Source organism: Archocentrus centrarchus, chromosome 17, assembly GCF_007364275.1.
Source record: "Archocentrus centrarchus isolate MPI-CPG fArcCen1 chromosome 17, fArcCen1, whole genome shotgun sequence".
In the NCBI taxonomy this organism is placed as follows: Eukaryota; Metazoa; Chordata; class Actinopteri; order Cichliformes; family Cichlidae; genus Archocentrus; species Archocentrus centrarchus.
The window spans coordinates 35,345,170-35,417,258 of NC_044362.1; the positions used below are offsets into that span (position 1 = coordinate 35,345,170).

Genomic DNA, 72,089 nt, shown 5'->3' on the forward strand with positions numbered 1-72,089 from the left:
TGTATTTCATTATTATCAGGCTGTCCTAAAAGCTCCCTGAAAAGCCTTCAGCTGATCCAAAATGCTGCAGCTAGAGTACTGACAGGGACTAGAAAGAGAGAGCAGATTTCTCCCATATTGGCTTCTCTTCATTGGCTCCCTGTTAAATCTAGAATAGAATTTAAAATTCTTCTCCTCACATACAAGGTCTTGAATAATCAGGCCCCATCTTATCTCAAAGACCTCATAGTACCATATCACCCCAACAGAGCACTTCGCTCTCAGACTGCTGGCTTACTTGTGGTCCCTAGGATACTTAAGAGTAGAATGGGAGGCAGAGCCTTCAGCTTTCAGGCCCCTCTTCTGTGGAACCAGCTTCCAGCTTGGATTCAGGAGACAGACACCCTCTCTATTTTTAAGATTAGGATTAAAACTTTCCTTTATGATCAAGCTTATAGTTAGGGCTGGATCAGGTGACCCTGACCTATCCCTTAGTTATGCTGCTATAGGCCTAGTCTGCTGGGGGGTTCACATAATGCACTGTTTCTCATTCACCTTATTTACTTTGTTTATACTCCACTCTGCATTTAATCATTAATTGATATTAATCTCTGGCTCTCTTCCACAGCATGTCTTTCTCTCCCCTCAGCCCAACCGGTCGCGGCAGATGACCCCCCCTCCCTGAGCCTGGTTCTGCTGGAGGTTTCTTCCTGTTAAAAGGGAGTTTTTCCTTTCCACTGTCGCCAAGTGCTTGCTCATAGGGGGTCGTTTTGACTGTTGGGTTTTCTCTGTATTATTGTAGGGTCTTTACCCACAATACAAAGCGCCTTGAGGCGACAGTTTGTTGTGATTTGGCGCTATATAAATAAAATTGAATTGAATTGAACTCTAAGACCAAACAGTGTACCCAAATTCTGCCCACCACGCAATGTGCCATATGCTCTTCGACCGTGAGTGGAAGCTGAGCTGACACGCCTCACTGAGCTTGGCGTCATCTCACCTGTGGCGCATAGTGACTGGGCTACGCCAGTGGTGTCCGTGAACAAGAAGGACGGTGCCGTGAGACTCTGCGGGGACTTCAAAGTCACCATCAACCCAGCCCTCTGCATCGACAAGTACCCAATTCCACGTATTGAGGACTTGTTCGCTTCTCTCGTTGGAGGTCAACGCTTCAGTAAGCTGGATCTATCCAATGCATATCTACAGATTGAAGTAGAAGAGAGCTCCAAGAAGTTGCTGACCATCTCAACACAGAAAGGACTGTTCTGCTTCAACCGCTTGCCGTTTGGTGTAGCGTCTTCGCCCGCCTTGTTCCAGAAGGCAATGGACCAGGTGCTCCTCGGACTGCCACACACTCACTGCTACCTGGACGACATACTGGTCAGTGGTCCTGACAAGCAGACACACCTGAAAACTCTGGATGCAGTACTCAGCAGGCTAGAGGAATACGGCCTGCACCTCAAGCAAGAGAAATGTCTCTTCTTCCAGGAATCCGTGGAATACCTGGGCCACATCATCGATGCTGCTGGGCTCCACAAGTCACCGGAGAAGGTACGTGCCATCGTGGAAGCACCAGCACCAGGCGATGTAAGTAAACTTCGATCTTTTCTAGGAATGCTTAACTATTACGGATGCTTTATCCCTGATCTGGCCACTGTGCTAAAGCCGTTGAATGAACTGCTGAACAAAGAAAAGAAATGGCAGTGGACGTCAGTGTTCCAGAAAGCCAAAGCACTCCTGGTATCACAAGAGGTGCTCACACACTACAACCCTGAGTTGCCTCTCCGTCTCGCTTGCGATGCTTCACCCTATGGGGTCGGAGCTGTTTTCTCGCATGTCATGCCGGATGGCGATGAAAAACCCATCGCCTATGTGTAACCGTGCTGAACTTGGCCGTGTATTAATTCAGCTCGGTCCAAATAATCATAACCCAGTTCTGTGTTTTCATTCGTCGTATAGTTTGTGTCTGCGTTGTGTTCAATGACAATCAGGAGACAGGATGAGATGAATGCTGACTTTATCTGCCTGCATGAAACGGAACATGTACTGGTCAGAATCATGGGCTCATCATCGGGTACAGCACCTCGTGCTCTTCTCCCATACACTGGCAACGAGGTCTAATACATTTATATTGAAATAAAATACAATATCATGAAATAAATACCTGCATGAAACGGAACATGTACTGGTCAGAATCATGGGCTCATCATCGGGTACAGCACCTTACAAGGAATGGCATTTTCCATTAGCATCAGGCTAGCGAACTTTTCCAACTGTGTGTTATAATGTTATTAATCTCATCAAAGGTACAATATGCAACTCATTAGTGTCCTGGTTGCTATAAGTACATATTACAGTTAGCCAGTGATCATATATGAACATACAGCAATAATACACAACATTTTCCACAGTGCTAATATCAGCGAACCCACCTCGTGCTCTTCTCCCATACACTGGCAACGAGGTTCCTGTGTCCACTACCCTTATCGCGGCTAACCACCAAGAGATGGCGCCGTTTCACCCGCTATGCATAAACCCAAAATGAAAAATAATGACAAGTGGAATCCAATACAATATTAACTGTTACATATGCATCCAGAACTCTCAGCAAAGCAGAACAAAACTACGCTCAGATTGAGAGCGAGGCATTAGCGATAGTCTTTGGAGTACGCAAGTTCCACCAGTACCTGTATGGCAATACATTCACGCTACTCACTGACCATCGCCCGCTTACAACCATCTTCAGTCCAGTGAAAAGCACACCATCCATGGCTGCAGCTCGCATGCAACGCTGGGCGCTCATGCTTTCCGCTCACAATTACACCATTGAGTACCGAAAGGGGGCCCTACATGCCAACGCTGATGGACTGTCAAGGTTACCGCTCCCTCATGCCCCCAGTGAGAAACAAGGTGCAGTGGAGGTGTTCTACACGTCACAGTTGGACACATTGCCAGTCAGCAACGCCGAGATCAAGCGTCACACCATGTCGGATTCCACCCTGTCCCGTGTCATGGAAATGGTCACAACTGGTCGTTTTCCAGCTGCAAAGGACGCAGGTGAGCTGTCTCCCTATCTCCAGCGCCGCCATGATCTCACTGTGCAGCACGGATGCCTTATGTGGGGGTTGAGAGTGATTGTGCCACCCAAACTGCGCCCCCGGGTGCTGACAGAGCTACACTCAGCACACCCAGGTGTAGTAAGGATGAAGAGCTTAGCTCGTAGCTACGTTTGGTGGCCCAGCATCGACTCCCAGATCGAGCACCAAGCAAAATCATGCCACTCATGTCAACGAGTGCAGAAAGACCCTGGCCTAGCACCCTTACACCCGTGGATGTGGCCATCCAGTCCTTGGGAACGGATACATGTGGACTTTGCCGGTCCATTTGAAGGGCACATGTACCTGGTCATAGTGGACGCACACTCCAAATGGCCCGAGGTGCGCATCATGGATAGCACCACATCCAGCAAAACCATCCAAGTGCTTAGGGGACTTTTTAGTCGCTATGGCATTCCACACAGTCTTGTAAGCGACAACGGCCCTCAGTTCTGCTCTGAAGAATTCAGCACGTTTCTGAAAGCCAATGGAGTGAAACACATTCGCTCAGCACCATACCACCCTGCCTCCAATGGCTTGGCAGAGCGATTTGTGCAAACCTTCAAGCACGCTCTGAAATCTTCCAGAGGAACGACACCAGTGCAGCAGCGTCTGGATACGTTCCTCCTGACCTACCGTAACACCCCCCATGCAACAACCAAGGAAAGCCCTGCAATGCTGTTCATCGGACGCAAGCTGCGTTCTCGACTGGATTTCCTGAAACCAAGTATAGCTGGAACAGTGCACCAGTCACAAGAGGCTCAACAGCAATGACGCCAGCTACACTCTAAACAGAGACAGTTTGAACTTGGTTAGCCAGTGCTCGTGCGTGATTATAGGAGGGGGGAGGATAAGTGGACGCAAGCTGTGGTGATCGAGAAGACCGGACCAGTGTCCTACAAGGTACATGTGGGAACACAAGGGGTCTGGAAGCGTCATGTGGACCAGATGCTGACTCGGCCCGAGTCAGACCCACCAGAGTCTGCAGGGAGTTTTCCTGTGAGTGGTCCGCTGTCACTTCCTCAGACAACCACACCTGACCCAAATACACCTCAACAGAAGGAGGATACTGATATGGTGCCACACACACCACATGCACCACCAAAAACACCCAAAACACTCAAGACACCACAGTCCACAGAAATGACACACACAGAACATTCAGAGACAACAGGGACTGTACGACGATATCCTGTGAGGATCACACGTCCGCCGGTACGTTACAGGGATCAGTAAACTTAACAACCACAAAAAAAAAAAAAAGAGTTGAACAATGTTGACATTCCAAGATGTTGTAAAAAAAAAAAAAAAAAAAGAAAAAGTTGAAGAATGTTTAAGAATGTTTGCTTTTGTAGAATGTTGTTAAATGGTTCTGAGTTTTGATATTTGAAGTGATTATAAGCCGTGACATAACTCTCCTATTTTCTGGTAATGTTGTGGAGAAGTAAAGAAAGAAATAATCTCATGTAGTTTAAAAGGGGATATAATGTCTTACGTTTGTTTCCTAAGAAATGTTTTTGTTACTGACAACAAATCTTAGTGGGGAGGAGATATGTGATGTATGAACCTAGAGATGTCCTACCAATACTTACCACCAGAGGGGCAGACCGCCACTAGGGCATACAGGGGTTCTGAATGTAACCATAGCAACAGTAGGATAATAAACAAACGAGTGAACCAGCAAGAAGTTGTCCTCCATGCTCTGTGTGTCGAGTAATAATGTTTACTTATTGACACTATAAGGGAGCAACATAACAGAAAACTTGTGGGGCGACATCAAAAATGCTGTTTCTGATGCAAAACCAAGAAATGCAGAGGAATTATGGAAAGTTGTCAAATCATCCTGGGCTGGAATACCTGTTCACAGGTGCCAGAAGTTGGTCGACTCCATGCAACACAGAGAAACAGTGGTTATGGTGCTAAATATTAGTTTAGTGATTCACAGGAATGATCATTCCTAAAGATTTTTCAGTTCATAAAGTGAATATTTGAGTTTATAAAGAAAAATGCAGACACTGCTATTTCTCTGAACAGCCCAACATTAATTTTTAATTTCCTGTAAAGTAATTGGAAAATTTATACATTTTTCTACATGTTTTGATTTAGAATATAATGTGCAGTGTTCCCAGTGCCTGTATATAAAAAATATTTAAGGATTCTGAGCTTTAGTCATGTTTTTTGAATGCACTGCTATTATTTTGAACACAACTGTAGCTTCCTCAACTGCACCAAAGAGTAAAACAATTAAATGTGGATTAATAAACATCAGGTCTCTCTCTTCCAAGTCCCTGTTAGTAAATGATTTAATAATTGATTATCATATTGATTTATTCTGCCTTACAGAAACCGGTTACAGCAGGATGAATATGTTAGTTTAAATGAATCAACACCCCTGAGTCACACTAACTATCAGAATGCTCGAAGCACAGGTCGAGGAGGAGTGGTGGTAACAGTTTTAAGGGTCTCCATGTTCCTTTTGGCTGAAAATTCAAACCCAATTAAATTGAACGTTTCCAATAAATCACTGGGATGAACAGATTCTGGTGCAGGCTGTTTATTAAATATCTCGGTTACACAAAACAGAGACAAAGACCAAAACACAGACAGTAACATAGTTAAGACTAACATATACACACACACACACAGACAGAGAGAGGTGCAGCAACAGAAAGAGTAGAAGGAGAGGACAGGACCATAAGAGAGTGAAGTTTAAAAGCAAGAAATAGGAAGTAAAGTACAAAAGAGTGGAAAAAAGAAGTGAGTGAAAAAGTGAGTAAAATGGGGTGAAAGAAGAAGTAGAAGTCTGGAGTTATACAGAGTACAAGAAAGCAAAAAGCCCTCCCGGGAGTAAGTGGCTTAGAGCTCTTTCAAAGGGGATAGAGGAAGAGCAAAAAGAGTGCTCCCTCCCAACTTTACCACTGCCTTTTATCCCCCAAACTCACACCTCCCCCTTCGGTTATCAGGGCCAGTGGGCATAGAATGGTGCTTCCAATCCACTATGAACCAAACTAGTTCGATCCTTTTAAGATAAGATAAGATAAGATAAGATAAAACTTTAATGATCCCACGACGGGGAAATTTGTGCATTACAGCAGCTCAATACAGAGAAAAAATGAAAATGATGAGTAAGAACAAATAACTAAACTAAAACTAAAATAGAATAGAATAAAATAAAATAGCAAAAAACTATACACATATACATAAGCACTATATACATAAATATATATATCAGTGTCAATACAGCCTCTGACGGGGACGGTCGCATTCTATCTCTCTCCCTGCCCTCCCTATCTTTCCTGCTTGCTGCTTGCTGTGAGAGCGTCTCTTGCACACTGTTCGAATAAGAATAAGATTGAGAGCAATATGGATTTGGCAAACTGGGCCTTCAAGACCATTGATCGAATTTTTTCCACTATGAGATCTGGGAAAGGGGAGCCTGCGTGTCCGAGTGGAACAGACCCGGTTGGATACGTCATCGATTCTTGGAGCTCGTGGAGACCTGTGTGCTTCTCGGCCCTCGAGGTGGAAGACGTGGAAGACGCTTACATATTTGGCTATCTGGTAGCGGTATCTTTTCTGTTTGGGCTCGGAGGATACCTGATTTACCGAGAAATCAAGAAAACCTGGACGGCAGTTCGATATCTGCAGAGGCTGCCGACCCAGGTGGATGGGCTGACCAGAACCGTACAGACTCAGACTAAAAGCCTGATGAACCTGAGCCGTAGACTTGGGGAGTAGCAGGTGAGAGGGGTTCGATCTGGAGATAAGGTACGGTTCTGCTCAGTGAGGACGGTAACTAATGAATTTGGATTATTGGATTTATTGAATGGTTTCCCAGTGAGACTGAAGGCTGTTGAAAAAAACAAGCAGCCTGTTCCAAAACAACATCTGCATTATCAGAATTCGGCTCCCTAGCCGGCCTTGGCTGGCAATCATATCTCTCCAGAGCTATGCGTGACGGCCGCACTCCCCCTCAGCCCTCTCTGTGATTTGTGAAGCTGGATCTGGTGTACCAAGGCCGCTGATGAACTTCCATCACTATCAGCGAACTGTTTGGCTAGGAGCTGGCATCTGGGCTCCACAATGCCCCCACCCTCTCGTCTCCGTCTGCATCCCCTCCTGACCCTGACCCTACCCACCATACTGCTATCCCGGCTTTATATGTGCAATATGCTTTTGCTGAGGTGTTTTTTGGAACCTCGTAAGGTGTTCTTTATGAACACACTATGAGATGATTTTTTGAACCTAACTATCCCAATTTATCTCTTTCTGTCTTTCTGCTAAAGGTAGCGCCGTTGAGAAACGGTTGCATGACCTCAGACATCTGTCCCCCCTGTCTGTGTTATGTTTATGTTTGGATGGATGTTCTGTTAACTGCAATTTCCCCATTTGTGGGACTAATAAAGGCATTCTTGATTCTTGATTCTTGACACACATTTACATATACACACATATACACACACACGTCAAAACACTATATACAGATATCAAAATATTATATACATTTGTAGCCGGTAAGGTACACAGCATACACGGTATGCATTATATGGGTGAGTGTAATAAATAAAATGTATCTGACTGTATGGATAAAGTGATGGCAGTGGAGGTAAAGTGTCCAAGTGACTCAAGACATTATGATGTGTTATACAGTCTAACTGCTGTTGGGATGAATGAGCTGTGAAAGCGCTCCTTCCTGCAGCGAGGATGTTTCAGTCTCTGACTGAAGGAGCTGCTCAGCTCACCCACGGTCTCATGCAGAGGGTGATGGGGGTTGTCCATGATGGATGTCAGCTTTGCTAACATCCTCCTCTCACCCATCACCATCACAGACTCCAGAGGACATCCCAACACAGAGCTAGACCTCCGCACCAGTTTGTCGATCCTGCTCCTGTCCCTTTTGGTGCATCCACCCCCCCAGCAGGCCACTGCATAGAAAAGGGCAGATGATACCACTGAGTCATAAAAAGTCTTTAACAGAGTCCTGCAGACACCAAAGGACCTCAGTCTCCTCAGCAGGTGTAGTCGACTCTGGCCCTTCTTATACAGGACGTCCGTGTTTGTACTCCAGTCCAGCTTGTTATTGAGATGAACACCCAGGTACTTGTAGGAGACCACTGTCTCAATGTCCTTTCCTTGGATGTTCCCCAGTGCTGTAGGGGGTGGCAGAGGCCCCATGACACAGTTCTCTGGGGCTGTCAAAACAAACAATTTTCCCACGTGAAAATACCTCCCACAGAAGAACTCCACCACACAGCTGTCCATAATTTCTCATTACTAGAAGCACTTTTAGGGCGGTCTTATCTTAGTATACAAATTTACTCCCTTACATTATTAAATTAGCTCAGGTGGGACTTTGTTGTTTCTTGATCTTGATGCCATGATGTTGTGTTTGAAGAAATCCCTCGCCAACACAGTCTCAATGAATAACAAGGTTTATTACAAAAAAGACAATGTCAAAACAGACGCTCGAGACATCTGGGTGACAGAAAGCCAATGATCTTCTGCACACCCCAACAAAAAGAACACAAAGATTATATAGGGTTGGTGAAACCCCCCACATTCCTAACTTTCCATATATGGCTATGAAAACAACTTCAACCTATACCTTATACTGGACATCTGGTCAATTCCTTACAGTATATGGAAGCAAGAGAGCCTGCCAGGGGCCATCTATGCATTCCTTTGAGCTGAGGCCAAACCTTTATGTTAAAGCTCAGGTTACTTCTTTTTGCCTGAAACCTTAAAGAAAAGACCATATATACATATAGAGCATTTAACATAGCAGTACAGACACCACAACTTCAACCCCCACTTTGGGACACACAGCTCTCAGCAACTTGACCTTCATATTGACAATATCGTGTCAAAAGTGCACAGTGTACAATAATGAGACTCTAGATATGAATGAGTGTGGTTTTACTAAGGGGAAAAAAACTGAGGCCCTGAGCCGAGCAGGCCTCAGTCCTTTCCACTCACCTAAAGCATGCAGTGTTCCAGTGTGTGAGTGACAATATAGGTGACAAACAATATATAATGTGACCATTAATCCAGTGTGTGTGATTAATATAGGTACTAATAAATGATATAGAATAATGACCTCCCATCTCTCCAGGACCATCTCCCATCTCTCCAGGACCTGTACACCTCCAGGACACTGGGGCGTGCAGGTCGGATCACAGCCGACCACTCTCACCCTGGGCACAGAATTTTTGACCCTCTCCCCTCAGGCAGGAGGCTACGGTCCATACGGACCAGAACCTCCCGCCATAAGAACAGTTTCTTCCCCTCTGCTGTTGGACTCATGAACAATTACCCTAAGACTGTTACCACCACCCTCCACAAACGCTGATGACCCTATGTCTATGCACCTGTCTGTTTGCACTGATGTACATATTAGTGGAATATTAGTCTCTGCACTGTATATTTTGTAAGCTCTAATATCTCTGTATATTTGCAATTTGTATACTTGTATATTGTCTTATAGTTTTTATACTTATTTGTTTTTTTTTTGTTTTTTTTCTGTAAGCACGAAGTACCGCAGCAATTTCCTAATGCTGTGAACCTGTTCACCCATATGGCAATAAAAACCTTCTGATTCTGATTCTGATTCTGACAGTAAAATACCAATATCAGAGTGATAATATACAACAGGAGGAGTAGCTGCAATCTTCCATTCCAGCTTATTAATTAATCAAAGACCCAGACAAAGTTTTAATTCTTTTGAAAGCCTGACTCTTAGTCTTGTCCACCTTAACTGGGAAATTCAAAAACCTGTTTATTTGTTATTATCTATTGTCCACCTGGTCCTTACTCAGAGTTTCTGTCTGATTTCTCAGACTTTTTATCTGATTTAGTGCTCAGTTCAGATAAAATAATTATAGTGGGTATTTTAATATTAAACCTTTACTTTACCAGGTAAATGTTTGAGAACTAGTTCTCATTTACAAACATGACCTGGCCAAGAGGCCCCAATCGAATCAGGTCCACAACACATAAATATAAACATACAAACATACCAAAAGCAATCAATCAATAAATTGGAGATTAACATGGAGCATGCATGTAAATGATGACAACTGGATAAAAACAGGAATGAGAAGAAGAACAGATGAGCTAGCATAAAGGGAGAGACGGGACATTAACGTGTGTGTGTGATTGTATGCATGTGTGAATATATATACAGTGGATTGCAAAAGTATTCATACCCCTTGAACTGTTCCATACTTTGTCACATTACAACCACAAACATAAATATATTTCACTGGAATTTATTGTGAAAGACCAACACAAAGTCGTATCCAATTGTGAAGTGGAACGAAAATTATACATGATTCAAAACAGTTTTTACAAATAAAAAACTGAAAAGTGCGTTGTGCAAAGTATTGAGCCCCTCTGAGTCAATACTTTGTGGAACCACCTTTTGCTGCAGTTACAGCTGCAAGTCTTTTAGGGTATGTCTCCACCAGCTTTGAACATCTAGTGACTGAAATTTTTGCCCATTCTTCTTTGCAAAGCAGCTCAAGCTCAGTCAGATTAGATGGAGAGCATTTGTGAACAGCAGTTTTCAGATCTTGCCACAAATTCTGGATTGGGTTTAGGTCTGGACTTTGACTGGGCCATTCTAACACACGAATATGTTTTGTTTTAAACCGTTCCATTGTAGCCCTGCTTTATGTTTAGGGTCGTTGTCCTGCTGGAAGGTGAACCTCCGCCCCAGTCTCAAGTCTTTTGCAGACTCCAACAGGTTTTCCTCCAAGATTGTATTTGGCTCCATCCATCTTCCCATCAACTCTGACCAACTTCCCTGTCCCTGCTGAAGAGAAGCAGCCCCAGAGCATGGTGCTGCCACCACCATATTTGACAGTGGGGATGGTGTGTTCAGAGTGATGTGCAGTGTTAATTCTCCACCACACATAGCATTTTACATTTTGGCCAAAAAGTTCAATTTTGGTCTCATCTGACCAAAGCACCTTGTTCCACGTGTTTGCTGTGTCCCCAACATGGCTTCTGGCAAACTGCAAACGGGACTTTTCATGGTTTTCTTTTAACAATGGCTTTCTTCTTCCACTCTTCCATAAAGACCACATTTGTGCAGTGCATGACTAATAGTTGTCCTGTAGACAGATTCCCCCACCTGAGCTGTGGATCTCTGCATTTGGTCCAGAGTCACCATGGGCCTCTTGGCTGCATCTCTGATCAGTGCTCTCCTTGTTCGGCCTGTTAGTTTAGGTGGACGGCCTTGTCTTGGTAGGTTTACAGTTGTGCCGTACTCTTTCCATTTCCAGATAATGGATTGAACAGTGCTCTGTGAGATGTTCAAAGCTTGTGAAATCTTTTTATAGCCTAAGCCTGCTTTAAACTTCTCCACAACCTTATTCCTGACCTGTCTGCTGCGTTCTTTGGACTTCATGATGCTGTTTACTCCCCAATATTCTCTTAACCAACCTCTGAGGCCGTCACACAGCAGCTGTATTTGTACTGAGATTAGATTACACACAGGTGGACTCTTTTTAGTCATTAGCAGTCATCAGGCAACTTCTGAATGCAACTGGTTGCACTCAGAGAAAAGGGGGCTCAATACTTTTGCACACTGCACTTTTCAGTTTTTTATTTGTAAAAAATGTTTTGAATCATGTCTAATTTTCATTACACTTCACAATTGTATACCACTTTGTGTTGGTCTTTCACATTAAATTCCAGTGAAATATATTTATGTTTGTGGTTGTAATGTGACAAAATATGGAAAAGTTCAAGGGGTATGAATACTTTTGCAAGCCACTGTAGGAGAAAGTGTATGTGGGTATGTATATTAGTGTGACCTGGGGTGATCAGCATGAGCAATAGTCAACTATAATCTGTTGAATTTTATGGTTGAAAGTAGTCAAAAATCTGCAACTTTGAGGGAGCTTTGTAAAGTGTTCCAGTCATTTGCTGCTGCAAAGCGAAAGGAGTTGCAGCCAAAAACAGTAGAGGTATTGGGAATGGTGAGCTTGAAGTATTCACTTGACCTTGTGCGATATTTATTATGGACTACATGAAAAAGAGATGACAGATAAGGTGGTGTCTTGCCCAGGATTGTCTTATAGATGAAGTGAAACCAGTGATGGAACCACCGGGTATGAAGGAAGGGCCAGCCCACCAGTTTATAGAGGTCACAATGATGAGTGTGGAAAGGCGCATTAGTGGAAAAGCAGATGGCTGAGTGATGAAGTGTCCAGTTTTCTGAGAGCAGTGCTTAATGCCATTTTGTAGATGATGTCACCATAGTCCAGAATTGGGAGTATTGTCATCTTGACAAGAGTGTGCTTGGCAGCATGAGTGAAGGAGGCTTTATTGCAGAAGAGGAAATCTAATCTGGCTTTGACTTTTGACTGAAGATTGTTGATGTGTGTGGTGAAGGACAGAGATGAATCCAGCCAGATGCCTAGGTATTTGTAAGATTTAACGTACTCCAAAGCTGTGCCATTGGCACAGCTAATCTTGGGGGATTGGAGGCCTCGGTTTTTCAACCAAAGATGATGCATTTGGTCTTACTGGTGTTAAGGCGGAGATGGAGGTTGTCAAAGGACTACTCTACAGAGGTGAGGCTGAGTTGAAGTGTAGATGCAGCAGAATGTAGTGAAGGTCCAGCTGAGTATAGGATGATGTCATCAGCATCAGCATGGATTTGGGAACTGCCAGCAGCTTTGACTACATCATTAATATATTATTAATATTCATTCATTCTTGCATGTGTTTTTAACACTGGGTTACATAAGCATGAAGACGCTTCTCCAGAGTAAACGTGATAGTATATAGAGCGGTCAATGGCTTTTTCTGAAGAAGTCTTTCGGATAAGAGGTGAAGTGTCTTCAAGAAAAGAAATGAAAGAAAGTCCAGTTGCCTTTGTTCAAGCCCCAGAGATTACTATGACCTGGATGACCCCTAACCCTTGTTATGAAGAGAGACATTAACTATAGAAGCCAAAACAGTTTCTGTATCAGGCTGTGAATATGTTTATTTCTGCTTTAAAGTTAGACACATTTTAACAAAAGAGTATTAGGGCCACATTGAGAAAAAAATATTAAATTGTGCATTTTGAGAATAAAGTCAAATTTTCGAGAAAAAAGTTGAAATGTGAAGATTAAAGTTGTAGTTTCAAGTCAAACTGCCACACCATGTCCGCTATACCCTCCAGAATTTCTTGTGTAGATGAGTTAGTGAAACTATACTTTAGAATCAGTTTTAGTAACAAGGAAATTATTTCTCTTTTAGTACATAAACACGATGTAGTGATAAGTATGAGGACACTAAAGAGAGTTGCATCTGGTCAGAAGCAAAAGCCACACAAACTGGCAATGGTCAGATACAAGGATATCGATGATTGCACCTTCGTGCAGTACGGAGGGGATATGTAGAATCACAAGATACAACGACACAGCTGATCAAGTCGTTTCATCTACCCAAGGCATTTTGTAGAGGGTATAGCAGCTGTGGCAGATGTTTGACTTGAAATGATGACTTTAATCTCAAAATTGTATTTTGACTTTTTTCTCACATTTTTGACTTTATTCTCAAAATGCAGAATTAAATGTTTTTCTCAGTGTGGCCGTGGCCCTAATACACATGGATTCCAGAGTGACATTTTAAATGGTAAGCAAGTAAATTTATATACGTTGTCAAGTGTTATGTCCCAAACATATTTGTCCCTGTTTTTTCCACTTTCTTCATTCCCTCACGTCCATTCCGATAGTTTCAACAGTCTCCCTCCAGGAATTTGCTGACATTTGTGAGTCTTTATATTGATGCTTTGATCATTATTCCTGATTTTTATTCTCTGACTGATAAATTCAAACACTACAACAAAAGGTAGCCGGAAATGCACAAGGACTTAACAGGTTAATCATAATTGTTTTAGGCAGCGTGGACCCAATCTGTAGTCATGTTTCTCCAGAGGTGCACGTCAGGTTACCTCATAGGATCAGAGCGGTTTCTGTAGCTGCCTTTGTATGCACTTCTCGGGTGGACTTTGATGTTGGTGTCTTTTTTCCTGACTGAGAAGTGTTCTGCACATTTTTCATCATCCACAACAAGACACTTGCTTCTATCTGTGCTATCGTACTCAAAGAAACTCCATATGGAACTCTGCCGCTTTCTTGGCAGACCGCTGCCATTACTTTTCAGACCAGCGCAGTGCATGCATATGCATATGCACACGCACACACGCGCACACACACACACACACACACACACAGATGCCCTATGCCGCTCCCAGTTTAAACTCCAATAGCAGAAAAAATGATTTCATATCAATCTACAAGGCTTTTAAATAAAATGACAAACACAAAAACAAAGGTCATTTTATCTAAAATTTCAGTTAGTTTTAGTTAGTTTTGTAAACTCACAATACAGTTTTAGTTAGTTATAATTTTTTCCTTTTAATTATAGTTTTTATTTACTTCACTTAACAAATATGTTTTTTCAGTTTCAGTTTACATTATTTCCCTCTCTCTGTGTGGAGTTTGCATGTTCTCCCCGTGCTTGCGTGGGTTTCCTCCGGGTACTCCGGTTTCCTCCCACATTCCAAAGACATGCACTTACTGGGGTTAGGTTAATTGGCTAATCTAAATTGCCCATAGGTGTGAATGAGAGTGTGAAAGTGAGTGTGAAAGGTTGTTCGTGTTTCTGTGTTGGCCCTGTGACAGGCTGGCGACCTGTTCAGGGTGTACCCTGCCTCTCGCCCTATGACAGCTGGGATAGGCTCCAGCCCCCCCCGCGACCCTGAACAGGATAAGCGGAAGCGAATGGATGGATGGATGGAGTTTACATTATTTCATTCGTTTTTTGTTAACTATAATAACCCTGGTGGTCACCTGCCCATTTGAAACATCCACATATGGAATAACAATTTGAGGCAACAAAAAACATTTTTGTGTACAGGGGGTTTGTACTTGGGAGACGGTGATAGAGTGCAACGCCTTCCGGGACTGACTACATGAACAGTACTTAAGTGACATATTTTGGGCAGCAGCAGTGCTGCTCATAGGGGGTCATTTTGACTGTTGGGTTTTCTCTGTAATAATTGTAGGGTCTTTACCTACAATACAAAGTGCCTTGAGGTGACTGTTGTGATTTGGTGCCATATAAATAAAATTGAGTTGAATTGAACAAATGGGGTGGGGAGTGTCATCTCCCTGCCACTGGATGAACATTCAAACAGAAAAGTGAACAGGACTTCAGCTTCAAAACCATCAACTGCTGCAATGGAAAAAACTGACTGGCTGAGATGAACCAATATCAACCTTTTGAGAAAAGAAACTTTGTTCATAAAGAAGCTTTTATAACAATGTTGAATATCTACAGTCTAAAACCCAAACAGTTTAAACAAATAAAATTCTTTAAGTAATGTCTCCAGTTGTCCCAGAGTTCACAATCTACAAATAACTGAGATGCAGTAAAAAAGAACAACAGAAATTTCAGTCAGTCAGGGATCATCTCGTACCTATCAGGGTTCAATAAAGCAGACCTAAACCGAAGTGATGGAGGTGAAGTCTTTGTAACTCTGTAAGAGGAGAAGAAGAAGACCTTGCTCAAGCTGCTTTCTGAACACTGCAGATGAATGAGACCCGCTGGCAAGCTGCTTCTCCACTTGTACTTTTTAAAAAAAAAAAATATTTACATGGATCTTCATACATTTACATTGTTGTAATAAGATGTTACAGAAGCTGTAGTAGAAAACCACTGAAAACATACTGAACCCTCAGAGGACAATTATAGTGTTATTAGAACATTTAGAAAAGAGTCTCAAAGAAATCTCCCCAAACCAGGAAAGTGAATATAGAAACTCGTTTCTAATGACCAAAAACGAGATCACAGATACAAGTGGTGGAAATGAGCTTCCTCCGAAGACTGGCTGAGCCCTTCCTTCGGTCCCAGGGTGAGGAAGTCAGTTGTTAAGGGACTTTCCAAAAGAAAAAATAAATCTAAACAGTAAAATGTTCTCAAAGATTTGCTATGTTTTCATAGGAGAATCTGAACGCTTCACCACAGAATGAAGGCAGATATTATTAGAACAATCTAAAGTCAGAATAGCTGTTGGGGCAGTATAACGCTGCTTGAATCTGGAAGCACTACACTGAACCTGTATGAACTCTTAGATGTTTTTAGATCTTGGCTTAACAGATATGGCTTTCTCAACAAAATTTTCAGCACTATGACTTCTAAGGTTTGTGGGTTTTCATGTGGAACACCAAATGATGATTTTGGCGGAACATTTTCCCGCATGTTTTACAGAGATATGGCTTTTCTCCTGTGTGGATTGTTTTGTGGCTTTTAAGTGACGTTGACAGAGTGAATCTTTCCCCGCAGGTCTCGCAAACATAAGGTTTCTCTCCTGTGTGCGTTCTCATGTGGCGCAGCAAATTACTGCGCGTGACGAAAGTCTTCCCACACGTCTGGCAAGAATGAGGTCTCTTTCCTGTGTGGATTGCGTTGTGCAGTTTAAGTGAATACTGGTCGGAACATCTGGTCCCACAGGTCTCACAAACATGAAGTTTCTCTCTTGTGTGGCTTCGCATATGGCTCCACAAATTACTACCTTGACTGAAAGATTTTCCACACGTTCTGCAAGAAAATGGCCTCTCACCAGTATGGATTCTCACATGGGCCATCAAATGACCACTTTGGCTGAAAGATTTTCCACATGTTTTACAAGAATATGGCCTCTCACCAGTGTGGATCCTCATGTGAATAACCAAATCACTGTTTTGAATAAAAGCTTTTCCACATGTTTGGCAAGAATGCAACTTTTCTCCTGTGTGAGTTCTCATGTGGCGCAACAAATTGCTCCTTATAGTAAAACTTTTTGTGCATGATTTGCAAGTATGCAGCTTCTCACCTGCTGGGATTCTGTGATGCATCCTCATTTGAGACTTTTTCTTAAAAGTCTTTCTTCTTTTTCCTTTAGAAAAACCATCACATTTTGAGGATTTTTTACCTGTATCAGTGTTAAGCTGATCTACTGACATGGGAGAGTCTTCTGCATCGTTGGTGTCGCTTCTGTTTCTATTTCCATTTGATCCTGAATCTACTTTCTTGGTTCCTTCTTGATCTTGGCTCTCAGCTACAGGAGAGCTGTGAGAGGGGAGCTGTTCACTTTTTTGTTCTGCTTGAGACATTTTCTTCAAGACCTTTCTTCTTTTTCCTTTAGGAAAACCATCACATTTTGAGGATTTTTTACCTGTATCAGTGTTAAGCTGATCTACTGACATGGGAGAGTCTTCTGCATTGTTGCTGTCGCTTCTGTTTCTATTTCCAGTTGCTCCTAAATCTAAGTTCTTGGTTCCTTCTTGATCTTGGCTCTCAGCTACAGGAGAGCTGTGAGAGGGGAGCTGCTCACTGTCTGGTTCTGCTTCACTGTGATCACTTTCCTCATAAGTAACAATCACCTTAAAAAAGGTATCAGTCTCCTCCTTCAAGTCAAGCTGTTCTCCCTCCTGACTGCAGGGTTCCTCTGTAATCTGTGGAGGTTCTGGTTCCTCCTGGACCAGATTGGAGCTCCTCTCCCGGTTAAAGAGCTGCTGCCCAGTGAGAACCACCTCCTCCTTACAGACATGTTGCTGTGGGATGTCTGGAGGGACAGAAGCAGAAATGAAAATGAAAAGCAGTGAAATACATTGTTTCTTTAACCCAGTGTTTCTCAAACTGTGAGGCATGCCTCATTTGTGGTGTGCAGGGTCACGATAGGTGGGGTGCAAACAACCTGGGAGAAAAGTCATGCGGAACAAATGTTGAACATTGGATTAATTCACACAGCGGAACAAGAAAATTCTAGCAGGTATGTTAGCATAGTGACTAGCAAAACTCTCCACCATCTGCTGTGTACATAATGCCATCATGCCGGAACCAAGAACCAAGAGCCACGCACATCAAGGCATAAAGGCACTACTGTCTAGAAGACATATCAGAAAGTAGTGTGCAACACTGGGAATAAATTCAGCTCAAGTGCACATTCACTGATGCCCCACGGTGATCACACTGACCAGCAGCCATTCAGTAATAGCAGGGTTCTAGCCCCCCAAGGGAAGGGGTCAAATGCTAATTAGCAAGCTAATGCTAACCGCTAAATGCTGCTCCCGCTTGTTAATTGAGGGATGGGGCTTAGGTATGTAACTGTGATCACAGTCTTTGTGGATGTGTAGTTACATTTCTCGAGGTTCATGTCAGGTTAGGTTCAAAGAGGATTTTCAGTTATGTGCATAGGATGGACACAGAACTCTAAAACAGGCTTTATTAGATCGATAGTGATAAAAAGTGGGTTTCTGATCAGATAAAGGTGTGTAGTTTCTCTTTTTTTTCCATTCTGTCAAGTCTTCCGTATTGAGCAATTTCTTTTGAAATACTCGCTTAAGTTTTTCTATTTACATTTGTCATGCCCAGTACACTCTTGAAAAAGATTTTAATCTCAATGTGTTTCCTGGTTAAATAAATTTTAAATAAAATACAGAAAAATAAATCAACATGTCAAAAACACTGATTTAAGTCTTATATTTTACCAGCTTGCACTTTGAACACTTTTTAAATAATGCAAAATATTGTTTATTATTGTTATCGAAAAAATTACAGAAAATATTGAGAAATTATTTTGTGTCAATATCACACACCCCTAGCTTTATACTGGCGATTTCTGTGGAATGGAGAGGTCTTCCATGGCACAGTCGTATCACCAATCCCCTGGATAGCCAGCCCCATACCAAATTCAACATTAAAGGAGCATTCACTGTCAATGAGCTGGGTCTGGCAGAGCATACTCAGTCTGCCACAGCTCTCCAGAATAACTGCATCTTAGGAGTTTTGCTGCTTCTGTCACTTAACCGAGCCCACCTACTCCTGTTGATTGGTTCTGACTACCGCTACCTGATTACTCAAATTGAGCCAGTGTATTTAAGGCTCACCTGGTGAATCAGCAGCAGTCAACACTAAATTAGGGTGGACAATTCAGGGTCCAATTAGGTCTACTAACGGATATCACTCCTCATCACAGTTTTTGATGACATCCACTCTCCAGTGGAAGAACGATCTAGACATGTGCAAAGGCTCTGGCAGCTGGATGCTCTGTCATTTCAGAGTGAGAAGCTGATTACTACACTGAAGAGTGAATATCAGTGGAGCTCTATGGTATGCCATTGCACCAAACACTGGCTAAGGATACAGAAAATAATAATTCACATCAGTAGTAATGACACCCAGTTACGTCAATCAGAGGTCACTAAAGTTAATATTAAATCAGTGTGTAACTTTGCAAAATCAACACTGAAATCTGCAGTTTTCTCTGGACCCCTCCCCAATTAACCAGGAGCGACATGTTTAGCCACCTGTTCTCCTTGAATTGCTAGCTGTCTGACTGGTGTCCAAAAAATTATGTGGGCTTTATAGATAATTGGGAAAGTTTTTGGGGAAAACCTGGTCTTGTTAAGAGAGACTGCATCATTGACACTTTGGATGCAGCAGCTCTCATACCTAGAAATCTGGCCAAAATCCCCCAAAACACCATCTCCATAGAGATGGTGCCTGCCCCTAGACCACCAAAAAAACAAACCAAAAATTAGCAGAAAACTATTTAAGCATAAAAATACACAATAAAAAGAACAACATAGCATCCTCAACTGCACCAAAAAGTACAACAGTTAAATGTGGATTATTAAACATTAGGTCTATCTCTTCCAAGTCCCTGTTAGTAAATGATTTATTAATTGATCAACATATGCATTTATTCTCCCTTACAGAAACCTGGTTACAGCAGGATGAATATGTTAGTTTAAACACCCCCAAGTCACTGTCAGAATGCTCGAAGGACGGGTCAAGGAGGAGGAGTAGCAGCAATCTTCAATTCCAGCTTATCAATCAACCAAAAACCTAAGGTTAATTATGGAGTTACACATATTTCTGTACTAGGTCCAAAACTATTTACATTATGCCTGCTTTCCTTAGGTAGTTTTATTAGAAGCCATCCATCCATCCATCCATTTTCTTCCGCTTATCCGGGGCCGGGTCGCGGGGGCAGAAGCCTAAGCAGAGAAGCCCAAGCTTCCCTCTCCCCAGCCACCTCCTCCAGCTCATCCGGAGGGACCCCAAGGCGTTCCCAGGCCAGCCGAGATACATAATCTCTCCAGCGTGTCCTGGGTCTACCACGGGGCCTCTTCCCGGTGGGACATGCCCGGAACACCTCACCCAGGAGGCGGCCAGGAGGCATCCTAATCAGATGCCCGAGCCACCTCAACTGGCTCCTTTCGATGTGGAGGAGCAGCGGCTCTACTCTGAGCCCCTCCCGGATGGCCGCACTCCTCACCTTATCTCTAAGGGAGAGGCCAGCCACCCTTCGAAGGATTATTAGAAGCCATAGCATACATTTTCATTGTTATACAGATGATATCCAGCTTTATCTATCCATGAAGCCAAATAGGTTAAACTGCAGGAATGTTTTGCATATCTTACTCCTTCATTGCATTAAATAAATATGTAGGACTGCTTTTTTGTATTTGTGTGTGATGTTGTCTCATTGTGATGTTGAAAAGCTAATTCATGTATTTATTACTTCTAGGCTGGATTATTGTGTTAGGGATTATTTTTTAACTCACTGAATAAAAGGACAAATGTTTAAGATTAAACTCCAGCAAGTTAATTAATAAACAGTGGATCAACCAAATAATAAACAATTAAATAATACATTAGACAGAGAGCAACAGATAGAAAGTGCTGACTAACTTCTCTGTCTCAGTGTATCTTATCTTGAGGTTCAGCCACTGTACATACAATTAAAACATCACCAACATCACCATGTTCTGTTATTAATCTGGACAAGATTGCTCTTTATGACAAAATGAAAACTTCAGGAAGAAGATGTGCTGACTCCACCGCTGATGAGAGAAATCTGGGTCAGGAAAAACCAGCTTGGACCAGACTGAGGACCAAGGCTGTCTCATAGCACCAGAATCTCTTCAGATAAAGGCAGTATAAATTTATTTTTTCTTAATTTATTTATTTTTTTTTGCATTTTTGGCCACAGCGGCTGTTTTGTGACAGTGGAGAGAGACAGGAAATGGGGGAAAGATACAGGGGAAGACATGCGGGCAAATTGGCAACGGGCCGGGACACAAACCCGTGCCGGCCGCACCGCAACACGGCATGTGTATGTAGTCGCCGGCTTCACCACTAAGCCACCCAGGTGCCAGCAGTATAAATTGTTATGGTTAGTTTAGAGCAGTGCTCTTCTAGGCAACTGCTGAGATGCCTGTCTCTCCCCCATGATTTGCACACATGTACATGTGATAATTTTCTGATTCTTCAATATATAGAATCTTTTGCATGAGAACTAAAGTGTTTATGACTCATTCGTTCACAAGCAAAAAACACTGTCTAACAATTGTAATTCATTATTATCAGGCTGTCCTAAAAGCTCCCTGAAAAGCCTTCAGCTGATCCAAAATGCTGCAGCTAGAGTACTGACAGGGACTAGAAAGAGAGAGCAGATTTCTCCCATATTGGCTTCTCTTCATTGGCTCCCTGTTAAATCTAGAATAGAATTTAAAATCCTTCTCCTCACATACAAGGTCTTGAATAATCAGGCACCATCTTATCTCAAAGACCTCATAGTACCATATCACCCCAACAGAGCACTTCTCTCTCAGACTGCTGGCTTCCTTGTGGTTCCTAGGATACTTAAGAGTAGAATGGGAGGCAGAGCCTTCAGCTTTCAGGCGCCTCTTCTGTGGAACCAGCTCCCAACTTGGATTCAGGAGACAGACACCCTCTCTATTTTTAAGATTAGGCTTAAAACTTTCCTTTATGATCAAGCTTATAGTTAGGGCTGGATCAGGTGACCCTGAACCAGGATGACTTTAGGATGACTGTTGGGTTTTTGTATTATTGTAGGTCTTTACCTTACAATATAACAGTGTTGTAGTCAAGACCACCTAACCCGAGACTGAGACAAGACCAAGACCAGTGCCTGATGCTATATAACACAATAAAATGTGAAACATGATCAAAATCACTTCTCAAATTGATCTGAAAGATCCACATTCCCATAAAATCACTGAGATATTAAAATCTCAGAGCTGAAATAAATGTAACCATCTTTATTTATTACTCTTGGGTGACTTAGATAGATAGAAGATAGAAGAACCTTCATTGTCATTATACTTGCATACAACGAAATTTAGTTTGACACTCTCCAAAAGATAAAAAAATAAAAATAAGCAAAGTATTTACATAAGCATATGGATATTTAAGAAGAAGCAAACATATGTACATAAGCATATGGATATTTACACAATAAAACCAGTACAATTTTAAAAGTATGGATTGCAAGATAAATAATAAAATTAATTATGGGTAAAATGGTTGTATGAAGATGTGCAAATACGCCATCATTTATCATTTTCCATCATTTATCACAGAATGTAAAACAATTATTCATAGTTCATCACAATAGTCTTAACTGTTCTCTGTCTTTCATAAACAACACATAAAGATATGTTGTTTTTAAAACCAACAACAATCTTTGTAAAAAACAAAACAATCATCGACAGTAAGAACTAAAGCCACAAGTGTCTCTCTTATAAGGATTAAAGCTGCAGTATGTAACTTTATAAATCTGTTTTTTTTTTTTTACATATTTTTAAAACTGTCACCGTGTCAGGACAGTATGAGACAGATAATCTGTGGAAAAAAATCAAGCTCCTCCACCTCCTCACTGAACCCCTCCTAGTCAAAACCAACCTATAAGAGCCAGAATGAAGGTCAATCACTGTCAATCACTCCTTGTGTATGTGCTGCTCAGTGTAGTGGTGTACGATACTTCAAGATTTGGTATTGATTCAATGCCAAGTAAATACAGGGCCATTATCACCGATACTGATACCGATACTTTTTAATAATTATGAAGAATTTTCATGAAGTTGAACTGGTTTGAGATTTTTTTTTCCTTTGGATCATTAATTAGTTAAAACCCAAGATAGAATCGGGCAAAATTTATAGGTAAGTAAAAAATACTTTTTCAAAATAAAAGTCATTGTTCTGAAACAATACATTAACAAAGCAATTTTCCCCATATACTGATGTCTGAATTTTGTTTTTCGTAAATGAAGTGTACAAAATCATCACTCAAGTACAAATGTAAACTTTTTTTCTCAAATAAACAAGCTGTACAAATTTAAATTTGCTTTAAATGTTTATAACAAATTCCTTTTTTTCCTAAGTAAAATATGTTATGTGTCACATGACAGTATAACAAAACACTGTGGGGAGGGGAACCACTGTGTGGTTACTGGAAACCACCCGTTTCCTTCCACTAATGGGTTTGCAGAAATCACATAAAAAGCATACACAACAAAAATATAATCCAGATTTTTTAATAATCAGCTGCTCAGAGCATTTCCTACATTTGAATATCAGCCACCATGTTGTGAGCATAAACTATCACGTTTTTAATGCAACAACAGAAAGTGACATCTTGCTGAGAACTGTAGTTTTTATTCTTGAAGGCCTTTCATAGCTCCACTGGTGCTGAAAACTAATGTTTGATTATGGCTTTCTGAATACAAGTAGGGCTGCAACTATTGATTATTTTAGTAATCAAATATTGTATTTATTACCCAATTAATCAAGTAATTGGATAAGAAATAATTTTTCATTTTAACAGTTCATCTGCATATTTTAACTTCCGTACTGCAGATGTTTCTCTGTGTGAAACAAACAGGGTGGATGGAGCAGCTACAAAGTTCTCTGTTCTTCATGTTGTTGATCAGGTGGTTGATGAAGGACCTCCAGCTGTTTCCCAGTTTTAAGGTGGTTACAGGAACAAGAGCGCCTTTTGCTCCACCTGAGCTCACTGTTGCTACTTTTCCACCGCTGAGGTGCCGGTGCTCGTGCCAGTACTGGTGCTGGTTTAAATGAACCGGTGAAACGCTTAAGAATGCGCTTCGTGAACTGCTCCTTTACATATGAGTGAGGGAGAACACGCTCCCCTTTCTTGTGCTGCGAACACACTTTACGGTCCAAACCAAACTACTGCAGCATCTGTGTACAGCACAGAGGTAAACACAGACAGATTACGAGCAAGACAAGTACGCACTTTGTGTCAACAAATTTGTGTCGAGGAATTTTAATAAAAGAATTGAGTTACTCCAAGGGTGGTTGCAGCCCTAAAACGTGCATTAAATTTTCAGTTTGTGTATCAAAATACATGAAGGTTGGTATTTACCTTCCATGCTGGGATTTTTTTGTTGAATAGGAAGCCTGAAATTTTCCTTTGATCTTCATTTTCCCTCTTACTTCTTGCGTTCATACAGGTTGTCATTTTAATTTCTGTAGCCCACGAAATCAAGCGCACACATGACCATAGTGAGATCAAATGTGCACATTGTGAATGAAACTGTCCGTGCTCTGTGGTAGATGCACTGCAAACTGCAGTGAAATGATACAGGTGCAAGCGGCGATAATAGCAGCAACCTAGCCGGGGCGGAGTCTGCGAGGTGCGCTCCTTTGAGAGGCAGAGGAGCGCAATCTTTGTTGGATTTGAATTAGTATGTTTTGCAGCCAATAAATGCAAGGATGTTAACAAATAAATTGGACAATATTCTGGCAATTTAGTGATATTTCCACAGCTGTGGTCTTGACTAGTCTTGAAATAAAATCCCGAGTCTGCAATGTCCGAGTCCATGACAAGACCAAGACCATCAAAAAGCGGTCTCGAGACCAAGACCGATCTCGAGTACTACAACACTACAATATGAAGTGCCTTGATGGGACTGTTTATTGTGAGTTGGTGCTATATAAATAAAGTTGAATTGAAAGTACATTGTTTTTCAGTGGGCTTATGTACATGAGGCTGTAACAGCAATGCATCCTAAAAAATTAATAATCAACTTTAACCCTCCAGCATTAATAATGGTTAGGATCAGGGGACAACTGGGTCCCCAAATCAAATTTTGCTTAGGGCCCCTTCAAGGCTTGGGCGCACACACACACACTAAATTTGTCCTAAAATGTACAATATAAAAAATCTAATTGTGATACATCACAGTGATTTACATATAAAAATCATTTTTTGGCAGGACATTTCCACTACCATAAACCGTTGGGTAGAAGCGCAAAAAAATTTAAGCGGCTGCTGGCCTGACCGCACAGCTGTGATTCAGATCCTCCACGAGTCCCATTCATGTGAGCCTCACCTGTCCTGCGCAGCTTTATTTCGGGTTTCCAGGCGATATGCAGCAGTCTGCGCTGACGGTCGATCTCTTCCTCGTACTGGACGATCGTTTTTTCAAACTCTGAGAATATTTCTGCTGCAGCAGCAGTTAGTCGCTCGTTGATAAACTCTCTCAGATACTGAACTGAAGGCATTGTTACTCCAACAGTTCAGAGATTCAGCTCACACACCGCAACACAACCCACTTCCTGCTCACTCGCACACCTTTACAGCTAACGCTATTAGCATCTTTGTTTACTTCCGCCTGGTGTCACACGGTGAAATTCCGGCAGAGAAGCATAGTTAAGTTTTCTTTCCGGTTTGTACATTTATCGTCCCGGTCTCGGTTACCATGGTAACAGACTCTGTGACCCTAACCGTTCACTTTAGATAGATAGATATCTAAATGTTTATATAGAGTAATATAAATATAATATATATAATTATATAAAAAAGTATCTGGACATCCATGAGCAGACCTGTCACTGTGACATTTAGATAGATAGATACGGCAGCACGGTGGCGCTGCTGCCTCACAGTTAACATCTGGAAGGTCTGGGTTCGATTCCACCTTGGCCCAGGCCTCTCCCTCTCTCTGTGTGGAGTTTACATGTGCTCCCCGTGCTTGCGTGGGTTTCCTCCGGGTACTCTGGTTTCTTCCCACAGTCCAAAGACATGCACTTACTGGGGTTAGGTTAATTGGCTACACTAAATTGCCCATAGGTGTGAATGAGAGTGTGAAAGGTTGTTTGTCTCTCTGTGTTAGCTCTGCGACAAGCTGGCGACCTGTTCAGGGTGTAACCTGCCTCTTGCCCTATGATAGCTGGGATAGGCTCCAACTCCCCCGCGAACCTGAACAAGATGAGCGGAAGCAAATGGATGGGTGGGATAGATAGATACTTTAAGGCCTAAATCTGACAGTTTAGCAGGGTCATTTCCTTCCAGTTTTGAAGAATCACATGAAACTGAACCAGAGGGAATTTAACCTTTCAGTTTTAAATCTACAGCATGTAAACCTGCTGACTGCATCAGCTCCTCTAACGTAATGACTTTTATTTTTAGCTAAATAAAATGGATATGATATACTCACTCTGCTTCATTTCACCATATTGCTGATTGTAACAAACATGAGTGTACGCAGGAGCATAAAAACATGTCATTCCAGTTATTTTAATCGGTGACCCTGCTGGGTGAACTTCAGACCCCTGCACTCATAACTTTTTTTATTGTCAAAACAAAGTAATCTTCATACTCACGTAAACCCAGATGTTACGTTTCGCAGCCACAAATGCTTACCAATGTGAAAAAAAACCAAAACATCTTACCTGCATTGTCATGACAGCACACATGACCACACAGTCATGACCCTTCAGTGTCTGATATTTGTCAAACCCTTAAAGCTGAGCTGCATGAGTCCCTCCTTTGAACCTCATCATCACTCTGACTAAAAACTGCAGCAATACTGACAGGACATTCCAGGCCATGTTCACATAAAAGGCTTGTATTATCAAACTGTGTCTTGGCCTGAAAATTCTGTCATGGCACTGTGATAGTGTTGGGTTTTTTTTTTTTTAATCATTATGAAAATTCAATTAATCCAGTCTGGAAAAAGCTTTGACAGTTATTTTGTCAAGAATTGAAAAATGGTGCTGTACAGCTGCAGATTACACTTCACTACTGAGAAACCTGCAAAATAAAAAAAGAAAAAAAATGCATCAAGGCTGCCGTTCCAAAGTGTCTGGCAGTAGATGCAGCTCAACCATCAGTACAGCTGAGTAAATACATCTTTGGCATGTTTAAAAAGAATATCCTATGTGACTTATTTCTTGAGCCATTGTGTTCACAAAATTTACAGAAAACCTGACCTCGAGTTCAAGGTTGCCGAGATTTGAACTCGTCAGACTTTTATTTTTAGTAGATGCATCTATGGTAAAATCCTAAGTGACATTTTTATCGAGTTACCACGTTCACAAAGTCGAAAGCTGACTGCCCGCCCAGCGTGGTGAAGAGATGAACACTGCAGAAAATCATTTATTTTAGCACTAAAGCAGAAATGAACATTTTCATTACTTTATCACTGAGTGCGTTCTTAGTGCTGTGATTTATTTCTAAGGAGACATCAGAAACACTACGTGTGATCATATTAGGTTTCTGAAACTTTAAAATGGATCCACCGACCAGGGACAGTAACCTTCAAATGTCACAGTCTGATAAAGGGCACAAAGAAGCTGCTTCAGTTTGTCATAGATCAAAGTGAAATAATGGGACTGATTGAAGCGGGATTCTTACTGTGTGCTCTGTGTTTGAGTAGCTGAGTAAAAGACTCAGCAGCAGATTAAAATCAAGTCTACAAACATTTCTGCATCACCAAAGTGCAGTGCTTTCTTCAGTGGTTTTAGTAAAGCATGTAAGATGTATTCACCCAGCAGAGAATATATAATGTCCTTAAACATCATGAAAACATAGTACTCACAGCTGATTTTAAACTGAAACTAACAATAACCTGCTCCCCAGGATGTGTGTTCAGCACAGGATACCACAGTGATTTAGAAGGTAAAAAGAGAGCTGCTTTCATAAGCAATTAATCTGTGCAGGGCGTGTAGCATAGAAGTGAAAATCCAGATGAGAGAGGAGGAGAGATTCAGAGAGGAGCTGAACTTCAGGAAAGGATCTTCAGATCTCCTCTGCTGCAGTGACAGACACTGCTGTGTACTACTGTGCTCTGCAGCCCAGAGACAGGAAAAAGCAAAACTCTACAAAAACCATCAGAAGGTTAGAACACTCCACAACATCCACTAGAGGGAGCTACACACCAATTCTGGTGTCATTGGACTGATGACAAAGAGAAATGGAGTAAAGATCAGAACAAAACTCTTTGATTGGCTGAGATGAACAGATATCAAACTTCTGAGAAAAACTTTATTCATAAAGAACTTTTTATAACAATGTCCAACATCTACAGTTTGTTTGTGTCACCTTTATAACCCAAACAGTAAAACAAACAAAAAAGCAAACTCAAAAACACTGCTTCCTGAATGAGACCAGCTGACGAGCTGCTTCTCCACTTTTTAAAAAATATTTACATGGATCTTCATACATTTACAGTGTTGTAATAAGATGTCACAGAAGCTGTTGTATAAAACATGCTGGACCTTCAGAGGACGATTATAGTGTTATTAGAACATTTAGAAAAGAGTCTCAAGAAATCTCCCCAAACCAGGAACCAGAATATAGAAACTCATTTCTTATGACCAAAAGAACGAGATCACAGATACAAGTGGTGGAAATGAGTTTCCTCCCAAGACTGGCTGAGCCCTTCCTTCAGTCCCAGAGTGAGGAAGTCATTTGCACTCACACTCACACCTATAGGTAATTCAGAATCACCAGTTAACCTAACTAGAAGTGGGAAGTTGGAGTACCCCGAGAGAACCCACACAGACATGGGGCAAACATGAGAAGTCCACACAGAAAGGTCATGGCCAGATGGTGGATTTGAACCCAGGACCTTCTTACCTTCTTGCTGTGACTGCTAACCACCACACCACTGTGTTCCCTTCCTCCTTGAAATGGAGGCACTATGTAAAAAATACTGGCCTTTAAAGGGGTAACAGTCTGAAGCTGTTTGAATCTGGAAGCTCTACACTGAACCTGTATGAACTCTTAGATGTTTTTAGATCTTGGCTTCACAGACATGGCTTTCTCTACAAAACTTTCAGCACGATGACTTCTGAAGTTTGTGGATTCTCGTGTGGAACAACAAATGATGCCTTTGGCGGAACATCTTCCCGCATGTTTTACAGTGATATGGCTTCTCTCCTGTGTGGATTGTTTTGTGGATTTTAAGTGACGTTGACAGAGTGAATCTTTCCCCGCAGGTCTCACAAACGTAAGGCTTCTCTCCTGTGTGTGTTCTCATGTGACGCAGCAAATTACTGTGTTTAATGAAAGTTTTCCCACAAACTTGGCAAGAATGAGGTCTCTCTCCTGTGTGGATTGCTTTGTGCAGTTTAAGTGATGACGATTCAGAAAAACTTTCCCCACACGTCTCACAAAGATACGGCTTCTCTCCTCTGTGGCTTCGTATGTGGCTCAACAAATGACTACTTTGACTGAAAGTTTTTCCACATGTTATGCAGGAATATGGCCTCTCACCGGTGTGGATTCTCAGGTGTATCCCCAAATTACCACGTTGCCTAAAGGTTTTTCCACATATGTGGCAAGAATACAACTTCTCTCCTGTGTGGATAGTCATGTGGCGCAACAAAGAGCTCCTTTGAGCAAAACGTTTTTCACATGTTTCACAAGAGTGTGGCTTCTCACCTGTGTGGATTCTGTAATGATCTTTTATTTGGGACTTTTTCTTAAAGGACTTTCCACAAACATTGCATTGTAAGGACTTTTCACCTGTGTCAGTGCTACACTGACTCTCTGATGTAGAAGATTCTTCTGCATTGTTGCTGTGAAGACTCTCCTTAGGTGTTGACTTTGAATTTCTAGTTGATCCCGAATATACATTCTTGCTTCCTTCCTGATCTGGAGTCTCAGTTACAGCAGAGGTGTGAGAGAGGAGCTGTTCACTTTCTGGTTCTGGTTCACTGTGGTCGCTTTTGTTGTGAGTAGGAGTCATTATAGAAGCATCCGCCTCCTCTGTCAGTGCAGACTGCGCGCCCTCTCGACTGCTGTGGAGTTCCTCCTGCATCTCTGTAATCTGTGGCGGTTCTGGTTTCTCCTGCTCCAGACTCAAACTCCTCTCCTGGTTACAAAGCTGCTGCTCAGTGAGACCCTCCTTTTCGTTGCAGACATGTTGTTGTGGGAGGTCTGGAAGAACAGAAGAAAGAGGCCACTAATGTAATCACAGAAACATGATGAAGTTTTTATATTTTATGGTAACTGCTAGAGACCTGAAATGCTGTCTCCACCTATTTTATTTCTTTGGGCCTTGCTCAGCCAAGAACAATGAATCCAGGCCTGTCTGCCAGATGCATCCCTGCGTACCCTCCCAAGGCTGGCTCCAGGACAGGGACCAATACTGACACTTCTGGGTGAGGCTACCTAGTGCCAAATTTCCATGTCTAATCAAGGCAGTTTGAGTATCTTGGGCTCTTATTCATAAGTGATTGGAAGGTGGAGCATGAGGTGGGCCAGCGGACCGTTTGATTTGCCGGTCTGTCTATATTCCAACCCACACCAATGCTCATGAGACCTGAATAATGCCTGAAAGAGGAAGGCTGTGAAGGACTTTCCTCTGTAAGATGTCTGGACTCAGGTTTAGAAATATGGTGTGGTGCTCAAACATCACGAGGGAGCTTGGAGTACTACAGAAAGAAGTTTGAGGTGAAGTTGAGGTGGATTAGGCATCTAGTTAGACTGCCTGGGTGTCTCCCTTTGAAGGCTTTTCTGGGAAAGCCCAACTAGGAGGAGACCCTGGGGCAAGCCACAGAGCGATTACACACCTAATGTGGTCTGGGAATAGCTTAGGATCCCCAAGGAGTAATTGGGAAGTGTTGCTGGGGCGAATGTCTTGAAAATCCTGCTTAGCTTGCTCCCACCATTCACTGTTTGGGTCTTAAACATGTCTGATTAGAAGAAGATAATGGATGGATGCTGGAAATCTGATGTATACAGGGTACAAGACAGGGGAAAACTTAAAATGTTTAAAGAAACCAGGGCACCAGTCTAAACACACCTTCCTCTCCCCAGCCACCTCCAACTTGGAGGGGGATCAGGAGGATTCCCAAGCCAGTTTAGAGACATCAAGCCTACAGCTTGTCCCGCAACTGTTTTGAGATCTCCTCCAAATTGGACATGTCCAAAAAGAGGCGAGTCTCCAGGAGGCATCCTGACCCATTTCAGCTGGTTCCTCTTGATTTGGAGGAGCACTAGCTCTGCTATAAAAGTTATGAACTGAATCTGTGGCCAAGGACAACCCTGTTGAATTTAGGGATGTACGTGACTAGTCAACTAATCATTGCCATTGTCACTAGTTGGTACCATACATATTAGTCATTTAATCTAATTGTTAAGATTTTAATTGATGCCCAGTGCTGGTAAATATTATATGTCCTAAATGTTACACATCCATCTGCCACTAGATGGATGTGACATCCTGACATCCTTATAGAAAAATACCATAACTGTTAATCTTGGCCTGAAAATTTTTTATTAGGCATAATATTGTTAGTTATTTTGAATAAATAAAGAATAAAAGAAGTGGCCCATGGGCCAGGAGCCTGTTCTAACACGTCGCTGAAGCACCTGCTACCTGCCCTTACTGGCGGTGAACAGCTGGTTAACACCGACTGTATCACCGCTGTAATTATGTGACCATTTGTCCTACTGGAAAAATTGAAACGGTTTCTGAAAACTGAGAAATTGCGCTTCACACCCAACATAAGGTTATTATGGTACTTGCTGCTAGAAGTCCGTGAACAGCAGGAAATTTGAAGTACAAAAAATAATAAATAAATAATAAATAAAAAAATAACTGCAGCTCTACTATAAATTTTATCTGAGCCTTCAACAAATGCAACAGAACTCTGATTTGGATCCTCTGAATGATATTCATGTGTTAGTTAATTCAGACCATCAGAGTGACACTCACCTGTTCTCTGCAGGTTTGTCTCAGGCATCAAAGTGATATCCAGCACCTTGGGCTGATGGTTGAGCTCTTTCTGTTTCTGGACAGGATTATTAAAAACTTCTGTTTCTCTGGAGTCAGAACTACAAGAGAGAGGCTGGTCTCTGTCTAGATCTGGTTCACTGTAGTCACTTTCATCAGCATTAGTCACAATCAAGGTATCAGCCTCCTCCTCCAGCTCAAGTTGCTCTCCCTCCTGACTGCTGCAGAGTTCTCCCTGTTCCTTTTTTTTCTGTGAAGGTTCTGTTTTCTCCTGGTCCAGACTGGAGTTCCTCTCCTGGTTACAGAGCTGCTGCTCCGAGAGAACCTGCTCCCCCTCACTGACACTTTCCTGTGGGAGTTCTGGAGGGACAAAGGGGCACAAGAAGAAGAAGAAAAAATTAATATGATAAAAAGCAAAAGGTAAATCCTGAGACTTTGGTTGGGTTAAAGCTGGCACTACTGGCTGCTGCTGCTTTCAGTGGACTTATTTTAATTCTATTCTACTGTCTCTACAATGTGAAGTGGAAAGTATTCTCAAAAGCTATGGCTCAAGATGGCTCATTTGAGTCCCTAGACTTGGAAATCAATGGGCCTACTCCCACTATACTGACTACAGTCTATCACCCACCCAAGTTAAATAAGGGTTTTTTAAAGAGAATTTTCTGAGTTTACTGACTCGCTTTGTTCCATGTCCTCCACTGTTATTTTGCTGGGTGACTTTAATATAATATATGATAAGATAAGAGATAAGATAAAACTTTAATGATCCCACGATGGGGAAATTTGCGCATTACAGCAGCTCAGTACAGAGAAAAATGAAAAGGATGAGTAAAAACAAGTGAACTAAAATAGAATAGAAAAACTATACACATATACATAAGCACTATATACATAAAATATATATATCCAATCCAATCCAACTTTATTTATAGAGCACTTTAAAAGACAACAAAGTTGAACAAAGCACTTTCCAGATAAAAGACAGCAATACAATACAGCACAAAAAAAACACATAAAATAATAATAATAATTTAAAAGGATAAACCATAAAAGGAGTACTTAAAAAAAAAAAAAAAAAAAAAAAAAACAGTTCCCAAAATGACTCAATACTGACTAGAGACTATTATTTTGAAATGCCTCAGAGAAAAGGTGTGTTTTTAATCGAGATTTAAAGACCTCTAGTGTTGGGGCCATCCTAACAGAGAGGCAACCCATTCCATAGTTTAGGCGCCACCACAGAAAAAGCTCGGTCACCTCGGTGTTTCAGTCTCGACTTGGGGACAGTAAGAAGTAGCTGGTCAGCCGACCTGAGGGACCTTTGTGGGGTGTATGTGTGTAAGAGGTCTGTTAGGTATGTGGGGGCCACGCCACTTAAGACTTTAAAAGCAAACAATAAAATTTTAAAATAAATTCTAAAATAGACAGGCAGCCAGTGTAGAGAAGCAAGAACAGGGGTGATGTGCTCGCATTCACGTGTCCCTGTCAATAGACGAGCAGCAGCATTTTGGACCATTTGTAAGCGCGGCAGTGAAGCCTGGTCAATACCAACATAAAGTGCATTACAATAATCAAGACGGGTGGGCACAAAAGCATGTAAAACCCTCTCTAAGTCTCGAAAAGATATAAGAGACTTAATTTTGGAAAGCTGTCTCAGCTGAAAAAAGCCATTTCTCACCACTGCATTTATCTGTTTGTCCATTTTAAAAGCTGTATCGATTTTTACCCCAAGATTGGTCACAACTGTTTTTACACAGGATGTAAGCGGACCCAGGTCAGATGGAGGAAGACCTGGGCCACTTGGCCCAATTATAATGACCTCTGTTTTCTTATCATTACAATCCAAGAAGTTCAGAGCCAGCCACGCTCTGATATCTTTAAGACATTCTAACAAAGGTCTAAAAGAGTTAGGGTCTTTACGCTTGAGTGGTAAGTAGATCTGACAATCATCTGCATAAAAATGAAATGACACCTTATGTTTTCTGATAATGGAGCCAAGGGAAAGTAAATAAATGCTAAAAAGAAGGGGCCCAAGGATGGAACCTTGGGGAACACCACGTGACAGAGCAGCAGATGATGAACAAAATTTACCGACAGCGACTGAGAAACTTCTGCCAGTCAGATAAGACTTGAACCACTCCAGGGCAGTATCCCTAATGCCAACGTAATGTTTTAGGCGAGAAATTAAAATATCATGAGCTACTGTGTCAAAAGCCGCTGTTAGATCTAGAAGCACAAGTATGACTGAGTCTCCTGAGTCAGCAGTTATTAAAATATCATTAAAAACTCTCAAGAGTGCAGATTCTGTGCTATGAAATGCTTTAAATCCTGACTGAAATGTTTCAAAAATAGTGTGAGTATTTAAGAAAGATTGCAACTGTGAGGCCACTACTTTTTGCAAGATTTTTGACACAACAGGAAGCTTTGAAATCGGTCTAAAATTGGATAACAAAGAAGCATCCAGGCCAGGTCGTTTCAGTAAAGGCTGTACCACTGCCTGTTTAAAGGATACCGGTACTTCACCCAAGGTCAGACTGCTGTTTATAAGCCTTTGAATATAAGGTCCAATAGTGTCCCAAACCTCTTTAAAAAACCGAGGGGGGAGAATATCATTAGGAGAGCCTGATTTAATTATCTATAGATATAGATATCTATATAGATATCTATATCTATATCTATATCTATCTATATCTATCTATATCTATATCTATAGATATCTATATCTATATCTATCTATATCTATATCTATAGACATCTATATCTATATCTATAGATATCTATATCTATAGATATCTATAGATATCTATATCTATAGATATAGATATAGATATCTATATCTATAGATATCTATATCTATAGATATCTATAGATATAGATATCTATATCTATACATTTGATATAGATATCTATATCTATAGATATCTATAGATATAGATATAGATATCTATATCTATATATAGATATCTATATCTATATATAGATATCTATATCTATATCTATATATCTATATCTATATCTATATATCTATATCTATATATCTATATATCTATATATCTATATCTATCTATATTTTGGTGCATTTGTCTCTGCAAACAACTGCTACACACGCCAGGATCTTGTGGACATTGGCTACCGGCACAAGATATCAGTATCGAGTGATTTTCACTACACTCATAACATCCCAGACAACATAGCGAGACCGCCGGGGGCTCCGTGGATTGTTATCGGGTCTGGAAGGCGCCGCCAACGGCGGAGGGAGAGGAAGCAGAAGCGGGGCTGCAGGTCCGGCTTTATGCTGAAGCTGAAATGCCAACCACACAGGCCTCCTCTGCCGAGCCTGTATCTCTCCAACGCCAGGTCCATGGTAAATAAAACGGACAACCTAGAGTTAGAGCTGGCTGTAAATCGCTATGTTCGTGACTGCTGTGTAATGATTATCACCGAGACCTGGCTAAACCCCCACATTCCCGATGCTAGCGTGCAGCTAGCAGGCCGCACTCTGCTACGTGGAGATCGGACCAAGGACTCCGGTAAGAGCAGGGGAGGGGGTCTCTGTATTTACGTGCATGAGGACTGGTGTAACAACGGAACAATCATAGACAAACATTGTTCCCCAGACCTCGAGTACATGTCTGTAAGATGTCGGCCCTTTTTTCTACCCAGAGAGCTAACAGCAGTGATCGTCACAGCTGTGTATATAGCTCCCGATGCTAACGTTAACATGGCGCTCTCTCTCCTGCTGAACGCCATTAACGAACAGCAGTGGGTCCACCCCGACGGTGTTCTTATTATCACGGGAGACTTTAACAAGGCCAACTTAAAGACTGTACTCCCGAAATTCCACCAACATGTCAAATGTTCTACAAGAGGGGAGAACACTCTTGACCATGTTTACTCCAACATTAAGCACGCTTACAGAGCCAAACCCCTCCCCCACCTCGGCCAGTCCGACCATCTTTCCCTGCTGCTCACCCCAGCATACACCCCCCTCAGACGGAGAGCCAGGCCTACTGTAAAAACCATTACAACCTGGCCTGAAAACGCACTCTCCGACCTACAGGACTGCTTTGCATACACAGACTGGGACTTATTCGAACACGAGGACCTAGAAACATTCACAGGGACGGTACTGGACTACATTAAGTTCTGTATCGGAAATGTGACTGTCAGCAAAAACATCCGGGTTTTCCCTAACCAGAAACCCTGGATGAACAGCCAGGTCCGTTCACTCCTCAAAACCCGTGATGCTGCCTTCAGGTCAGGCGACAGAGCTCTGTACAGTGCTGCTCGAGCTGACCTGAAAAGAGAAATTAAAAAAGCCAAAACGGACTACAGGAGGAGAATAGAGTCCCATCTGTCCAGCAATAACACACGGGAGGTGTGGCAGGGCATTCAGAACATCACAAACTTCAGAGGCTGTGATGTGACTGCAGGAGACCTGAGTGTGTCACTAGCAGAGGAACTTAACTGTTTCTTTGCTCGCTTTGAGATGCCTCAGGACCACCCATCTGCTCCAGTCCTGCCCCCCCCCCACCAGGCTGCACCCCACTCACTGTCCAGGAGCATGAGGTACGGCGCGTGCTCCTGGCAGTGAACCCCAGGAAGGCTACCGGACCAGACGGAGTACCTGGCAAGGTGATCAGAGCATGTGCCCACCAGCTCACCCTGATTCTCACCAGGATTTTCAACCGCTCCCTGGCCCACGCAGTCATCCCCCACTGCCTAAAAACAGCCACAATCATCCCTGTCCCCAAAAGGTCATCTGTCACCAGCCTAAATGATTACCGCCCCGTGGCCCTCACACCGGTAATCATGAAGTGCTTTGAGAGGCTGGTTCTCCAGCACATCAAAGACCACCTGCCCCCCACTTTCGACACCCATCAGTTTGCATATCGAGCAAACAGATCCACAGAGGACGCCATCGCTGTAGCTCTCCACTCTGTGTTGAGCCACTTGGAGCAGCAGCAGAGCTACGCTCGCATGCTCTTTGTGGATTACAGCTCAGCGTTCAACACAATCATCCCGGACATTCTCACCACCAAACTGCACACCCTGGGCCTCCCCCCTCTCACATGTTCCTGGATCAAGGACTTCTTAACCAACCGGCCCCAGACTGTGAGACTTGGCCCCCATCTCTCCTCCACCCGCACACTGAGCACTGGCTCCCCACAGGGCTGTGTGCTGAGCCCCCTCCTGTACTGCCTCTACACCCATGACTGCAGTCCGGCCCACAATAACAACCTCATCGTCAAATTTGCTGACGACACCACAGTGGTCGGACTCATCTCGAAGAGAGATGAGGCAGCTTACAGAGAAGAGGTCTTGAAGTTGACAGCCTGGTGTTCAGAGAACAACCTGGTACTGAACACCATGAAAACCAAAGAGATCATCATCGACTTCAGGAAGCACAGGACTGACCCAGCTCCCCTCTACATCAACGGCGAGCATGTGGAGAGGGTCCACACCTTCAGGTTTCTTGGTGTCCTCATCTCTGCTGATCTCTCTTGGTCAGATAACATCACAGCTGTTATCAAGAAGGCTCAGCAGCGACTTCACTTCCTGAGGGTCCTCAGGAAGAACAACTTGGACTCAAACCTGCTGCTGACCTTCTACCGCTCATCCATTGAGAGCCTGCTGACGTACTGTATCACAGTATGGTACGGCAGCTGCACTGAGGCAGACAGGGTCAGGCTTCAGAGGGTAGTCAAGACAGCACAAAGAATCGTTGGCTGCCCTCTCCCCTCCCTGATGGACATCTACACCTCCCGCTGCATCAGCAGAGCCAGGAACATCATCAAGGACAGCTCACACCCTGGCTTTGACCTGTTTGACCTGCTGCCCTCTGGCAGGCGCTACAGGTGCATCAAAGCCAGAACAAACAGACTCAAGAACAGTTTCTTCGCCAGAGCAATCACCACCCTGAACTCTCACACTCACCTACCGTAACTGTGCAACACCCACATCTCTGTGCAATATTATATTATTCATACTGAACAATATCTGACATTCCTATATTGTGTAATATCCAGTATTCATTCACAAGTGCAATATTCATTCACCAAGTGCAATATTCATCATCTTCATTATTATATGTATACACATATTTACTTTTCTTACAATGTACAGATGCACCAATGTATGTATATATTTTTATACATTCTATTTTTTGTATATTTTACACATTGTTTATTTCTGTATATCTCTTGATTATATTGATCATACTAGATTATAATATTTTTATAATATTTTTATTTTAGAGAGTTTGATTTTCTGTTACATGGCACTGAACAGGAGTGGCCCTCCAATCTCATTGTACATCCTGTATAATGACAATAAAGGCATTCTATTCTATTCTATTCTATATATCTATCTATATATCTATCTATATCTATATATCTAATATATCTATATATCTAATATATCTATATCTATCTAATATATCTATATCTATCTAATATATCTATATCTATATCTATATATATCTATATTAGGGGTGGGACTTTAACGCGTTACTTTCGATTAATTAATTATGGGGAAATTAACGCGTTAAAAATTTTAACGCATTTTAATCGCACTTTGCACCGTGGAACGTTTCTCAGTGCGCGAGTTCCCGGCATACAGATTATATCGACGCACAATGTCCAAATTAGGGGCCGCATCCTGCGAAGGACCCGGCCCACGTCTTTCGCAGCCCAAGAACACCACAAAGGCCGGAAGTGAGCAGCTAGCCTTCATATCAGCTGCCGTCACCTCTGCGTAGCTCATGTCGCCTAGCAACCGTGAGTGCGAAGCACAGCTGTGTAAAAGCAGCTGTTAAACGGAGAATGAACTTTTTCTCCTTTTTGTGGTTTAATTTTAAGTCTTTAATTCAAAATAAGCTGTTAAAACAAGCATAACACATTTCAACATCAAGGAATACAGCTGAGAGAATGATTAATTTCCAACTATATTAAGTGAGACATGAATGTTGAATAAAACTATCCAGTTATGATGCTTAACTTTAATTTCAGGTGTTTGCTTATCACAGGAGCACTTCCACCCTTCATTGGTCTGTGTAGTAGACTGGTGGGAAAATAAACAACAATTTTAAGTTTAAGCTTATGTATATTGATTCATTCATCAACTAAACTTAAATTAATATTTCTCATGTCAAATATTGAAATGCGATTAAAATGCGATTAATTTCGATTAATTAATTACAAAGCTTGTAATTAATTCGATTAATTTTTTTAATCGAGTCCCACCCCTAATCTATATATATCTATCTATCTGTATATCTATATCTATATATCTATCTATATCTATAGATAGCTAGATAGATAGATAGATATCACTGCCAATACACACACACACACACACACACACACACACACACACACACACACACACACACACACAAATCAAAACATTATATACATTTGTAGCTGGTAAGGTACACAGCAAAAAAGCCAAGACGGACTACAGGAGGAGAATAGAGTCCCATCTGTCCAGCAATAACACACGGGAGGTGTGGCAGGGCATTCAGAACATCACAAACTTCAGAGGCTTTGATGTGACTGCAGGAGACCTGAGTGTGTCACTAGCAGAGGAACTTAACTGTTTCTTTGCTCGCTTTGAGACACCTCTGGACCACCCATCTGCTCCGGTCCTGCCCCCCCCCCACCAGGCTGCACCCCACTCACTGTCCAGGAGCATGAGGTACGGCGCGTGCTCCTGGCAGTGAACCCCAGGAAGGCTGCCGGACCAGACGGAGTACCTGGCAAGGTGATCAGAGCGTGTGCCCACCAGCTCACCCTGATTCTCACCAGTTCTAAACAATGTTTTTAGGGCTAACGACTCTGGGAACTACGTCGTCCTTGTGCTTTTAGACTTATCTGCCGCTTTTGATACAATAGACCACAGTATCTTATTGTCCCGTTTAAATAACCATGTTGGCTTTCATGGTACTGTTTTAAAATGGTTCGGTTCCTATTTGTCTGGCAGGTCTATATCGGTTAAACTAGCTGACGCAGAGTCCTTACCTGCCCCATTATCTTGTGGGGTTCCCCAGGGCTCAATTCTTGGCCCACTGCTTTTTTCTCTCTACTTGCTGCCTTTGGGGTCAATTCTGCGGAAGCATGGAATTTCCTTCCATTGCTATGCAGACGACATTCAAATGTATATGTCTTTAAAGAGAGGTGCCTCCTCAATCAAATCATTATTGCTATGTTTGGAGGACATTAAAGCATGGATGGCCCTTAATTTTTTAAGCTTTAATGAAAATAAAACAGAAGTGATAGTGTTCTGCCCGAGTAGCCTGCAGGATTCATCTAAAATTGACCTGGGACCCTTAGCCCCTTACTTAAAGCAGACTGTGTCTAACCTGGGCTTCAAACTTGACTGTGAACTGAAATTTGATCGCCAGGTTGGGGCAGTAGTCCGCTCTTGCTTTCATCATTTAAGACAATTAAGTAAGGTTAAGCCCCTCCTTTCTAAGCAGCACTTGGAGTTGGTGATCCATGCTATGATCACTACTAGGCTTGACTACTGTAATGCCCTTTACTTTGGTATCAGTCAGTCCACCCTCAGACGACTTCAGCTGATTCAAAATGCTGCTGCTCGGCTCCTGTCTGGTGTTGGAAGGAGGGAGCGTATTTCTCCTGTTTTGGCTTCTCTACACTGGCTACCAGTTCACTACAGTCTGTTTTAAAATTCTTTTATTTGTGTTCAAATGTCTTCATGGTCTAGCTCCATCGTACCTGTCTGAGCTAATAACTCCTTATCTCCCAACTCGCTGCCTCAGATCAGCTGATCAGCTGCTACTTGAGGTCCCAAGATCTAAGTTAAAGCTCAGAGGCGATAGAGCTTTTAGCATTTCTGCCCCTGTTTTATGGAACAATCTCCCTTTACACATCAGGAGTGCCCCGTCATTGTCAACTTTTAAAACTTTTTTAAAGACACATTTTTATTCACTGGCTTTTAGTATACATTGAGATCTTATTAATTTTGTATTTCCTGTTTTATTATTGTTGTTCTTGCTCTTTTTAGTGTACAGCACTTTGTTGCAGTTGCTGTTTTTAAAGTGCTTTAAAAATGAATAAAGTAAAGTAAAGTAACCTCTCCCTGGCCCAAGCAGTCATCCCCCCCCTGCCTAAAAACAGCCACAATCATCCCCGTGCCCAAAAGGTCATTTGTCACCAGCCTAAATGATTACCGCCCTGTGGCCCTCACACTGGTAATCATGAAGTGCTTTGAGAGGCTGGTTCTCCAGCACATCAAAGACCACCTGCCCCCAACTTTTGACACCCATCAGTTTGCATATCGAGCAAACAGATCCACATCACAATGTGTTTATCATAAACATGCACATGGAAAGCAGGTAACGCCTGTTTCCTGAGGACACACACACACACACACACACACACACACACACACACACACACACACACACACACACACACACACACACACATGATTACATCATGTGACGTGAGTGATGTTGTTACCTGAGCTTTGTGTAAACGCACGTGATGCTAAAATAAAAGAGCCAAGCAGGAAGAAGGTTCAGACTCTCCCTCAGACATACACAATGACAGAGACTCTCCCTGCAGGTGAAAAGATCAACTACGGGTTTCTGTGTCTTTCTTTATTTAACGGTGGTCCGAACCTAACAAAGGACTTCTTAACCAACCGGCCCCAGACTGTGAGACTTGGCCCCCATCTCTCCTCCACCCGCACACTGAGCACTGGCTCCCCACAGGGCTGTATGCTGAGCCCCCTCCTGTACTGCCTCTACACCCATGACTGCAGTCCGGCCCACAACAACAACCTCATCGTCAAATTTGCTGACGACACCACAGTGGTCGGACTCATCTCAAAGGGAGATGAGGCAGCTTACAGAGAGGAGGTCCTGAAGTTGACAGCCTGGTGTTCAGAGAACAACCTGGTACTGAACACCATGAAAACAAAAGAGATCATCATCGACTTCAGGAAGCACAGGACTGACCCAGCCCCCCTCTACATCAACGGCGAGCGTGTGGAGAGGGTCCACACCTTCAGGTTTCTTGGTGTCCTCATCTCTGCTGATCTCTGTTGGTCAGATAACATCACAGCTGTTATCAAGAAGGCTCAGCAGCGACTTCACTTCCTGAGGGTCCTCAGGAAGAACAACTTGGACTCAAACCTGCTGCTGACCTTCTACCGCTCATCCATTGAGAGCCTGCTGACGTACTGTATCACAGTATGGTACGGCAGCTGCACTGACGCAGACAGGGTCAGGCTTCAGAGGGTAGTCAAGACAGCACAAAGAATCGTTGGCTGCCCTCTCCCCTCCCTGATGGACATCTACACCTCCCGCTGCATCAGCAGAGCCAGGAACATCATCAAGGACAGCTCACACCCTGGCTTTGACCTGTTTGACCTGCTGCCCTCTGGCAGGCGCTACAGGTGCATCAAAGCCAGAACAAACAGACTCAAGAACAGTTTCTTCGCCAGAGCAATCACCACCCTGAACTCTCACACTCACCCACTGTAACTGTGCAACACCCACATCTCTGTGCAATATTATATTATTCATACTGAACAATATCTAACATTCCTATATTGTGTAATATCCAGTATTCATTCACTAGTGCAATATTCATTCACCAAGTGCAATATTCATCATCTTCATTATTATATGTATACACATATTTACTTTTCTTACAATGTACAGATGCACCAATGTATGTATATATTTTTATACATTGTTTATTTTCTGTATATTTCTTGATTATACTAGATTATAATATTTTTATTTTCATTTTAGAGAGTTTGATTTTCTGTTACATGGCACTGAACAGGAGTGGCCCTCCAATCTCATTGTACATCGTGTATAATGACAATAAAGGCATTCTATTCTATTCTATACACGGTATGCATTATATGGGTGAGTGTAATAAATAAAATGTATCTGACTGTATGGATAAAGTGATGGCAGAGGAGGTAAAGTGTCCAAGTGACTCAAGACATTATGATGAGTTATACAGTCTAACTGCTGTTGGGATGAATGAGCTGTGAAAGCGCTCCTTCCTGCAATGAGGATGTTTCAGTCTCTGACTGAAGGAGCTGCTCAGCTCACCCACGGTCTCATGCAGAGGGTGATGGGGGTTGTCCATAATGGATGCCAGCTTTGCTAACATCCTCCTCTCATCCACCACCATCACAGACTCCAGAGGACATCCCAGCACAGAGCTCAACCTCCGCACCAGTTTGTCGATCCTGCTCCTTTCCCTTTAGGTGCACCGCACCCCCCCCCAGCAGGCCACTGCGTAGAAAAGGGCAGATGCTCCCACTGAGTCATTAAAGGTCTTTAACAGAGTCCTGCAGACACTGAAGGACCTCAGTCTCCTTAGCAGGTGTAGTCGACTCTGGCCCTTCTTATACAGGACGTCTGTGTTTGTAGTCCAGTCCAGCTTGTTATTGAGATGAACACCCAGGTACTTGTAAAAGACCACTGTCTCAATGTCCTTTCCCTGGATGTTCACTGGTGTTGTAGGGGGTGGCTTCCTCCTGAAGTCTATGACCATCTCCTTTGTCTTGCTGACATTGATTTGGAGTGCGTTGTTCTCACACCAGCCAACAAAGTCACCCCCCAAAGTGAGGGCCCCCAAAGTGACCCCCCTGTATTCCTCGTCGTTCCCATCTGATACACATCCGATGATGGCCGTATCATCTGAGAACTTCTGTAGGTGGCAATGGTATGAGGTGTACAGACTGAACAGAAAGAGTGAGAGGACCATGCCCTGTGGCGCCCCCGTGCTGCAGACTACCACATCAGACACACAGTCATGGAGCCTCACATACTGTGGTCTGTTGGTGAGGTAGTTGATGGTCCATGCCGTCAGCTGCCTGTCCACTCCGGCTCCCTCCATCTTCCCTCTCAACAGTGCAGGCTGGATGGTGTTGAAAGCACTGGAGAAGTCAAAGAACATGACCCTCACAGTGTTCCCCGCCTGCTCTAGGTGAGAGAGGGATCTGTGCAGCAGGTAGATGACGGCATCATCCACCCCGATGCTGGGCTGGTAGGCGAACTGCAGGGGGTCCAGCACTGAGCTCACCAGTGGGCGGAGGTGGTGCAAGATGAGCCTCTCCATGGTCTTCATCAGGTGAGAAGTCAGGGCCACAGGTCTGTAGTGGTTGGACTCCCTGGGATATGCGATCATTGGCACTGGAACTATGCAGGAAGTCTTCCACAGTTCAGGAACCCTCTCCAGATTCAGACTCCGGTTGAAGATGTGCAGGACCACCTGACAGAGCTGGTCTGCACAGTCCCTGAGCAGTCTGGAGCTGATTCCATCTGGACCTGCACAGTGTTCTCCACACAGAAGTTCATGTGTGTGTGTGTGTATATACATATATATATATATATATATATATATATATATATATATATATATATATATATACACACACACATATATACACATACACACATACAATTCAATTTTATTTATATAGCGCCAAATCACAACAAACAGTCGCCTCAAGGCGCTTTGTATTGTGGGTAAAGACCCTACAATAATACAGAGAAGAGCAGCACTTGGCGACAGTGGAAAGGAAAAACTCCCTTTTAACAGGAAGAAACCTCCAGCAGAACCAGGCTCAGGGAGGGGGGGTCATCTGCCGCGACCGGTTGGGCTGAGGGGAGAGAAAGACATGCTGTGGAAGAGAGCCAGAGATTAATATCAATTAATGATTAAATGCAGAGTGCAATCTAAACAAAGTAAATAAGGTGAATGAGAAGAAACAGTGCATTATGTGAACCCCCCAGCAGACTAGGCCTATAGCAGCATAACTAAGGGATGGTTCAGGGTCACCTGATCCAGCCCTAACTATAAGCTTTATCATAAAGGAAAGTTTTAAGCCTAATCTTAAAAATAGAGAGGGTGTCTGTCTCCCGAATCCAAGCTGGAAGCTGGTTCCACAGAAGAGGCGCCTGAAAGCTGAAGGCTCTGCCTCCCATTCTACTCTTAAGTATCCTAGGAACCACAAGTAAGCCAGCAGTCTGAGAGCGAAGTGCACTGTTGGGGTGATATGGTACTATGAGGTCTTTGAGATAACATGGTGCCTGATTATTCAAGACCTTGTATGTGAGGAGAAGAATTTTAAATTCTATTCTAGATTTAACAGGGAGCCAATGAAGAGAAGCCAATATGGGAGAAATCTGCTCTCTCTTTCTAGTCCCTGTCAGTACTCTAGCTGCAGCATTTTGGATCAGCTGAAGGCTTTTCAGGGAGCTTTTAGGACAGCCTGATAATAATGAATTACAATAGTCCACCCTAGAAGTAATAAATGCATGAATGAGCTTTTCAGCATCACTCTGAGAAAGGATGTTTCTAATTTTAGAAATATTGCGCAAATGCAAAAAAGCGGTCCTACATATTTGTTTAATATGTGCATTGAAGGACATATCCTGGTCAAAAATGACTCCAAGATTTCTCACAGTGTTACTGGAGGCCAAAGTAATGCCATCCAGAGTAAGTATCTGGTTAGACACCATGTTTCTAAGATTTGTGGGGCCGAGAACAAGAATTTCAGTTTTATCTGAATTTAGAAGCAGGAAATTAGAGGTCATCCAGGCCTTAATATCTTTAAGACATTCCTGCAGTTTAACTAATTGATGTGTGTCATCTGGCTTCATTGATAGGTAAAGCTGAGTATCATCTGCATAACAATGAAAATTGATGCAGTGCTTTCTAATAATACTGCCTAAGGGAAGCATGTATAATGTAAATAAAATTGGTCCTAGCACAGAACCCTGTGGAACTCCATAATTAACCTTAGTGTGTGAAGAAGACTCCCCATTTACATGAACAAATTGGAGTCTATGAGATAAATATGATTCAAACCACTGCAGTGCAGTACCTTTAATACCTATAGCAAGCTCTAATCTCTGTAATAAAATGTTATGGTCAACAGTATCAAAGCTGCACTGAGGTCCAACAGGACAAGAACAGAGATGAGTCCACTGTCAGAGGCTGTAAGAAGATCATTTGTAACCTTCACTAATGCTGTTTCTGTACTGTGATGAATTCTGGAACCTGACTGAAACTCTTCAAATAAACCGTTCCTCTGCAGATGATCAGTTAGCTGTTTTACAACTACTCTTTCAAGAGTCTTTGAGAGAAAAGGAAGGTTGGAGATTGGCCTATAATTAGCTAAGACAGCTGGGTCAAGTGATGGCTTTTTAAGCAGAGGTTTAATTACAGCCACCTTGAAGGTCTGTGGTACATAGCCAACTAATAAAGACTGATTGATCATTTTTAAGATTGAAGCATCAATAATTGGAAAGACTTCTTTGAACAGTCTAGTAGGAATGGGATCTAACAAACATGTTGCTGGTTTGGAGGAAGTAACTATTGAAGTTAACTCTGAAAGATCAACTGGAGCCAAAGAGTCTAAACAAATACCAGCAGTGCTGAAAGCAGCCGAACATGAAGAATAATCTTTGAGATGGTTATGAATAATTTTTTCTCGAATGTCTAAAATTTTATTTGTAAAGAAATCCATGAAGTCACTACTAGTTAACGTGAAAGGAATACTCGGCTCTTCAGAGCTCTGACTCTTTGTCAGCCTGGCTACAGTGCTGAAAAGAAACCTGGGGTTGTTCTTATTTTCTTCAATTAATGATGAATAGTAAGATGTCCTAGCTTTACGGAGGGCTTTTTTATAGAGCAACAAACTCTTTTTCCAGGCTAAATGAGCATCTTCTAATTTAGTGAGACACCATTCCCTCTCCAGCTTTCGGGCTATCTGCTTTAAGCTGTGCGTTTGTGAATTATACCACGGAGTCAGGCACTTCTGATTTGAAGCTTTCCTTTTCAGAGGAGCCACAGTATCCAAAGTTATACGCAGTGAGGATGTAAAACTATTGACGAGATAATCGACCTCACTGGGAGCAGAGTTTAGGTAGCTGCTCTGCACTGTGTTGGCACATGGCACTGAAGAGCATAACAATGAAGGAATTAGATCCTTAAACTTAGTTACAGCACTTTCAGAAAGACTTCTACTGTAATTAAACTTATTCCCCACTGCTGTGTAATCCATTAAAGTAAATGTAAATGTTACTAAGAAATGATCAGACAGGAGGGGGCTTTCAGGGAATACTGTTAGGTTTTCAGTTTCTATGCCATATGTTAGGACAAGATCCAGAGTATGATTAAAGTGGTGGGTGGGCTCCTTTACATTTTGAGAGAAGCCAATTGAATCTAACAATAGATTAAATGCAGTGTTGAGGCTGTCATACTCAGCATCTACATGGATGTTAAAATCACCCACTATAATTATTTTATCTGAACTGAGCACTAAATCAGATAAAAAGTCTGAGAAATCAGACAGAAACTCTGAGTAGGGACCAGGTGGACGATAGATAATAACAAATAAAACAGGTTTTTGATTTTCCCAATTAGGATGGACAAGACTAAGAGTCAGGCTTTCAAAAGAATGAAAACTTTGTCTGGGTCTTTGATTAATTAAGCTGGAATTGAAGATTGCAGCTAATCCTCCTCCTCGACCTGTGCTTCAAGTATTCTGACAGTTACTGTGACTCGGGGGTGTTGATTCATTTAAACTAACATATTCATCCTGCTGTAACCAGGTTTCTGTAAGGCAGAATAAATCAATACGTTGATCAATTATTAAATCATTTACTAATAGGGACTTGGAAGAGAGAGACCTAATGTTTAACAATCCACATTTAATTGTTTTATTTTTTGGTGCAGTTGATGAAGCTGTATTATTTATTGTTTTTGAATTTTTATGCTTAAATAGCTTTTTGCTGATTTTAGCTTTGGTTTTTGGTGGTCTGGGAGCAGGCACCGACTCTATGGGGATGGGGTTTTGGGGGGATGGCAGGAGGAGAGAAGCTGCAGAGAGGCGTGTAAGACTGCAACTCTGCTTCCTGGTCTCAACCCTGGGTAGTCAGTTTTTAGGAGGGTTAATAAATTTGGCCAGATTTCTAGAAATGAGAGCTGCTCCATCCAAAGTGGGATGGATGCCGTCTCTCCTAACAAGACCAGGTTTTCCCCAGAAACTTTGCCAATTATCTATGAAGCCCACGTCATTTTTTTGGACACCACTCAGACAGCCAGCGATTCAAGGAGAACATGCGGCTAAACATGTCGCTCCTGGTCTGATTGGGGAGGGGCCCAGAGAAAACTACAGAGTCCGACATCGTTTTTGCAAAGTTACACACCGAGTCAATATTAATTTTAGTGACCTCCGATTGGCGTAACCGGGTGTCATTACTGCCGACGTGAATAACGATCTTACCAAATCTACGATTAGCCTTAGCCAGCAGTTTCAAATTTCCATGAATGTCGCCTGCTCTGGCCCCTGGAAGACATTTGACTATGGTCGCCGGTGTCTCTAGCTTCACGTTTCTCAAAACAGAGTCACCAATAACCAGAGTTTGTTCCTCGGCGGGTGTGTCGCCGAGTGGAGAAAAACGGTTAGAGACGTGAACAGGTTGGTGGTGTACCCGGGGCTTCTGCTTAGGACTACGCTTCCTCCTCACCGTCACCCAGCCGGCCTGTTTTCCCTGCTGCTCGGGATCTGCTGGGGGGGAGCTAACGGCTGCTAAGCTACCATGGTCCGCACCCGCTACAGGGGCCTGGCTAGATGTAGGATTTTCCAGGGTGCGGAGCCGAGTCTCCAGTTCAGAAAGCCTGGCCTCCAGAGCTACAAACAGACTACATTTATTACAAGTACCGTTACTGCTAAAGGAGGCCGAGGAGTAACTAAACATGTGACACCCAGAGCAGGAAAGTGCAGGAGAGACAGGAGAAGAAGCCATGCTGGTAGTGAGTCGGCTAAGGGCTAAGCTACTAGCTGAGCTAAGCTAGCGAATTTCTAAAAACAAATAAAGTGAGTAATGTGAATACAGGTGATTCAGCAAAGAGTATGCTATTTAAAGTAGGTGAAGATTACACTAAAATATGTTATTATCCAGATAAATCGAGTTATACAGATATAACAGCTAACAGACAGCAAAACACTGTGCTCCGAAACAGGAACAGGAAGTGATACAATACCGCAGTGAGAGCCAACACCAAGTTGCAGGAAACAGACAAAATATTAGGCGAAGAAGTAGAAAAAAAATATACGGTACATGAGACAGAGATATTACGAGGCCGGACTGAAAGCCAGTAAACTCCTAGCATGGCGGATTAGAAAACAACAAGTGGAAAATACCATATATAAAATATTAGACCCCACTAATAATAATAAATTGGAAATCGATCTGAATAAAATCTAAAAGATATTTGAAACATATTACAAATCCCTATACAGCCAAAATACACATGTTGATAAAAATGAGATAACTGATATTTTGAACTCACTAGATTTGCCTTCAATTGGTAGGGAAGCAAATAATAGGCTAACTGCGTTAATAACTCAGGAAGAAATAGAAAAAGATACATCTAATCTTAATTCAAATAAGTCACCTGGCACCGATGGATTTCCCCCCAAATGGTGTAAGACCATGAAGGGAGCCTCCTACTTGTATTAGAAACAAGCTTCAACTATATTCTAAAAGGGGGACCCATACCTCCCTCTTGGAAGGAGGCCTTTATATCTGTTATACTGAAAGAGGGGAAAGATAAAACAGATTGTAAATCCTAAAGGCCAATAAGGGTTTTGAATTCGGACTATAAATTATACACCATCGTTTTAGTACAGAGAATGAATGCGGTAATGCCCTTATTAATTGATGAAGACCAGAGTGGCTTCTTGAAAAATAGACAAACACACGATAACATTAGCAGAGCCCTTCATATCTTTGAACAGATTAATAAAGGAAAAAATAGTTCAATTATCCTCAGCTTAGATGCAAAAAAAGCATATGACTCAGTGTGTTGGGACTTCCTCCACCTAGCAATGAAAAGGTTTGGCTTCTGTAATGACTTTATAAGCACTGTACTCATCCCCCACTACCAGGATTAAAATTAATGGTAGCCTCTCCAGCCCTATACCCTTGGAACGGGGTTGCAGACAGGGGTGCCCTGCAAGCCCAAATCTCTTTAATTTGTTTATTGAACCCCTAGCCCAAGCTATACGCCAGGATACCACATTAAAAGTGATCCAAATAGGCAAGGAAGAACATAAAATAAGGATATACGCCAATGATGTTCTAGTCACAATAGCAAACCCTAACTCAGGCTTACCAGTGCTAATGAGAATGTTGGAAACATATGGTTCATACTCGGGTTATGCCCTCAGTGTCAATAAAACACAGGTCATAACTTAATTTCCATCCAGAACAAACCCTAAAAACCAAATATAAGTTTAATTGGAATTCAAATACTTAGGAATATACCTGCCTAAAGACTTGTCACAAATATACGACATCAACTATACCCATGTTAATAAAGAAATCTACAGTGACCTTAGGAACTGGAGCCTGCTCCCTCTTGAACTTGACGAGAATACAGATAATCAAAATGAAAATCCTTCCCAAACTACTGTATCTTTTTCTTGCCTTAACTGTACCTATTCCTGAGAAGCAGTTTAGGGAATGGAACAAACATATTTCAAGATTCATCTGGCTCAAAAAAAGACCAAGAGTAAGGTTTTCTACCCTGCAGTTGTCTAAAGAGAGAGGGGGCCTGGCTCTACCTTCTTTGAAAGATTATTATATATCTGCTCAACTGAGATCGTTGGTGTGTTGGTGCAACCCATCTTATAGTGCAAAATGGAAAAACATTGAGATGACTCTTTCTGAAACACCAATCCAGTCTAGACTTGGTCACGTAGCGCCGGAGAAAGATGTATGGTCATCAGCCAGCCAATGGGTTAATCTGGGATTGAACTGATGAGGCAGCTACAACTCCAACAGAAGATAGAACTTCTTAGGTAGCCAGCTTATGACCCTGATTTTTTACCTGCTTCTCAAGACATTAGATTTAAACACTGGACTTCACAGGGTCTTACTGCAGTATGTCATTGAAAAATCTAAACCTATGGCTTTTGACACTATGTAAGAGGTATGAGCTAAAAAAAAAACAAGACTTTTATAGATACTTGTAGCTTTGTGATTATATTTGGAGAAGAATAAATAACGGTACCTTTGGAGATTCTTCAGTTATTGAAATTTTCATTAATGCATATAACTCGGGAAGTAACAAAGCTCTTATAAGTAAACTATACCAATGCCTGATCAACCTTAAAAGGGACTCAGCAAACTATGTAAAACAAAAATGGGAAAAAGAAATGAATCTTGTGATTTCAGAAGATATGTGGACAAGCATCTGGAGAACACAGTTTACATCAACTAACCCCAACAGTTGGAGGGACTTTGGCTGGAAGACCATCATCCGCTTCTTCATAACACCAAAACAAAAGTCTAAATTCAGTACTACGTTGGCATGTTGCTGGAGAAACTGTGGGGAAGCCAAAGCAGATCATGGACACATATTCTGGACCTGCCCATACATTCAACCCTTTTGGACAGAAGTAAAGAAAATAATCTCAAAAACATTGGGCTTTAACATCAATTACTCATTCACGCAAATGATCTTGGGATATCTCTCGGATGACCTTACTACAGGCAATGCTTATCTTCTGAAGATCTTCTTAGTATCTGCCAAAAAGGCCATAACAAAATGCTGGCTTTGCAAAGACCCTCCCACCATGAGCCTCTTTAAATCCATAGTGGAAAACATTAAGCTGATGGAAAACATTAATCTACGACTACAGGGGGAATTGGGCAAGAGACGTTGGAAGAAATGGCAGGTTTTTATTAGGGATGCGCCGATCCGATATTCAGTATCGGTCCGATACTGGCCTAAATTACTGGATCGGATATTGGAAAGAAATAAAAAAATGTAATCCGATACATTAAATAACGTTTCGCTCACATTAGCTTCATTACAGGGTTCAGTCGTCTTCTTCTTCTTGTGGGTTTGCGGTTGACCAAACCAGCTTAGAGCTGCATTACCACCACCTACTAGAATGGAGTGGGGGATCAGGAGTTAGAAAACAACCCCCTCAGATCTTCCGTTGCTGTGACGGATTCCCTTTGACACTGAGCGATCATCGCTGACATGTTTTTCCGCCTCCACCGCTCTCTGCCCTGTTTGTGTGTTGTGCTCGCTGTGCTGAGAATCAGCTGTTATTTCTTTCTCTACTTCAGCTCCCGGACATACTGCTAGCAAGCGCAGCTATTAGCACTAGTGACCGTCCGGTACCGGAAGGACCCCTTCCCTGTCAAAACATTTTTGATACTTTAATCCCTGATTTGTGACTAAATATAGACCTGCAGTAGAAACGTATTTAGGAGAATGCTTGTAAATATAAAGCATTACAAGATTGCGCTCACGCAGCCCCTAGTTTTTCACGTGAACACTGATGACGCAACAGCAGCAGTCAGCTGATTTACATGCAGTCTGTCTGCACAAGCGGAAAGAGGCGGAGCCAGCGCGCTCAGATGGAGCAGAAGGAAATGTTTTTCTAGTGTCCAAAAGAAGCCTTTTCGTCCCTGTAACCTCCATTAAACCTTTACTGGGAAACAGCTGGAGGTCCTTCATCAACCACCTGATCAGTAAGTGAAGAAAAGAGAACTTTGTAGCTACTCCATCCACCCTGTTTGTTTCACACAGGGAAAAACTGCAGTACGGAAGTTAAAATATGCAGATGAACTGTTAATATGAAAAAAAGTATTTCTTATCCAGTTACTTGGGTAATCAATATAAATAGAATACACAATTGCTAAAATAATTGATAGTTGCAGCCCTAATGAAATTTGCAACATGCCATAAGCATCACCTTCTCACACAGAAGCAACAGGATTCAGGTGATAGTTACTGTTGTAAGTAAGTAAAGTTTATTTATATAGCGTTATTCACAGACAGAAAAGCGCTGTACAATAATTAAAACACAATATCACCCCCCCACCCCCAGAAAACACTATGTTAAAAACATAACATTACCATATTAAAAGAAAAAGAATAAAAATAAAGTCAGAAACCAGAAAGCCTGGTTAAACAGAAAAGTTTTCAACTATTTTTTAAATGATGTCACAGAGTCAGCTAAATGGAACTGGAGTGGTAAACAGTTCCAGAGCTTTGGTGCCACTGCCTAAAAAGCTCTGCCCGCCCTGGTCCTTAGTCTTGTATGTGGGACAACTAAAAGACTTTGATTTTGTTGTCTGAGAGACTGTTGACTTTTTTTTTTTTTTGTAATGTTTTTAAATGCCTGGATCAAATTTAAATATCGGATTTATATCAGTAACGGCCGATATCCAAATGTAAAATATCGGTATCGGACATAAAAAGTGGTATCGTGCCATCCCTAGTTTTTATACACAGTGACAGTGTACAATAACCAACAAGCTGATAATACTTTAAAGCCTATGTGTACCTGAGTAATATTATTTTTCCTTCTTAAATCATCCCCAGACACAATGTTACAGTTGATGTATAATGTTCAAAATGTTATAAATAAAAAGTTAAAAAAACAAAAACATGTCTATTAGACCCCATAGTTAGGCTGCTGGGGGGTTCCCACGATGCAATGAGTGTTTCTTTTCATTCACCTCTTTTTACTCTGTTTATAACCCACTCTGCATTTAATTATTAGATATTATTAATCTCTGGCTCTCTTCCACAGCCTGTCTTTTGTCCTGTCTCTCTCCCCTCAGCCCCGACTGGTCGTGGCAGATGGCTGCCCGTCACTGAGCCTGGTTCTGCTGGAGGTTTCTTCCTGTTAAAAGGGATTTTTTTCCTTCATGCTGTTGCAAAGTGCTTGCTCAGAGGAGGTCGTTTTGACTGTTGGATTTTTTTTTCTGTATTATTGTAGGTCTTTACCTACAATAAAAAGCACCTTGAGGTGACTGTTGTGATGTGGTGCCAAATAAAACAATTAATTTAATGATTCCCGGTAAAAAAAAAAAAGAAACTTAATATTCAATTCAGAAATTGTTAATGTGACATTTCATTTAACAACCACAGAGTTCTGATTAAAATGCTCCATGAGTCATGTGTTAGCTCAGGGGGTCCAGAATCAGCCCTGCAAAGACTGCAGTCTGGCCCCCTTCACGGGTTTGGGAACTGTGAAGGTGGGCATTAATCTGGGACTTTTAGGGTTTTTTTTTTAAGCTTCTGCTACGTTCATACTTGCAGCAAAGTAATTAACTCTTTGAAAAGATTAAAAAGACAGAAAAGCCTCTGACATTCATGTGTGAGCTCACAGAGCTTCTCAGAGTGACTCACCTGTCCTGCGCAGCTTTATTTCGGGTTTCCAGGTGATATCCAGCAGTCTGCGCTGACGGTCGATCTCTTCCTCGTACTGGACGATCGTTTTTTCAAACTCTGTGAATATTTCTTCAGCAGCAGCAGTTAGTCGCTCGTTGATAAACTCTCTCAGATACTGAACTGAAGGCATTGTTACTCCAACAGCTCAGAGATTCAGCGCACACGAGCAAAGCTAAAAGCATTTCCGCCTTTTTCTGCCGACCTGGGGCCACACGATTAAGTTCCGGAAGAAAAGGAAAGTTAACTTTCGTTCCGCTTTGTACACCCTGAAACAGCTCTGTTTTCCAAAACACTTTCCTATAAAGGAATATTTGTTCTGAAATATTCCTTATTCAAAAAGGCTCTCCACATGCTCTCCTGAAGCAGACTTCCCAGCAATCTGCTCCTCCTGCGGGTTACCTGGGATTAGGTCACGGTGTTAACCCGTGCACTTCTGCATGCCTCAAAACACATTACCATCATACACCGGTTAGTGCAATGTAATCTACAATTTATTTGGATTTTTAAGCATATTTGACATTGCAAAATTTATTTGATGCTTACATTTGAATAAATGTACAAGAAACTGTACAACAGGTGACTTTGTATTAAAACCATGTAGAATTTATAAAATGGTATAAAAGTTAATTTAATTTTATACAGCCCGTGAGATAAATTCATATAGTAATTATTAATGGTCTGTGGGTAAATAGCGCTCCCACCACTTATACTACAAATCTCACAATGCACTGCAACAGCTACCTTGCAGGCCAATTGTTAACCTTTCCTGCAGCAGCTCTCAGACCGGGGTCAGAGAGCACAGGGGAGATTTACTCTTCTCCAGGGCCGAATACCTCGGGGTTAACTCCCTTATTCTCCACCGTGGAAACAACAGACGGGACACCACTGTCCGCTGGAGCAACAGCTTTATTTTATAATCACGACCTGCTGTACAAACTGTGTCTTCTTTCTATAGTGCTCAACTAGCATCTGCCCTCACATTCGCGCTGCATCTCTCCCCCTCCCACATGCACTCGCCCCCACGCACGTCACACTGCTGTTCCTTCTCTCTCTCTTAAAGGGGCCACACCATTCTCATAACACTACCCCCACTCTGGATGGACATTATCCCAGAAGTCCAATCCAGCACAATAACAGCACATCCATTCCTGCAAAAAAAAAAAAAAAAAAACACAGTGCCTGCAACATAACATGTACATTAAGGTCACTTTGCTCAGGGGGAGCAGTAGAGAAAGGGACCTTAACGTAGAGAAAAAAAAAGTTCATTGTGTGATGAAGTGCTTATCAAGGCAGTGCAGATATCAGCTTGAGAGGCATCCGTGCCATGGAACATATGGGATGACACAACAACCCCATTTCACCTAACCGAGAAATAACACAAGGACAGTATACAACAATAAGCTGCTACACCCAGCTTTTTTTTTTTTTAAATTGAACATAATAAAACCTCTTGTCTCAAACAGCACAGACATACTAGAACAGTTGTCTTCACTTCAATTCAACAATAACCCCAACTTTCTTTCATTGTCCCTTTTTAAGTCCCAAACTGTCCGTGATCCCAAGACTCACTGAGTCACCCACTCACCCAACCTGGTCGGTGGTCTCCGCTTGCGCCTTGGCCTTTGAGGGCGCTGGTCCTGCTGAAATAGTGCTGAAGCACTACCCCCACTATCACAAGGGTCCTCAGAGGCAGGAAAGTCCAGACAAGGGGAGGTGGAAGAGTTTGCAGCTGCAGCTGCTGGGATTTCCACTGCTGGACCTGAAGGGATGGTGCTTGGGGTCCCCTTGGTGTCTGCCACAAGGAACAGTTGCGACAAACCCAGACCGGTGTCCATAGGATCCTCGTCCAAAGTGGGGGGTGACACCTCCACTGGTGTCCAGCTTCCAGCATGCTGTCTGACCCAGGCATTATCCAGGGGATCACGAGAACGATAAGGTTTCAGCTGGTCATGATGAACCACTTTAACTTTGGTCCTGGGGCATTTCTGAATACGATACACCAGATCATCTAACTGCCCCAGGATAAAGTACGGGCCTTCATAGGATGGAAGGAACTTTCTAACCTTGCTCTTAACTTTGCGCGTACCTTTGATGAGATACCAAACCGCATCACCCACCTGGTACTGTGTGCGGCAACAGTTCTTGTCGTATTCTCTCTTTGCCCGTTTCACAGACTCCCCAAGTGCTTCTCTGGCAATTTGATGTGCCAGCTCTAGGCGCTCTCGGAGTTGTTGGACATACTCAGGGGCTGAAAGGGTCTCTTCAGGGTCCAATGGGAGGCCTGCCACGAGGTCCACCGGCTCACTCACTTCCCTTCCAAACATCATGAAGTTGGGAGTGAACCCAGTTGCACTATGCTTTGTCGCCCTGTAGGCCATCACTGCATAAGGGATCATGAGGTCCCAGTCCCAGTGGCAACGCTCCGCTGTGGTGGCCAAGATCTTTTGTAGGGTAGCATTGAACCGTTCAACTTGGCCATCAGACTGAGGTCGGAAAGGTGTGGTATGTGTTTTCTCTATACCAAACAGTGCACACATTTCCTGGAACACTTCAGACTCGAAGTTCCGGCCTTGGTCACTGTGCAGCGACTGTGGAGTTCCATAACGACACACCCACTTTGAAGCCAGCACTTCAGCAACAGTTACTGCCTTGTCATTAGGCAGGGGAAAGGCTTCTACCCATTTAGTGAAATAGTCCTGTATGACGAGCACATACCTGTTACGGCGCTCTGTCTCATTCAATGGGCCCATAATGTCCAAGGCGACACGCTCCATTGGGGCTCCAACACGAACAGTGCCCATCGGTGCTTGTGGTGTTTTGTGGGGCCTGGCCTTGGATGCACAGCTGGTACAGGTGGCACACCAGAGGGAGACGTCTTCCCTCATCCGGTACCAGAAGTATCGGGTCTGCAGCCGAGTGACCGTGCGCTCCACGCCAAAGTGTCCACCAACCGGTCCCTCATGCATCTGCTTCATGACATCGGGCCGGAAGACACGAGGCAGCACAATCTGGGGGTAGAAGTGGGTGTCATCAAGGCAGTAATACCGCCTAACCAGTATTCTATTTTGGAAGTAGAGCCGTTTCCATTGGCTCCAGTACGTTTTTGTGGCAGAGCTGTATTGTGAAACTGCTGCCCATGGAGGACGTTCTTTACTGGCCTCCAACCAGGTTCTGATGGGAGCAATGTCTGGGTCAGCTTTTTGGGCCTGCTGCAGCTCCTGTAAAGACCAACCACAAAACAGTTTAGTTTCAGCCTCATCAGTCTTAGTCAGGTAAATTCTCTCCGTGTAACTCAAAGTGTCTGTATTGGCAAGTGAAGCTTCCTCCACCCCCACTGGACCCACTGCTGCCAACCCGGGGTGTCTGCCTACCCCCACTGAGCACTGTGGCACTTGGCTGACATCAGAGTCCAACTCGCACTGCACCGCCTGATGTCTGACACTCACTGGATAAGGGGAGGGACTGGGCAGCTTGCATGGACATGACTGGGGGCAAGGCCTCCTGGAGAGGCTGTCTGCATTGCTGTGCAGCCGACCTGGGCGGTGGATGATCTCCAGGTTGTATTCACTAAGTTTCTCAAGCCACCGGGCAAGCTGTCCCTCAGGTTCCTTCATCTTGGTTAGCCACCGAAGACTGCTGTGGTCTGTACGAACAACAAAAGACCGCCCCAGGAGGTACTGCCGGAAGTGTGACGTGAACTCAACCACTGCTAACAGCTCCCGCCTGGTGGTACAGTAGTTCTGTTCAGTCCTAGACAACTTGCGGCTGCCATATGCTAGGACACGTTCCCTCCCCTGCTGGATTTGGGAGAGAACAGCGCCAATGCCCACATCACTTGCATCGGTGTCCAGTACCAGGTCGCCCTGGTCAAGTGGGTAGCCCAAGACTGGCGCAGTGGTAAGCAGGCACTTGAGTTTGTCAAATGCTGCCTGGCATTGTTCAGTCCATTGAAACCGTGCATACTTCTTGGTCAGGGCATGGAGGGGCTCAGCTATGGTGGCAAAGCCTTTCACAAACCGCCGATAATAGGATGCGAGACCGATGAAACGGCGGACCTCCTGAACTGATGTGGGTGTTGGCCACTCCTTCACTTTCTGGATTTTACTGGGGTCAGTGGCGACACCATCCTCTGATACAATGTGACCCAGGTAGGCAACTTGGTGGCGGAAGAGGCAACACTTTGCAGGCTTTAGTTTCAGGTTAGCTTGGTGGAGCCTGGTGAAAACTTGGCCCAGCCGCTCCAGCATCTCTGGCACGTCTCTGCCCAGCACAATGATGTCGTCCAGATAAACCAGGCAGGTTTCCCATTGCATGCCGGCCAGGACACGGTCCATGAGTCGCTGGAATGTCGCTGGAGCATTACACAGTCCAAAGGGCATGACATTCCATTCGAACAGTCCATTTCGGGTGCAGAAGGCTGCTGCTTTACGAGCTCTTGGGGTTAGTTCAACTTGCCAGTAGCCAGATGCAAGGTCTAGTGTGCTGAACCACCTGGCAGTGGAGAGGGTGTCCAATGTGTCTTGGATGCGGGGCAGTGGGTACGCATCTTTGATAGTGCAGTCATTCAGGGCCCTATAGTCTATGCAGAGGCGAAATGTTCCATCCTTTTTACGTACCATCACTATGGGTGACGCCCAGCTACTGTGGCTGCTGCGGGCTAGGCCTGCCTCCAAGCCCTGTTGAATCTGTTGGTCGGCACTCTGTTGTTTAACCCCCGCCATCCTGCGTGGTGGCTGCTTGACTGGGATACCAGGTCGTGTCATAATATCATGCTGCACCAAGTTGGTGCGGCCAAGGTCGCTGGGGCCTGTGGAGAACACGCCGCCATAAGTTGACAGCAGCTGTGCTAGCTGGAGCTGCTCCCCTGCATTAAGCTCAGCAGAACTCTGGGTGTAGAGTTCCTGTAGATGCTGGGGAACAACGGGGATGCTGCCCGCAGTCAGCTCAGGCTGGACTGCGGTTGCTTGAGGCAGAACTTGGGCCGGCTGAAGGATCCCAGCAATGGCCCCCTTCTTAATTGTTATGGCAGAGTTACCAGGGTTAAAGATGCGGATGGGCACAACTTTAGAGGACTGAGCCTGCACCACTCCACGGGCAACCAGCACTTTGTGTTTCTCCACAAAACCTTTGGTGGGGCTCAACATCATCTCCCCCCTCACTGTTTCTCCAGTATGGGTGTTGCCTCGGACCATATACTCCTCTCCGGCCTCCAGCACCACAGTCCGGGCCACTCTCACTACAAATGCCCTAGATTTGTTCGGTGGCTGAAAATGTGGCACTTCCTCTCCAAAGAGTACTATACGGTGGTTTCCAAAGTCAAGGTGCGCCTGGGCTTGGACCAGAAATGGATGACCGAGGATTGCCTCATTAGGCCTGCTAGTTATGTCAGCCACCAGGAAATGCACGCTCACCTGCCGGTTGTTAATCTGTACAGGTATATATGCCTCACCAAGGACAGGTACATCACCAGGCCCAACCCCAATCACAGTCTCTGTCTCAGATATTTGAAGGTGAGGGCGGACCTCCGGATGAATGGCGTTGTAGAGGTTCGCAGGCAGGACACTCTTCCCTGCTGCAGTGTCCAAAACTGCACATACCTCCAGCTCATGCACCAGCATGTGAATGCTCATTTCTTGGCATTTGGGTTTGAGGTGAAGTGCATTGGGCCCCGAGCTTCTGGGAGAGGATGATGGAGCCTGAGGTTTGGCGTTCTTCCTTGGTGAGGGGCAGTTCCTCTTCAGGTGACCCAGACCGGAGCAGTTATGACAACGCACCCCCTCATTCTGTCCTTTACCCCCCCACGGTTTACGTGTGGTGGTGGGCTCTGGGCCTTCTGCCTCGATCCCTTTCCGGATAACAGCTGCCCGTGACCTTCGTTCAGCCAGGTTACGTGTCCCAGTGTGCATGAGGGTGGTTACGTACGATGCCGCCTGCTTGGTGGTTTCGTGACGGCGGGCAATGTTATAAGCTTGGGCTAGTGTGTGAGGCCGCTGTTCCAACAGTTTCTGCACAATCTCTGCGTCACCCACAGCATTAGTGAAAACTTCAACGCCTATAGCGTCTTGCTCAGTCTCTGTTCTGTCACTGTAAGCCATTGCCACTTTACCATATATGTCATCTCTCAACACGTGTAGGGCTTCACCCACTTGGCGGACACGTTGTCTCAGTTCGATAGCCACTGCAGCTGCATATTCTGAAGAAGGGCCATATGCAGTTTCCAACTCTTCCACCAGGCGGCGGTAATTCCACTGTGATGACCGAGGGTTCCTGTGGATGATAGCTCCTGCAGCTCCCACCAGGCAAAACTTTAGTTGGACTATCATGGTCTTCTCTGACCAATAATTTGCCTTTGCACAGCTCTCAAACCGGTGCAGGAACTCTTTCCATGGAGTAGTGCCATCATACTGACCAGGCCTTAAGGTGGGAACTCTCTCTCTATAATCATAATCCTCCTCGCTCTCAGAAGAGGGCTGATGGTACAAACTGGGGGGCTGCTGTATTCGTAGTCTGGGCTGAACACATTTGCTGGGCGAGTGCATTAACTGTAGAGTCTCCTCAGGTGGGTTGCAACGGGATGTCTGAGGTCCGGTGCGGGCGGGACAGGAGGATGCTTGAGAAATGGGGGTGCTCTGGACAAAGCTGTTTTGGTGTACCGGAGAAAATGGGTTGGAGTGGGGGGTTGCAACAGTAATAGTAGGTGATGATGTTGCGTACTGTTGACTCTGTACCTGAGAATATGGGTGGCTCAGTACGCTATCCCCACTGTCCGGAAGGGCACAGGTGTTTTCAACATCTTTGAGAAAGGGGTTTGTGCTTGACCACTTGGGCTGTGGGGGGTCATGTGGTGTTTCAGCCACTGTCTGCCGTATTCCAAACGGCTCCTCTTCACAGAGAAAAGGGTTAGGATGTGCATATTTCCTGCTTCTTTTGCCCATATAGCCAGTTGATGCCTCTTTTAAGTTCACGTTAGCTGCTGTTAGCACCCCGGATGGGTTCGTGTGGCTAGTTGCATGTGTGCGCAGGTCTGCGACAGTAGGCCATGGGTTGCGAGCCGCCATTTTGGTATTAGCCTAGCTGCTCAGTCCAATGTGGTAAACTATAAGGTTTAGCCTGGTTTAACTGTCCCAGTTTATTTCACAGTTTCTCTGCTCACCGCTGCTCTTTCCTTGGAACGTCAGAGGAATCCCGGTCCCTTCGTGGTCGCCAGTGTTAACCTTTCCTGCAGCAGCTCTCAGACCGGGGTCAGAGAGCACAGGGGAGATTTACTCTTCTCCAGGGCCGAATACCTCGGGGTTAACTCCCTTATTCTCCACCGTGGAAACAACAGACGGGACACCACTGTCCGCTGGAGCAACAGCTTTATTTTATAATCACGACCTGCTGTACAAACTGTGTCTTCTTTCTATAGTGCTCAACTAGCATCTGCCCTCACATTCGCGCTGCATCTCTCCCCCTCCCACATGCACTCGCCCCCACGCACGTCACACTGCTGTTCCTTCTCTCTCTCTTAAAGGGGCCACACCATTCTCATAACACAATACTTGTGGACTAACCCGTTTTCTGTGTTATCAATGACACAGATTGGTCATTGATCAGTGATCAGCGGATAAAAACATCAGTCAGCACTTTTTACAGTAACATTTAAGCTGCCTGACCCCCAAAAATGGTCAAATGAAAAGATAACAGGGATTTTCCAAAGAGGTGGGAGGCAGAGGACCTCATCTGACATTGGAGGTAAACCGTCTGTCTCTTTTCCTTGTGTGTGGAGAAAAGAGCGGATTGGTGTGACAGATACGGGAGAAGATGCAGAGGGAGACCTGCACTGGTGAGCTGACAGTGCATCACTGCATCACAGCAGGAAACGCTGTGCAGCAAAGTCCTGAAGACACAACGTGCTATAATCACCGTAACACAGACAGTGAACTTTATAAGAGGCAAAAGTTAAAATCACTGGCAGTTTCAGACGAAATCGTTTCTGAATGTGATGACATGCCTTATTACACAGGTGTGCTGAGCTGCCTGAAAAAATCTGTCAGTTCATGAAAAGTAAAGTAAAAGACAGAGTAGGGCTCTGGGATGAAAGGTGGCTGTGTGAGCTGGCTTTTCTCTGCAACACAATGAAGCATCGTACTACACCCCTGCAGCTTCAGTGACGGACTGCTTGATTACACATGTGATTGTCCAAAAAAAATAAAATAAAATAAAAAAATCACACTGCGTGTAAACAAAAAGTGCAGCTGCAAACACAGCGGTGGAGACCTGTTCTTTTTTAACCTGAAAAATTAGCACTTTGTCATCAGCTAGAAATATATTCACTTTTTTAATGTTATTTTTGAAGAAAAATATAATTTTATATTTTATTTAATGTGTTAATGTGTCACCTCTTTTGAGGGAAATTAATCAGTTTCCCTCTTCCTTTTTGTGTACAAATATGAATACAAATATGAAAACAAATACCTTTATTAGTCCCACAATGGGGAAATTACAGTTACACAGTTACAGAACACCCATCCAAGAAATACAAACAACAGAAACAAACAGGGGGGACAGGTATCTGAGGTCATGCAGCCGTTTTACCGGCACTACCTTTAGCAGGAAAACAGAAAGAGATACATTAGGGTAGTTAGGTTAAAAAAAATCATCTCATACTGTGTTCATTATGAACACCTTACAAGGTTCCAAAAAACACCTCAGCAAAGCAGTAGCACATTTAAAGCCTGGAAAGCACTAGGTTGGGTAGGGGAGAGGCTGCCAGTGGAGACGAGCAGGATACTGTGAAGGCCACACAGGTTCCACGACCAGCAGTTCATGAAAAGATGGTACAGTCAGCCTTGTTTGCCAGGATACCAGTTCAAAGAGGTCACAACATGGGGCGGGGGTGGAGAGCATCTGTTTACATAACATCTCCAGGAGAGAATTTAGATATACGACCATCCAAGGCCGTCTGGGAGCCAAATTCCAAATACTGCAACTATTTGCTGACAGACCTGTTTTCTGGTTACCTCTCAGAAATCCAGTCATCTGAATTTGGTTCTACTCCACCACGCAGAACAGACACTCCAACACTCCTCCAGATGTAATCCACTTTGTGTTCCCTCAGACTTCACATGTGTAGGCCTGCTACAGTCACTTCCTGTTTTACTTTGGTAGCCCTTTGTATTGTGAATTTTGTATTCAGTTTTACTTCCTCTTGTCTCATTGGTGTGTTTCGGCTCACCTGTTCTCCCCGGCTGTTTCCAATTTCCTCATTGCCTCTTGTGTATATTTATTGTCTGCGTCCTCCTACTGTTTTTTTTTGTAATGTTCTCCTGCTTGCTGTGTGAATTGCTTGCAGAGAGCTATTTTAGTTATTTTTGGCTGATGCCCTGCCAGCTATTTTGTTGTTTGTTTAGTTTGGGGAAACTGGCAAAAAAAAAGCTGTTTTCAGAGTTTCGTCCTGTTTTCTGAGTCTTGCATTGGAGTCCTATTTCTCTCTGCCACACAGTGGTGCCTTGACAAAAGGCAGCAAGCCAGTGGGATACAAGAATACCCACTCCACTTCGCTGCCTCTCACGAGGGCAACTCCAGACTGGAACAGAGTCCAGCCCCTCTCCAGGAGACTGCTTTGGCCAGTATCTCTCAACCTCATGCACTAGCTCAGGCAAGAGCTAGAGGTGACGTTCCATTTCCCAGTAACCAGCCATGATACCCAGAGCTCAGTCTGCCAGGGCCTCCTCTCCGCCCTTGACCACTGCCTGACATGGACTGCACCAGATCCCTATGATCCCTCCTGCAGGTGGAAGGCAAAAATACATCAGAAGCATAATAAACAATAAAACTAAAAGAATAATCTGTCACATAAAGCTAAAAGTCCAACCAGGAAAATGTGTGCTTATTCCATTTATTCTCTAGCTGAACATCAGATGACTGATGCTCTTTTTCTGATTTGGTGAAAACATTATTGTCCTGTTCTTATTTTCAAAACTCTTCCTGTCTTTGCTGCAGTTAGTTTTCATTTCAAGTCAAGTTTATTTCTAAAGCACATTTAAAACAACAGTAGTTGACCAAAGTGCTGTACCAAAGTGGGTGGCAGTGGGTAGGTGCAGGGGTGGAAGTAGTTTTAAATTCTTGCCGGTACTATGACACACACACACACACACACATATATATATATATATATATATATATATATTAGGGGTGGGACTCGATTAAAAAAATTAATCGAATTAATTAGGAGCTTTGTAATTAATTAATCGAAATTAATCGCATTTTAATCGCATTTCAATATTTGACATGAGAAATAATAATTTAAGTTTGGTTGATGAATGAATCAATATACATAAGCTTAAACTTCAAAATTGTGTTTATTTTCCCACCAGTCTACTACACAGACCAATGAAGGGTGGAAGTGCTCTTGTGATAAGCAAACACCTGAAATTAAAGTTAAGCATCATAACTGGATAGTTTTATTCAACATTAATGTCTCACTTGTTATAGTTGAAAATTAATCATTCTCTCAGCTGTATTCCTTGATGTTGAAATGTGTTATGCTTGTTTTAACAGCTTATTTTGAATAAAGACTTAAAATTAAACCACAAAAAGGAGAAAAAGTTCGTTCTCCGTTTAACAGCTGCTTTTACACAGCTGTGCTTCGCACTTACGGTTGCTAGGCGACATGAGCTATGCAGAGGTGACGGCAGCTGATATGAAGGCTAGCTGCTCACTTCCGGCCTTTGTGGTCTTCGTGGGCTGTGAAAGACGTGGGCCGGGTCCTTCGGAGGATGTGGCCCCTAATTTGAACATTGTGCGTCGATATAATCTGTATGCCTGGAACTCGTGCACTGAGAAAAGTTCCACGGTGCAAAGTGCGATTAAAATGCATTAAAATTTTTAACACGTTAATTTCCCCATAATTAATTAATCGAAATTAACGCGTTAAAGTCCCAGCCCTAATATATATATATATATCCTGCCTGGATAACGCAGAAATTAGAATCAGTTGACAATGTGGAATATATTTTTGTTGTTAAGGAACTGAGATGTTTGCACAAAATGCACACTTAACACAACTGATGACCACCTCCACGCATTCTGGCTCTGTCCACCAATACAAAACTTCTGGACAGAAATAACCACCAAACTTTCAAAAACCTCAATCCTCTTGGCAACCACTGTGTTTTGGAGCTGAATGCGCTCTCATGTAGCGTAGATGAAATCTCTGGTCATAAGCAGTGTTTTTGAGCTGTGCTGTGTTGTTGAAATTGAGCAGAATAACATGAAACACAGTTAGTTAATCTATTTGCTTTTAACTGAGATAGTTTGTAACAAGCAGACCGACATTAAACGTAGCGGTGAACGTTTTAACCTGTTAACTGGCCGAACCAAAATAACCTGAAAAAAACTACGCCCTCTGGTTATTATTGGCTCTGGAACACCCACGTCATTGCCCGTTAACTGGCCGTGTCCTGTCCTCCAGGATGTGGTGCATTTTATATGAAAGGCTAGACCCTCCCATTTTGATTGACACCTCATTCGGCAAATCATATTAAGAAATGGGTTTTCCAGAGCCAATAATAACCAGGGGGTGTCACATAGCGTTTCAGTTGATTTTGGTGCAGCCAATTACATGATTGGCCGAACAAGGTGTCAATCAAAATAGGAGGGTCTAGCCTGCCATATAAAATGCACTGCATCCGTCCTGTAAGCAGAATGGATGCAGTGCATTTTATGTGGTTTTCCTCGATCTCTGAGGGGAGAGAAGCTAGAGATTTGAGGCGTCAGCATAGCATGAACAGTACAGAAACAATTTGAAATAAGAAAAAAAAGCAGTTTATTAACTGATTATGTCGTGTTTTAGACTGCTTATTGCTAGCGGATTTATTCTGACCCGAAGTACAGCCGTGACCGGATCTGAATGATGGCTTTACAGCAGACAGCCGCTCCAACTTTTGCTAGTACTGCGTACCTGCGCAGAATCTTTTTGTGGTACACAGTACCGGACTGTACCGGCTTACTTTCACCCCTGGGTAGGTGCTCACCTCGCAACCAGAGGGTCGCTGGTTTGAGTCCCCATCTGAGCGCATGCTGTCCTTGGATCCCTGGACAAGACACTTAACCCACATTTCCTAATTGTGAATGTATTTGGTGGTGGTCGGAGGGGCCATAGGTGCAAATTGGCAGCCATGCTTCTGTCAGACTGCCCCAGGGCAGCTGTGGCTACATTAGTAGCTTACCGCCACCAAGTACGATTGAGGTATGAATGAATAGTGCATGAAATTGTAAAGCGTCTTTGAGTACCTTGAAAAGTGCTATATAAGTCTAATGGATTGCTGTTATTACTGTAAAAAAGGGTTTCTGTAGAGGTAGGGCAGGTTCGTGGGTGAGACCGTACCAAGATGAGGTATCGTTAGGATACAGGAAGAATGAGGAGAGACAGATCTTCGGTTACTAGCTTGCCGCCTGGTAGCTTTAATGATGTCTGAGTAGTTAGTTTCTGTAACAACAAACAACATAATCAATTACTGCTATTCTAACAGAAGAGGATGTAACTAAGTTATCTCTAAATAGCATACATGTATTGGATTCTACAATCTCCATAGAGTACGCGTTTACACACATATAGAGGTATACATAAATACACCTACACACACACACGTGCGCTTACCTATGTATTACTAACGGGATGTATCGGCCAGTAGCTTACAGTATGTAACATGCCCTGACTGTAGTTTAACACAAACAACTTAACTAACACCATAATCACAATAATATATTCATGCATGCCCTGACACATGAAGACACAATTCCTCCCTGCCGGTCGATAATGTCCCAGCACATGTACCAAACATAGACTTACAGAAGTCAGTCCAAACATCATGCCAAACCTGGAAATGGGTTGCGCTGGAAGCGCTGAATAGAGCTTGATAACCCAAAGGACACCTTCTTCTTGTCATTCACTTAGCTCTCAGAACATCCAAAAGGGGGGAACACACAGTCTGTATGGCTCAGGCTATAGCAAAGGGTTCGGTGTGGTGTGGCCGCCATTACACCCTCTTGCCGTTTCTCTCTCTCTCTTGTCTATCGCCTGATATGCTAAGGGCAATCATGTAACATCGGACAAACTAGCTGCAAGATTTAAAGGGCCTGCACAGTTTCAGACCGGACCTTTCATACAGCCGACCTCAAATGTGCAGGCACATTTGCCCATGATAAAGGTCTACTCGTTCCGATTACGTGATTGGCCTGGAGAAACATCATCTTCCCCCGGGGGGAGAGCCAGTAACACCACCAAGCGAGCCACGGGTCGAGTGTACGTATGCCCCTTGATCCTTACATCCGCTGCTCTGATCAGTCCATCATCACTGCGGTGAACCTTGACCACCCGTCTGATTGGCCACAGGGCCCGAGGCAGCTGGGGTTCTACCAACATGATGACAGCATTCTCGAGGAGCTCAGGTGCTGAGTGCCATTTCTGCCTGGTCTGGAGATTAGGAAGGTATTCCCGGATGAATCTCGACCAGAATTGATCGGCTAGGACTTGGGAATGCCTCCAGTGCTGATGGCTGAGGATCAATCTTCTGGTGAGCAAACCTGCAAACCCTGGGACATGTTAGCCAAAAGCCTCCCACAGTTCTCGTTCTCCTCCTCTGAAGTTAGTCCCTTGATCCGACCACAACTCAGGCAGAGTCCCTCTTCTTGCTATAAAGCGCCTTAGCGCCATCAGGTATCCATAGACCGGAGGAGATCAAGGTGCACTGCCCTGGTGGTTAGGCATTTGAATATTATGCCCCAGCGTTTCTCCTGTCGTTGGCCTGTCCTCACCACCATTGGACCGAAACAGTCTATTCCTGTCGAGTAGAAGGCTGGCTTGTGTAATCTTAGATGGGCTGCCGGTAGGTCAGCCATTCTCGGGATGGAAGGTTGGGCCCACCAGCGCTGACATTTGGTGCAAGTTTGCTGATGCCGCCTTATCGTCTCTCGCCCTCTGAGTATTCAGTAAGACCTCCAGATCTCTGCGAAGAGCCGCGCTGTGCCCGGGTGGTGTAGGTCACTATCATATTTCTGGATGAGCAGGCATGTGACTGGATGTGAGGCATCCAACACGACCGGATGTATGGTTGAATTCTCCAGCCCTGCTGCATGCCGAAGACGGCCACCCACGTGAATAAGTTCTGTCGTAGTGTCTAGTTCAGGGGCTAATGTAAGTAGGTGACTGCCTGATGAGACAGCCTTACCAGCTTTGAGGAGCTTGTAGTCCTCGGGGAAGGCTTGCCTTTGAGCCTACTGCAAGATGCTGACCTCGGCTCGACGATAATCTTCGGCCCTAAGTGGACTACTAGACGAGGCTTGGGGATACTGTCATGATCCTGGGCTGGTGGCCCAGCCTTTTAAATTCTTTTGTGTAGCTTTCTTTTGTTGTACTTTTCAGGTTGTTTTCTTGGTGTAATTGACACCGAATTGTCTTGGAGTGGCCACAGGAGGCGGTGTGTGTGGTGGAGAGGAGGTGAAGGACCAGCAAAAGGGAATTAGGTTTTATGGCCCTCACCTGCTTTCTGTTGGCATGCGTTGCCTCATTTTCGTTTGTTTGGTGTGGCGTGGTGTCCGGTTTCCCCGTGGCTTCTTTTTCCTTGTTGGATGTTTGCTTGGTGAGTTGTCGGTTTGAATTTTTATCTTCATTTCTTCTGAATTGTATGGATTGTATTTAAGGATTTTATTGTTTATTATTAGTTAGGCAGCCTTATAGATGATCCGTAATATAGCACCCCTCGGTGACGGAACGAGGTACGTTTGCCTTCTGTGATTTAGTTGTTGTGACAATTGTAAGTTTCCTGTTGATGATGTATTGTAAATAAATTGTTTTTTTTTGTATCTGTTTTTAAGTTTTCACGGTGCACAATGAAGTGGAAATAAAGAGTTGAAGCACCTGTCGAGACTCCCGTTTATTGACCCAGGGGCAGCTACCCTTGGTGTTTCTTTTAGTTTCTCTGTTTGTTGTTTGAGTGTATGGTTTGGTTTCCTTGTGTTTTCATTTTGTAATGTTGCCTTTGTTAAGTTTTCTGTGTTTAGGTTAGTATCTGTTATGTTTAGTCAGTTCCTGTTTTATTTTGACAGTCTCGTGTTCCTTGTGCTTTGTGTTTAGTTTTGCTTCCCCTTTGTCATTAGTCTCATTCATTTCACCTGTTCCCAGTTGTTTCCCCTCACCCCTCGTTTCCTTTGTGTATTTAAGTCTCGGTGTTGTTTAGTTCAGTGTTCAGGTCCTCATCAGTTTTTCGCTGTGCGTTTTGTCTTCTGGCTTCGAGTTTTCAAGTTTCTAGTTTCATGTTTTGAGTGTACTGTGAAGCACTACTAATAAATCTTCACCTAACCTTGGTCTTGTCGTGTCCTGCACTGGGGTCCTCCCTGCCTTGCCTGCGCCAGCTGTGACAGATACAGAGCTCCCGCTTTGTGGTCTATGAGCTCCTGCCACGTCTGGTACGCCTGTACCTCCTGGCTTGCCGGTATGGAGTTTGCCCTGGTTAACCCACATATGTAGGCCCTCCGTAGTTCGGTGTGACCCTCTGTGGCCTTGGTGTTGGGTTTCGATGGCCAGGTATCTGGTGGCTGGCACAGGAAAGGAGGTCCAACTGCCCACCTGTTGGGGCTGACTAGTGCCTTCAGCGTGGTCCCTCTCATCAGGTCATCTGCTGGGTTATTCTCCGAGTCCACATAATGCCAGGTGCAGTTCTCCGTGAGCTCCTGTATCTCGGCCACTCGGGTCCCCACAAAGACCTTGTAGCGGCAAGATTGGGAAAGTAGTCAAGTCAACACAGTTGTGGAGTCTGACCAGAGTGTTATATGACCAATGGGCAGAGTGAGCTCTCTCCCAAGGACATGGGCCAACTGGGCTGCCACCAGAGCAGTGCAAAGCTCCAAACGTGGGATCGAGTGCAGTCGCTTTGGAGTGACTCCTGAGCGGGCAAGGGCAAAGGAGACGTGCACTTGGCCTGTAGGAGCCTGGATCCTCATATATGCCACTGCTCCGAGGCATCGGCGAAGATATGCACTTCATAAGTGTTACCTTCCTGGCACGCCCCGGGTGGTACATAAACCCGTGAGAAAGTAAGGAGAGGCAGGGATTCTAGCTCTGCCTCCCAAGCTGACCAGGCATCGAGGAGCTCTGCAGGTAGGTGAGGGTCATCCCAACTGTGCTGTTTGTCCTAGAGCTGCCGAATGATGAGCTTGGCCCTGGTGGAGAATGGCAATAAATTTCCTAGGGGATCGTACTGAGTGGCCAAGACCTGGTAAAAATTCCTGAGGGTAGGTTGATTGTACTTCACCGTCTATGCTTGTAGCCTAAGTGGTCGGTCTCCCAATTCCAGCTGAGGCCTAGGGTGGACACCAAAGGGTTGGACTTATCCCGAGCCAGCCAGTGGTCTAGGCTCACCGATCTGGCTGCCTGCGGGAGGTGACTTAGCACCTCCGGAGCATTGCAGGCCCACTGGCACAAGTCGAAGCCACCTGAAGCTAGCAGGTCTCTCAGCCGATCCACCAGAGACCGGGCATCTTCCGGTGTAGGAACACTCTGCAGGCAGTTATCCACATAAAAACAGTTCTCAACCGAGAATCCTAGGTCACTGCCAGATGAGCTGTGCTCAGCCACGCGCCGTTCCAGGGCATATGTTGCGCAGCAAGGGCTGCAAGTGGGGCGAAAGGGCAAGACCTGCCATTCATAGGTTTTGGGGGGCTTTTGAACCTTGAGGTCCCTCCACAAGCATCTCAGCAAGGGACGATCTGCGGGCAGTAGTCGCACCTGGTGGAACATCCCCTTGATGTCCCCACTAACGGCTATGGGGTGCTCGCGGAATCTCACCAGGACTCCCAGCAAGGAGGCCCCTAGAGTGGGCCCTGGTAGGAGGTAATTCAATTCAATTCAATTTTATTTATATAGCGCCAAATCACAACAAACTGTTGCCTCAAGGCACTTTGTATTGTGGGTAAAGATCCTACAATAATACAGAGAAAACCCAACAGTCAAAACGACCCCCTATGAGCAAGCACTTGGCGACAGTGGAAAGGAAAAACTCCCTTTTAACAGGAAGAAACCTCCAACAGGCACTGGTTCAAAGTTTGGCCACGGTAGTGGTGAGAACAGTTGAACACAATGTGGTCCTTCCCATTGTGGGTAACAAGGTGGTGAGGGATGTAACAAACTTCCTGCGGTAAGACTTCCTCCCTGACTTCCTCCACGACAATCAACTTCTGCATCGCTACTCTGTAGGAGTTGGCTCGCTGCAGATCTTTCAGGAGCCATCTTTCGGTACAATACAAAAGAGGCATTACCGACTCCTTGGGTGCTTGCAACGGGGGTATCTCCAGGTGCCGCAGCAAGGGGGTGCAGTACCTCAAGATCCCGTGCACGTCCGTGCGAATGGTCTTGGTTTCAAGCAAAGCCACGGCCTGCTGATCCTGTTTTGAGCGAGTCGCTGCCTTGGCAGACTGATGAGGGAGGGTGTCGACCTGCCAGAGTCTTTCGATGTGCTGAAGCAGCTCATCCATCGGGTGGTGAGGACATGAACAGGCACCGAGTACAGTGACATGGCCGCCCCGTCACTGGGGTCGGGCCTTGGAGGGTCAATCCAAACCTGGTGTGGACGGCCACCAGCCCCCCAGGTGGGCCGAGTCTGACTGGCTCCATAGGGGTAATGAGGTGCGGCTGATCCGACCCGATAAGGAGCAGAGGCTTAGCTTCCTGTAGGGTAGGCAGGGGAATGCCTCGCAGATGCCGGAACTTCCTCCATAGGTGCTCGACTGGGTAGGTATGGTGAGAGAGGCTAAGGCGACTGGCAGTGAAAGCACTCTCTATTCTGTTGCTAGTTTGTGGATTGTTAGCAGGGGAGACCTGAAATGACACCTTGTGCCCCTGTAGGACCTGTGTATCTTGA

General features: G+C 43.7%; 2 protein-coding genes and 1 pseudogene across 3 annotated transcripts; 1 reads left to right on the forward strand and 2 right to left on the reverse strand.

Moving 5' to 3' along the window:
• The window catches only part of LOC115796278 (uncharacterized protein K02A2.6-like), a 7,741-nt pseudogene extending 3,893 nt beyond the window's left edge, over nucleotides 1-3,848 (forward strand).
• An 11,015-nt stretch (nucleotides 3,849-14,863) lies between these two features.
• LOC115796435 (zinc finger protein 660-like) lies at nucleotides 14,864-25,636 on the reverse strand. 2 transcript variants are annotated; one of them, XM_030752849.1, is made up of 3 exons: nucleotides 25,286-25,636; nucleotides 17,407-17,682; nucleotides 14,864-17,163 (listed from the first exon to the last, which is right to left on the reverse strand). In XM_030752849.1, the coding sequence occupies exons 1-3, from the start codon at nucleotides 25,455-25,457 to the stop codon at nucleotides 16,274-16,276; spliced, it is 1,338 nt and encodes a 445-aa protein (XP_030608709.1). In that variant the 5' UTR covers nucleotides 25,458-25,636; the 3' UTR covers nucleotides 14,864-16,273. The 2 variants fall into 2 exon arrangements, with proteins under 2 accessions (XP_030608709.1, XP_030608708.1); XM_030752848.1 differs by having other exon boundaries at nucleotides 14,864-17,682.
• Nucleotides 25,637-28,279: 2,643 nt separating this feature from the next.
• Nucleotides 28,280-54,390, reverse strand: LOC115796433 (zinc finger protein 260-like). Its single transcript, XM_030752845.1, has 3 exons — nucleotides 54,148-54,390; nucleotides 31,904-32,281; nucleotides 28,280-30,120 (listed from the first exon to the last, which is right to left on the reverse strand). Exons 1-3 carry the CDS (start codon nucleotides 54,317-54,319, stop codon nucleotides 29,015-29,017), a joined length of 1,656 nt encoding a protein of 551 aa, XP_030608705.1. The 5' UTR covers nucleotides 54,320-54,390; the 3' UTR covers nucleotides 28,280-29,014.
• Nucleotides 54,391-72,089: the final 17,699 nt, after the last annotated feature.

Bases quoted from the DNA above. Each gene is read 5' to 3' on its own strand.
- LOC115796433 (XM_030752845.1), bottom strand. From the start codon at position 54,319: ATGCCTTCAGTTCAGTATCTGAGAGAGTTTATCAACGAGCGACTAACT. The intron at 32,282-54,147 runs GTGAGTCACTCT...TTGTCCCTCCAG, and splicing joins AATAAAGCTGCGCAGGACAG to AACTCCCACAGGAAAGTGTC. The intron at 30,121-31,903 runs GTGAGTGTCACT...CTGTTCTTCCAG, and splicing joins GACAAACCTGCAGAGAACAG to ACCTCCCACAACAACATGTC.
- LOC115796435 (XM_030752848.1), bottom strand. From the start codon at position 25,457: ATGCCTTCAGTTCAGTATCTGAGAGAGTTTATCAACGAGCGACTAACT. The intron at 17,683-25,285 runs GTGAGGCTCACA...CTGTCCCTCCAG, and splicing joins AATAAAGCTGCGCAGGACAG to ACATCCCACAGCAACATGTC.